This window comes from Physella acuta, unplaced genomic scaffold (assembly GCF_028476545.2).
Source record: "Physella acuta isolate Inbredline_101_S28 unplaced genomic scaffold, ASM2847654v3 ptg000412l, whole genome shotgun sequence".
NCBI lineage: Eukaryota > Metazoa > Mollusca > Gastropoda > Physidae > Physella > Physella acuta.
The window spans coordinates 1,179,385-1,251,473 of record NW_026731931.1 but is presented as its reverse complement, the minus strand read 5'-3'; the positions used below and the strand labels follow the sequence as shown (position 1 = coordinate 1,251,473).

At 34.9% G+C, this 72,089-nt stretch overlaps 1 protein-coding gene across 1 annotated transcript; it reads right to left on the bottom strand.

The window, feature by feature from the left end:
• Nucleotides 1-29,208: 29,208 nt before the first annotated feature.
• LOC131942571 (cubilin-like) lies at nucleotides 29,209-61,683 on the bottom strand. The gene is made up of 6 exons (XM_059302465.1): nucleotides 61,491-61,683; nucleotides 60,682-60,805; nucleotides 60,372-60,577; nucleotides 49,206-49,332; nucleotides 42,009-42,199; nucleotides 29,209-29,417 (listed from the first exon to the last, which is right to left on the bottom strand). Exons 1-6 carry the CDS (start codon nucleotides 61,681-61,683, stop codon nucleotides 29,209-29,211), a joined length of 1,050 nt encoding a protein of 349 aa, XP_059158448.1.
• Between the last annotated feature and the right edge of the window lie 10,406 nt (nucleotides 61,684-72,089).

Here is a 72,089-nt window from a genome sequence, read left to right as displayed (position 1 = left end):
TACATTTACATTTACATTTACATTTACATTTACATTTACATTTACATTTACATTTACATTTACATTTACATTTACATTTACATTTACATTTACATTTACATTTACATTTACATTTACATTTACATTTACATTTACATTTACATTTACATTTACATTTACATTTACATTTACATTTACATTTACATTTACATTTACATTTACATTTACATTTACATTTACATTTACATTTACATTTACATTTACATTTACATTTACATTTACATTTACATTTACATTTACATTTACATTTACATTTACATTTACATTTACATTTACATTTACATTTACATTTACATTTACATTTACATTTACATTTACATTTACATTTACATTTACATTTACATTTACATTTACATTTACATTTACATTTACATTTACATTTACATTTACATTTACATTTACATTTACATTTACATTTACATTTACATTTACATTTACATTTACATTTACATTTACATTTACATTTACATTTACATTTACATTTACATTTACATTTACATTTACATTTACATTTACATTTACATTTACATTTACATTTACATTTACATTTACATTTACATTTACATTTACATTTACATTTACATTTACATTTACATTTACATTTACATTTACATTTACATTTACATTTACATTTACATTTACATTTACATTTACATTTACATTTACATTTACATTTACATTTACATTTACATTTACATTTACATTTACATTTACATTTACATTTACATTTACATTTACATTTACATTTACATTTACATTTACATTTACATTTACATTTACATTTACATTTACATTTACATTTACATTTACATTTACATTTACATTTACATTTACATTTACATTTACATTTACATTTACATTTACATTTACATTTACATTTACATTTACATTTACATTTACATTTACATTTACATTTACATTTACATTTACATTTACATTTACATTTACATTTACATTTACATTTACATTTACATTTACATTTACATTTACATTTACATTTACATTTACATTTACATTTACATTTACATTTACATTTACATTTACATTTACATTTACATTTACATTTACATTTACATTTACATTTACATTTACATTTACATTTACATTTACATTTACATTTACATTTACATTTACATTTACATTTACATTTACATTTACATTTACATTTACATTTACATTTACATTTACATTTACATTTACATTTACATTTACATTTACATTTACATTTACATTTACATTTACATTTACATTTACATTTACATTTACATTTACATTTACATTTACATTTACATTTACATTTACATTTACATTTACATTTACATTTACATTTACATTTACATTTACATTTACATTTACATTTACATTTACATTTACATTTACATTTACATTTACATTTACATTTACATTTACATTTACATTTACATTTACATTTACATTTACATTTACATTTACATTTACATTTACATTTACATTTACATTTACATTTACATTTACATTTACATTTACATTTACATTTACATTTACATTTACATTTACATTTACATTTACATTTACATTTACATTTACATTACGAAAAAAAATTTCCTCCGACGACCCCCCTTGAAATTTTGTGAGGTGGTAGAAGAACGCCTTGGGGTATCACAAAAAACTCGCCATGTTCGGAAAAAATCTGGAAATGGGTCAAAACTGACCAGTCGTATTTCCCTATATAATCTTTGTATTTTATGTGAAAAAAAGAGGGTAATTTCAACAAAGATTTCAAGGTACATACCCCCAGCACATCAGGCTAATTTTTGGCATGCTCTAAGTTCAATGGCTAGGCCGTGGGGCAAAAATGTCGGTTTCACTCAAAGCCCTTGACGATGGCTAAAAAGTGACCCCGAATGGCATTTTTCTTACATAAGCTATATAACAAAACGACCCCCTTTAAACAACAAACAACAACAACATTTTCTCTAAATTTAGCATTACTGTTTAATTTTAAGCACACCACACCTCATCCATCACTAAATAATTAAGTATTCAAATTCTTAAATGTTTTTGAAAACCTAAGTGAAGCTAGGCAGAATGCCTAGTATACATATACATATACATATATATGTTATTGTTTGGTTGACTCTCATGGTCATCCCGAATAAACACTACACCACAGTGGGTGATATTGTGTTTCAGCAATGATTAGACGCCAGCGTCGCAAAACTAATTGATTTTTTTAATAGTCGATGGAATATGGCGCAAGTATTTAAATATCCTCTAAATATCCATGATTGTTTCATGTAGGTCTGGTTGTGATATTGTTTTCTTTTTTTCAATAGAAGAGACAAGTGCTATTCTTCATCAAATAAAGTACCTTTAAACATTCACCTCGTATCTCATAATTTCCAACAAAGCCTTTATATGTATTGGGACCATGCTGTTTGAGCTCGATGAACATGGAGTTTCCCGTTGAAGCCATTAACCCTGGTGGTAATGACGAGCAGAAATTCCCAAACATCGGTGAAAATGTTGTAGGTCCGTCATATATTCTTAGGTAATCATGCTGGCAATCTTCTCCTATGTCTGAAATACTGGGAAAAGGATAGCGTGTCGTAATTTTAATATGCTATCGTTGTGATGGAACTTAAAATTGCAAATAATTGTATTCTGAAATATTTAACAAATACTAAAATTCGAGGCTTTAACTTATTTTAAAAAAATCAACTTAAAACAACAACTTACTCAAGGAGAATATAACTGTCAGCATTGCCCTGTATAGTCCAGGTGTATCTCCTCTTGTGCAGGTTGCCAAACGGATATCCAGGGCTAGAGATGTTACCTTGAGGATCGTTCAGTGTTATGTGGTTGTCTATGGCTTTAATATTTAAATTATGTCAGTATTAATATTTGAATAATATTAAAGAATTTTATCTTAAAATGTAATTCAAACAGATAATGTTACATACAGTTGCATGTGCAAGAACTAAGAAAAGTGTGTTCATCTTTAAACGTTTAAATAATTTTAACACTAAAGTTCGAGTTAAAAGATACTTCCCATTTCTGGTTAAGCCTAGAGACCAAGGTGAAGAAGATATATTGAAACTCAGAAACATGAGAACAAAAAAATAGAAATAGTTAATTTGTTCTGTCAAGCTCTATTACTAAGCTTTTCGAGGATGCTATTTTAACGCAACTGAGTAGAAGCGCAGGTTGTAAGAGCGGGGGTGAAAATAGAGACAGCAACAGCAAAGTTTGTACATTAAAAAAAAAGAAGCAAACAAACTTTTGACTCGATCCAACAGCTGAGTGCACAAACATATCGATTGCATTTTTTCATTTGAATTGATAACTTTTTAAGAAAACTACACATCCTTTCCAACAAAGGGATGGAGAAAAAAACACATTACAATGAAAGATGTAAAATTACAAAGTGATTTAAATGGATGTTGTTTCAAGCATAAAGCAAGCTATGCAAGTTTTTTATTTTGTTTTCTTTTTGACAAAGAATTTTATATAGCAAACAATTCATGATTCGTTGTAAATTGTTTCAGACCAACCAAACAGCTCAATTTTTAGGACGCCAAAGAGTTCAAACGTATCGCAGCATGATCATAAATGCATCGAACAATGGAAAAAGAAAGAAGTTCTTAACTTTAAGGAAGACATTGCATTTCTCTTGAAACTCCAACAGCAGATGGTAGGGAAGACCTGGTGTCATTCAACGTCGGTCTAGAAAGCAATAGGTAAAAGACAAAGACAGAGAAAATAGTCATTAATAGTCATGCCCATTGGGTGTCCTCTTCATTGCAGGAGGTAAATGAATTGTGCGGCCATTGCAGTATTTTAGGTCAGCAAGATGAACATCGACACTGTAGTAAAGATATAGATAGGCAAAACATAATAATATGTGTTCATTAATAGCTGCACTTTAAACCTGAATGCGAATAAACATTGAACGCAAAATTTTGCTTACTATATTGAACATAATTTAAGCATAATAGAAGATACAGGCATTGACCAATAACTTCGTAGAAAGGAAAGATGGTTTTTGATCGGACTTATTTTAACTAAAGCATTTAAAAAGGTACATTGTTCCTCTTCTCCGTTCCTAATTCTTGTGGTGGAAGCGATTCCTTTCAAGACAATTGTTTCCATAGTATTTTTGTCCAAAAAAGAACAAGCCACAAGGCCGCAGCTGTTTGATTTTGGAGTTGTCTCTCCTAAAACAGTTGATGGCCCTCACCCATCGATTCATCTGTCCGTGGTTTCGAACTTTTTAGTTTAACAACCATGAGATTCACCAACTTGACCACGTCGACCCCTTACAAACTATCAAAAGGAAAGAAAAACAGAGATATACAGCCAATCTGCCAACAACCGGGCGAGGCGACCGTGAGCCAACATCATAAGAATTGTTTGCACTGGGAAACATTGGATTATGGCTCTAATCGGAGGACTAAAAGGCTTAGGCAACAATTTTTTAAACACTGGTGACGAACTATAAGTAAGTGTGCAACTGCAAAGGTTTCTCAGTGATATAATCATTTTAAAAAAAACTGAAATGTTAAATTTGACGTCATTATTGAAAAACTGAATGATAAAATTGATGGACGGAGTAGCGTCTTCATATCTATTGAACTAGAATATTGTAGCTTAGATGTTTAAAATATTTGTGCTTTAATGATGGTTGTTTAATTTTTATTTAGATTTCTCCTTCATAAGTGCCAATTCTGCCCAATGTGTTTAATTGTTAAAATTAAACCACGTTATCCCAATATTGTTAGATTTTAGGCACTGAATTACTATTGATTTTCTTTTAAGGGGATTAATTTTAAAATATTATCGACTTTTTAAAAAAGTCACAAATTTGTAATGCTATAATAATTTCATTGGCCAATATATTTATTGTTTATTTAAGCTGAATATACCATTTATAACCATGTTTGCACCATATTCACATCTATTGCGTAGACCGAAATGCTAACCGGCGCATCAATATTGATCAGATCTAAGAGTGGAACTTATCTCTCTCCCTTAATTCTATTTATAGATTACAAGAAGGCCTAATTTATATAGGATAGAGAGTCAATGTGATGTACATCCTCTTATTTCAACACTGCGTCGGGCGGTACGTCGGGTACTATGGCTGCCTCTTCTACTATGCCTTGTCATCTGTCATGTGTCATGATGCGATCACTTAGTCTGAATTAGTCCCTGATATAACGCAGCCAACTTCGTATTTGTTCTCATCAGATAAAGTCTAGTAGTTGTCTGCTGGTTGAATTTGAAGCTCCAATGTGTTACCAAAATAGTGATGTCTCTATTGCCTGCAACTACAAAACAGTCATAAACGCTGGCCGTGTTATCCAAAATAATCTCAACACCTCAGAAAAGTCGTGGGCATCATTTAATTTCCCCAAATCAGCCAAGTAGCTTGAGTTACGATCTTACGAGCGACAAAGCTATACTAAATTAAAAAAAAATTTAAAGATCTACTCAACGTTTCCGTTGTTTTTTTAAATACATTGTCTTTTATTTAGGATGAAATACAATTTAGTTTCAAAATAACTATTTTAAAATTTTTTATAAAACTAACTGAACAACATTTTTAGAAATATTGTTATTGTAAAACTAAATTATGAAATGATTTTTGGCTTACTAAAATAAATCTATCACTTGTTGCATAACACGTTGTTATAGTGAAGAACAAGAGTACATAAAAAAAAGTTTGCTTTTATTTTCTGGGATATATTAAAAAACATTTTAAGAAAGTGAAATCTTAATTTATAAAACTAATGATTTTATTTTTAAATTTCGTTTGACATTATAATAAAATAATTGTATATTTCTCGACATATCGCGCTACAGTTTTATAAAATGACAATAATAAGTCAGTGATATAATATAAAATTTAAACGGGTACAGAATTAAATTTTTCTTCGCGGAGTGGATGTGAATTTAAAATCCTGGAGGGAGGGGGAGAAGGGACTGAGCAAAATATATATTTAATATATATTTTTTTTTTCCAATTCTTTTTTGTGGGTCAGGGCGCAATGAAGACATGTTTGAAACACTAAACTGGGTAAACACACCATTATACAAGTAGAATACAATTATACTGTTTTAAATGTCATTTGATTAGCCGAGAGTATCAGCTTTAAATCACGTGATATTATCTAAAACATATTTACCTTTGATTTCATAATTTGCATAAAATCCTTTATGTGTGTTCAATCCATTTGCTTTGAACTCCAGATACAAATAGTTACTGGTCGATTCTAATGTCCAAGGTTTCGATGAACAGAAACTCCCTATCAGTGTTGAATTATTTGATGGACCGTCGTGTATTGTAAGGTTTTCATGAACACAATCATCTCCAAAATCAAAATCCGAAACACTGAATTCGATATAATTTATTACAATGTTATTCATTTTTTATTTATGAGTAAACACACACAAAAATGTTTCCTAATTATAAATACTAATTTTTATTGATTACATCTTACAGCGAAACTTGAAATAAGTTTAATATTATTTTCGGTGCATTCTATTACACAAAATCCAACATACTTGAGAACAATGTAAGTATATGCGTTGCCCTGTATAGTCCAGGAGTAAAACATGTTCCCCAGGCAACCAATTGGATATCCAGGACTAGAGATAAAACCTTTCGGTTCATTCAGTATGGTGTGGGTATCTGCATTGGTCAGATCATGCAAATTGTCATTTAAGAAAATAAATGAGTGCCAATTTTGATAATGAAAGCATACTGAATTTTCATTCGATGTTGCTATAGTTCATTTATGTGTAATATAAGCATAATTTTATTTTGCTGCCTTTTCCCGTTTTGGCCCAAGACACCTGAGTAAGAAAAAGTAGTGTTCATCTATGTCAAAGACCTCGGTGGTCAGTACTTTATACTATCGCCTTTGCTACGGTGTGAAATTTTGATGATAGAAATAAAATATAATAAATTACAACGTGAGAAAATATAGCTATAGATTTATTCAAAATGATCAGAATAATGTTTTGTAGCAATAGTTTGCTAGTTTGATCGAATATTCCTATAATTTATGAACAAAGTAATACGTCAATTATATTTCTTACATGTATGTGTATTATATGTTGCTGTTCTTCTAGTGTATGGTTCTTAACACATTTGTCTTTCAAGTGTTCGCACAATACATCTGCTCCAAAATTTTGATTCGTACCTTGTGAATAAAACTCCCCATAAAATCCTCTGTATGCATTAGATGTATCTGTTATAAAAGTGACCAACAAGTTGTTTGTTGTCGATACCATCACAGCTGAGTCTCCTGTATTACACACTTTTCTAAAACTTAAAGCATTCTCACTAGCTCCGTCGTACACGCTGATATAGTCGTATTGACAAGACTCTGTTTCCACAAACAATATGCTATAAAAATATGTTTTAAGAACAAAGTGGTTTAATGCAAAGTCACCTACGTAAAAGGTACAAGTTTTAGAAATGTAAGTGTTATAAATACCTACTTTAAAATTATATTAGCATTAGCTCGAGTTGATAGATTCCATGTATATTTCTGATTATTCAAATATCGTAAGGGATATCCAGGACTTGCCAACTTGCCTGACCCATAAAGTGAACAGCTTCTGTCTGTTTTAAGTTATATAAAAAATATTATACAACAGTGGTGTAGCGAGGTCGGGTGTTACCCTGACCGGCACTTAATGGTGTCACCCCACCCCCAGAGGCGTAGCGACCTTTCCCGGGGACCAACTTTTAATTTTTGATTTGCACACCAGTAGTATATTAGGTCACTTTTGGAGCGCATGGGGGATGCGGATGCGGAGGTGGAGGTGGAACAAAGGCTATATAGGAAAATACTCCCCTCCTGGGGGACCCGCAGGTACAATGACATATAGCAAAATACTCTGAGGCGGAGGCGCAGCCTGCCGCAGCCTGGCGCAATGAGATATAGTAAAATACTCCCTGGGGGAGGTGGAGGGACACCGACATATAGCAAAATACTCCCCCGCCTGGGGGAGCAGGATGGTGAGCCTTGCGCAATGAGATTTAGTAAAATACTCCCCCACCCTAGGGTGGGGAGGTGGTGGAGAAGTAGGTCAGTAGGTCACCACCGGTGACCTTGTGACGTAATCAGCGGTGACCTTGTGACGTAATTAGTGACCTTGTGACGTAATCATCGACCTTGTGACTTAATCAGTGACCTAGTTACGTAATTTAAATGAGTTTTAATTCGTTTTTTTATTAGTTTAATTTTTTTATTTTGACCCAGTTACGTAATTTTAATGGGTTTTTTTTATTACGTAATTTGATTATTTGTTTGATTTTAATGAATTTAATTACTTTGTTTATATTTTGTTTGTTTATTTTTTAGTTAGTTTAATTATTTTAATTTACTTTGTTTACTTGTTGTTAAATTTGTTGATATATTTCTTTTCTTTGTTGTATGTTGCTTTAAATTCTCCAACACAACGCTAACGTATACTTTGTGCCCCGACTTCCATTTAACCACAGCTGTTACTTATTAGCGACAGCTGTTACTTATCGATCCGCCCGTGAACCTCCCCGGCGCTGGGCGTTTTTGAATGGGAATGTATTGATCGACCCGTGTCGAGCCTGTGTATCCATTAACCATCAGGCGACAGCTGTGCATCAGTTGTGCAACAGCTGGTACCACACTTTCCACTAACAGTTAAACGTACAGTGTCATAGGTTTTTGCTCGAGTAAAGAAATAATATTGATCGACCCGCGTCGAACGTGTGTGTTGTATGTAGTTGGTGTATCCATAGGAGGTGGATTTTAATTTTAATTTTAATTTTTTATTTTTTTTTTCATCATCTGATAACTTTAAGGTTCTATAACTCTATATATTTAAATACATTTTTTTATTCAAACGAGTTTACTCCCCCTAACGTAAGTACATGTAAAGAGGGATTTAATATAGATCTGTAATGAATTAGGCCTTTTTTACTATGACTTGTTGCCCAGGTGTTGATATGATACACTTTTTTTTAGATACACGTACACACGTACACACACACACACTCACTCACACACACACACACAGATGCGCGCGCGCGCGAAATTCATACTAGGTCGGTAAAAGCGGAGAGAACTTATAGGTATACATTATCATTGCGTCAACAAAAGCAACCCTTATTTTATTTACATGAAAGCGTGTTTTCCTCAATAATTTTTATTGATTAAGGGGCTGGATGAGTTATTTTTATCACTATTCGCCCTACCGCTTCCCTTTGTCCGCAACCCCTTCTCCCATCCCTAACCGATAGATAAACAGACCGTACCACTACAGACAAATATTTATTCAACTAATATCACAACTCCTAGACACTACTATAACAGACTGGGATATGTAACTTGTAGAAACCACTCCGTAATGAATACCACATGCGCCCCACCTACATCGACAACTTTGTCCGCCTCCCTCGCCCCATCCGTAAACTCATTACCAACCGATAGATAAACACCCTACGTCTACCCACACTATATCTATTCTCTTGGACAGACAAAGGACAAAGTAACAGACAAACATTTATCCGCATTCGTTTACTGTTACAAGTGACAACGTTCCCATCCAACTCCGAAACATCCATGGCCCAATTTCGAAACCAGGCTCGTTGAAAACTCCCCTGAGCCTAGTTTAACTTTGCCTCACCAATTCCAAAACAGTCCTGTACCAAACATCCATGTATCAACTTTGCAACCTACATCAGTGTTAACAAAACTCCCCCGACTCTAGTATGAACTCGGCTCCCATCAATTCATAAACATGCATGTACCAACTTTGTAACCTGCCTCGGCGAAACCAAAATACCTCCGACCCTAGTATAGACTCGGCCCCTATCAATTCCAAATCATACATGTATCAACTTCGAAACCTGCCTCGGTGAAAACTTCACCAACCCTAGTATGAACGCTACCCCACCCAATTCCTAAACATACATGTTCCAACTCTGAAACATCCATCGGTGAAAACTTCACCGACTCTAGTATGAACACGGCCCCCACCAATTCCTAAACATGCATGCACCAACTTTACAACATGCCTCGGTGAAAACTTCACCGACCCTAGTATGAACTCTCCCTCCATCATTTCCCAAACAGGCATGTACCAACTTCGAAACCTGCCTCGGTGAAAACTTCACCGACCCTAGTATGAACACTACCCCACCCAATTCCTAAACATGCATGTACGAACTTTGTAACATGCATCGGTGTTAACAAAACACCTCCGACCCTAGTTTAACTCCCCCTCACCATTTCCAAAACATGCCTGTATCAACTTTGAAACATACCTAGGTGAAAACTTCACCGACCCTAGTATAGACTCGCCCCCTATCAATTCCATCAACACCTCCGACCCTAGTATGAACGCTGCACCCATCCAACTCCAGAACATGCATGTACCAAGTTTGAAACCTGTCTTGTTGAAAACAAAAACCGTCCGACTCTAGTATAAGTTCTACCCCAACCAATTCCAAAATATGCATGGACCGAGTTTGAAACCTGGCTAGGTGAAAACAAAAACCGTCCCACGGTAGTATAAACTCCACCGACAAAAATTCCAAGAACATGTATGCACCAACATGCCTCGGTGTTAACAAAACGGCAGCGACCCTAGTATGAACGCTGCACCCATCCAACTCCAGAACAGGCATGTAACAAATTTTAAACACCTCCAACGCTAGTATGAACTCTACCCCAACCAATTCCTAAACAGGCATGTAACAAATTTTAAACCTGCCTCGGTGAAAACTTCACCGACCCTACTATAAACTCTGCCCTTCTCAATTCCAAGAACATGCATGTACCAACTTTGAAACACGCCTCGGTGAAAACAAAACTCTCCCGCCTCTAGTATGAACTCTACACCAAGCGTTTCCAAAACATACATGTACCAACTTTGAAACCCTCATCGATGAAAACTCCTCCGACCTTAGTACAAACTATGTCCCTATAACTTCCAAAACATCTATGTACCAACTGCGAAACATGGATCGGTAAACACAAACCTCCTCCGACCCTATTATAAATTCTGTCCCTATCACTTCCAAAACATGCATGTACCAACTTCGAAACCTGCCTCGGCGAAAACGTCACCGACCCAAGTATAAACTCTACAACAACCAACTCCTAAACATGCATGTACCAACTTTTAAACCCTCCTCGGTGAAAACTTCACCGACCGTAGTATGGACAAGGCACCAACCAATTCCTAAACATGCATGTACAAACTTTGAAACCTGCTTCGGTGAAAACTTCACCGACCCTAGTATGAATGCTGCCCTCATCCAACTCCCAAACATGCATGTAACAACTTTGAAACCTTCATCGGAGAAACCAAAACACCTCCGACCCTAGTATAAACTCTGCACTAACCAATTCCTAAACATACATGTACCAACTTTGAGCCATGCATCGGTGTTAACAAAACACCTCCGACTCAAGTATAAACTCTACACCATCCAAATCTAAAACATGCATGTACTGACTTTGAAACATGCATCGGTTTGACCGCTTTTGTTGTCGCAATGATACCACTCCATATAAATATATTGTATTGTCATGAAAAGGTCAAACATCTTTTACTGTCCATAACCAGTCAGGTACCAGTTAAAGCTGCTTTCAATTTGAATCAGAGACAACCTAAAGGATTAAGATTTAAACTCAAGAACTTTTGCATTAGCAAATGTGTTCACAAATATATAAGTCTTTCATTTGCATATTATTTACATTTGAGTTTATATCAATATATAGTCTATCATTTGTTAATATTATTCCTAGTCCAAAGCAACATGCTGATATGAAACCCATTGTATTACAAGAAGAAAATAAGGAATGAAATTTTCCCATAAGACAGCTTGCTTATAGTTATACAAGTAATAATAAAAAGGGCAATGTCTGCAAACAATTATACATTGGTTTTTTTTATTTAGAATTTTCAACTTTGTATTATATCTGGTTCAAAACGAACAAGTATTAAAATATCTTATGTTATGGTTTAACCTTCAACTTTAGTATTTTGTAACTATTACTTAAGTTTTCTACAATGTTAAAAAATGAAACAGTACTATATCTATCATAGCTGTAAAATATAATGATAAGGGAATAATCAAGAATATGGGTTTCTGTCAATTCTAGCCATACCAGCATATAAATGTAGACCAAGCTTATATGGCTGATACTTATCATCAACCACACATACAGCAAACTATAATCACTGCATGTTTGCTGGTAATGTGTTGTTATTGGCCGTGCAAGTTTATGAACATTTTGTAATTGTTTATATATTACAAAAGAAATAAAACTGTTGCTGATCAGATGCATTCCAGATATTTCAGGAAAAGTTGTTTTCTCTAAGGATAGGCAGCTATAGCAAATGAGGTTAAGGGAAATGTTGAGTTAAGATAAACTATTTAATAACTGTAATGACAGAGAAACCATCACAACAACAAATGTAATTGGGTTTGTATGACTAATTAATGAATATCCTATAAATAATAGCAAAATGCTGTAGTGGTCGTCTATAAAAGACTTTAAGGGGGTGGAGGAGATTTGGAGCTTTGTGTCAAGGGGGTGGGGGTTCAGAAAGTAAGATGACACTTTTCCATGTTCAACAAACACTCATGTTAAGAAAATGAATTTAAGCCTTTATTTGCATTATTAAAAGTTGTTTTATAAATTATTATAAAATGATTTATCAATAGGCCTACATTGAATGTTGGAAAAGCCCATAGGTCTAAATATTTTATGAAAATCGCTGCTTTAAAAACAAAATATCGGGGGGGGGGGGGGTGTTAGGTTTACATTTTTGGAGAAGGGGAATGTCTGGCATCGTTGTGACATCGTTAATAGATGACCCCATACTCAGAGGTCGATCTAGATTGATAAGGCCTATGTTAAGATGTTGATAGTAATTACGCTTTACTTATTATTACAATGGAATAGAGCCTAGTAGTTTATTTATACTAAATAATATACCATCCATTTGCACCACAGCACCCTGACTATACTATTCCAAATTAAAATAAAAATGTTTGGTAAATTACTATCATATTATTAGTAATTTTGTGTTTAAATATTTCTAGCCTTAGTACAACCGGAAGTGATTTTGTATTTATTTCACAAATGTTATAAAATATTAAATTTTGGTTAAAAAATATGCTTTCTGGCAACAAAAAGTTGAACAACTTAGGGAACCACTTTTCCTTTCTAATATATATTTAATTAAAATAAAAAAGAAATAATTTTTTAATAAAGTACTAAGCTTTCGTTCAATCAAAATACATGATAATGCAATTAACTGTATATCAATACAATGATATCAGAGTAACTTTTGTTAATATGCGTAATGAATGTGCGAGGAAACTCTAAGCTGAAAATAGCATTATGTGTAATTTAAAATAAAATGTATAATAGATATATAATATTACAGGCTATGTCTTAAATTTTAAATGTTTTACCTCATTCTGCATATAATCAATCATTATGAAATAATCTAGTATTGAACAAATTACCTCGTATCTCATAATTTCCATAAAAGCCTTTATATGTGTTTGACCTATTCGTTTTTAACACAACCAACATGGAGTTTCCTGTTGAAGCCATTAACCCAGGTGGTGTTGAAGAGCAGATATTCTCAAATGGTGTAGATCCGCCATAGATTCTTAGGTAGTCATACTGGCAGTCTTCTCCTAAGTCTGAAATACTGGGAAAACCATATCTAATTTTATTTTAAAACTTGCTGTCATTGTGATAGAACTTACTGTTGCAGATTACTGTATTCTCAAATATTTGGCGCATACTAAAATACGGGGCTATAATTTACAAAATGTAAATTAAAAAAGACAACTTACTTGAGGACGATATAACTGTCAGTTTTGCCTTGTATGTTCCAGGTGTACATCATGTTGTCAAGTTTGCCAGGACTGGAGATATTACCTTGAGACTCGTTCAGAGTGATGAGGTTATCTTTGGCTGTCACATATAACTTATATAAGTTATTCGAACAATTTTAAAGACGTATCGTTTAATGAAATTCCAATAGATAATATTTCATAATTTTGATGAAGTAAAATGTATTTTAAATAAATATTAAAATTGTATAAAACTATATTTAAAATGAAAATCATGTTCAAATTACAATAGAGCAAAAACGATAAAGCATCCAAAGAAATCATCTAGTTCAAAGCGATTTTATTATATATTTAAAAAAAAATCAACTACTTTTTTAAAAAGTTATTTGTGTAGCTCTGTTTTATAGCAATGTACTATTGTCATATTTTATTAATTAATGCCATTAATTAATGCCAGATTTGATATGAATGCAATTTTGTAGACATGTAATTCCAATAGATAATGTTATGACAACATGAATATTTAATTTCAAATTTGCTTTACAACTATTAAGTTAGAGCTAAATAGAAAATTATAAACTTTAACAACTTGAAATTATAAAATCATTAACTAGCTGTCAGTCTTCCAGCGATCAGGTGAAAGAAGAGGTTGTACATTCGTCCATCCTTCAAACTAACAGACATTGTTCTTTCATTTTAGTTTAAAATTGAATCTAATACTTTTCAAATGATAATCAACTAGATTTCTTGATAACCTATTTTTTTTTTTAAATAAAGAATGGGACAAATGGTAATGCGTCCCTTTTTTCAAGAAGGAAACAATTATCGATAATAGGTTGGGTTATGAATAATATCAATATGTTTATTTCAAAATGATTTTTGGTTGCTCTGTTTAATTAGAAATAATAAAAATTTAAGTAATGAGAACACACTTATGTCCCTTATGAGTGTATAGGCATCAAGGAATTCAGCTTCTCGAAGCAGTTAATGATGTTATACAACATACATGAACGTGTCAGACATCACACATCTTGTTCGTTCAGTTCTCATTCTTGTCTTCTGCACATTGCGCACATCTAATGATTTTCTTTTCTTTTTTCAGTTATCAAACTGCGTTCAGATTGTGGGGATAGAGAGAAAATCTTGTCGCATTTAACAGGTCTAGAGGTGATCGTTCCTTTATGTAATCCGTAAATGAGAGCTTGTGCTATCATTTGTCTGTGTTTACGCTGGGTTATTTCATTGAACGAATGATAGCGTTCATGCCTCACCCTTACGAATAAATGCCATTTAGATTTCATATATATATATATATATATATATATATATATATATATATATATATATATATATATATATATATATATATATATATATATATATATATATATATATATATATATATATATCTTGGCATCGCATTAGCAAGTTATGACACTTTGAGATCAGGTTCAGTGAATCAGTGAATCAGAAGTCTCAATGTTGGTAGTGTATGATAACCATCGCTAATTTTATTCCTAAAAATTCATGTTTCTTATAAATCAGCTTAGAGGGGTATTGTCTTATGTTTTATTTACAGTTCGACAATCTGAGATACCAAGTTTTCAGGATATTTGTTTTAATATTCTTAAAAAGCATCGAGAAATTAATCTCAATCAACATATATTGTAATCCTCCCAAAATTGTAAAGAAATAATGTTTTCCGATTTCTCCACTCGAAAACAATAACTTGCTCTAATAGAGGATGTTTGGTTGGACGTGGTTTTGGCAAATCCAGGTGTACTGATGCTATAGATAACTGTCAGCTTCCTTTGTATGGGAGTTTTAAAATCGTCTATAATCGCTCCCTATAAGGGGAAAAGCTAGTGTGCGTAGTGTATTTTATACGCGCTGTGCTTTAGAAGTCTTATACAAGGTTATGTGTATTTTACAAAATGACTGCACGGCAAGCTCAAAACTACGGAGCGACAGGTTCAAAATTACTACACGGCCGCGGGACCGCGCAGCCCAAAGGGAACATTGATTTATGCGATGTATGCAAAACAAATTCACCAGAAAAAAGATGTAGGCCTTATGTAGTAGTGACAATAGTTACATTATAACTTCCACATAGATTTTGTTGACATTTTCATCTATAAAACTCTTCATTAAGAACAAATTGTTAACATTGTCATTATTGTCTATAAACAGAATTTGCTGAATTTTTTTTTCAATGATAGAAAATAAAGGCTCTGCGACTACTTCTATTAAAAACATTTACATTAGCGATACCTATTTAAAAATTGGTTCCTTTCAGGATCATATGGACCATATGGACATAATATCCAAAGCAACACATTTATTTTTTTCGAAAACACGGGTCAATATAATACCTAAATAGTAAAACGTTGAAAAAAACACCAGAAATTTCATTTGTTTGCACTTATAATGTTTTTTAATAAAAATTTAAACTTTTGCTCTGCGAGTGATCTAACGCTGGAAGGTTCCCATAAATATATAATACTGAAACCAGAAATATTTTATAAAGTCTATTTTGTAATACATGTTTTAAAGCTAATTCGGCAGATCTAAATTATTTAAATTTCGTTTGATTTCGATTTAAAGTTTTTGGACAAATATGTCCGTTGGTCCCTAAAGGGTTTAAGCAACGTTTATACAAGCAATATTAAGGGGATGGAAGGCGGTACACATCCGAACGCTGCCCATGTGGGTAGGGAGGGGGGGGGATGAGCCAAAGGAGCGGCGTTTTTTTGACAACACTAATCGAAGTGATTTTATAAGATTTAGTTCTTAATTGTTCAAGTTGGTTAAACTCATGACTGTTGAACCGAAAAGTCCAGAGTTCAAACCCCGGGCATAGAAGGCTCGATAAATGGGGGCAGCCACTGATCTAGAAGAGACAACTAAAATATCGAACTTCTGCTGCCATTTAGTTTGTTCTTAAATGGATAAAGGCTATATATGCAAATAAAAAAAGCAGGCTGAAATCAAAGTTATTGGCCTATATGAAGCATAACAAATCGACTTGTTCTTAATTGTAATGGAGAGAATCCCACATAATACTAGAATCTACATCGAAAATGAAGACGCTTCTCGATAAATCTTATAACCATGAAAAAGACAAAAGAAATTACAAATATTAGCATATAAAATTGCATTTCATCAACTATTTAATTGTTAAGAAATACAAAAGCTTTTAAAGAAAAAGGTGTGTATTTAAACAAGGTAGATACCGTCTTTTACTATATTCAAATATCCATAGTCTGCATACATTGTATTATAAAGACATAAATACCCACTGGGATGGTTATTTGAAGGGATATTGTTAAAACCAGGATTTAGATTTCAATGTACTAAATAATTTTAGACAATTTTTTACGCTCAAGCCACGATAACCCAACCTTCTTAATTTCTCGTTATGGCGATCTCACTCATGACGTATTTTGTCTTAAATTACTCTGTCAATTCCACACCAGAGTCTGTCTATTGATATTATTGACTGTCTTTCTGAGGGCAGTGTTTCTTCCAGACTTTTTTCTCCGGGGGGGGGGGGGGGGGGGCGGCACTTGAAATCTTCGAGGGGGGGGGGGCGGTAAACTTTCTTCGGAGGGCGGACACTGTTAAAAGTATATATTTTCTATATAAATTATATAAATTTCATTTCGTTCGGGGGGCGGTAAAAAATTTTCGGGGGGGGGGGGGTGGCAAATCCTCCCCGAAGAGAAGCCTGGAAGAAACTCTGTCTGAGGGTATCTCTAAATAAACCTGTTTTCCCAGCTATAGTTTTCTTCTCCGATGTTATTTTTTATATCCTCATGAGTGAAGTTTAAACATGTCAACTATTGTTTTAAATTTTATATGTGTGCAATGATTATTACTTGCTTATTGTGATAATTCAGCATTGGCTTCAGTAAGTTAACATAATTTCTTCCTTAAATATCTACATTCTTGGTAGGTAACACCATTATTAGTAAATATAATGAAGGTATCATCTCCGAAATTAAAGTATTCATGTATTTGAGTTTATATGTTGCGCTCCAAACCGTTATTTTCCAGTATCGAGTCAGGGAGAAGTAATAATATTAAATGCTAAATCAAATACCCTTACTAAACCCAATGTTTTATTACTGTTTTTGATTGTTTGTCTTTGGTTATCACTTGGATTGTTAGAGTTGTGGTATAGTTTGGCGATCAGAGAAATAAATGTGTAGGGGAATCTAAAGTGCTTCATAGTTTTCCATACTAATGACCTGTCTATAGGCCTGCTGTGACAAGCTATTTTTCTAAATCTATAACAAGTGAATGTAGAAATAAAAAAAAAATTACCGTGTGAATAGAACTCTCCATAAAATCCTCTGTACGTATAACTGCTATCTGTTTTAAAGGTGACAAAAAGGTAGTTTTTTGTCGATACAATCAGTCCTGAGTCTCCCCGACCACAGACTTTCTTAGAAATTTTAGTAGCTCCATCGTACACGGTGATATAGTCTGTGTCACAAGACTGTGTTTCCACAAACGATAGACTATAAGACAAAATAAGTGTTAATTAGTACTAAGGTTTTTTATACAATGTCACTTACATTTTTGCTTCCACGTTAATGTATGGTCAGTGAGATATGAACGTACTTTAAAATGAGACGTGTATCAGCACGTGCTGATAAACTCCATGTAAATTCCTGATTATTCAAATATCGTAAGGGATATCCAGGACTTGCCAACTTGCCTACCTCATATAGTGTAGAGTGTTTGCCTGCTTTACTCGATGGAATTAAATCAGTTTAATAACAAGACAAAAATAAAATCTGAATACAATGCACATTGACTATGCTTTTAATGGTTCTACATACTTGGTATGATTTAACATAAATTACATAACTTTTCCCCTAGTTGGATACCCCAGAGTGTACAGAGATTATATTTAGTCTAACAGTAACTTTTTGGCTCTCCTCTATAAAATATTTGGCAACGTATATTTTTATAGCATTTTTTTCTGACATAAATTCATTTTATAGTTTACAAACAATCAAAAACAGTAATGAAACATTAGGTTTAGTAAGGGTATTTTATTTAGCATTTAATATTATTTCGGAATGATCCGCACTGTGGTACTAGAGATATCATTTGTTTCGCGAATCACAGTCTTTGCGGTGTAAGTGATGTCATAATTACAGTATTGAAACTGGCACAAACTATCATGTAGAATTATTTGAGGTTACTATCTGTAGAATGACCATCATTGCTGGATACAAGTCACCTAGCACGCCAATCAGTTTGTTTCGAACAACTTTCCAAATATTTTTGAGTTAAGTAAAATTTGTTGAATAAATTGTTGTGATTGGAGATCTGAACTTCTACGTCTTGAACAATGCCAGTAGTGACTTGCATGACTTTTTCAAGCAATATAAACTTACATCTGCTTTACCAATGGACATCCTAAACACCGATTTAAATACACACATAGATGTCATATTTCCAACAACTTCAGTCGTTGCAAGAGTGTATGAAAAGTTTTTTCTCTTACCATAAGCCTGTATATCTTATATTCAAAGACAATAAACTTTCTTATCAAATGAAAATAACAGATTCTATCATCATGGTCGCTCTTCCAAAAATAGTAAGGCGAATTGAAGATGAACTAAGACCACCATTCCACACATTTTCTGATAAATACGTTATTAATACCTGCCAGGACCTTAAAACAAGAGAAATGTGTGCACCATCAGCTTCTTAACAAAATATATTTCCGTCGGTAAATAATGTTCAAGCTCCGACATGCTCCGACTTTCAAGGTCTCTTTATTCAGGTACAAACTATTCTAAACTATTTTGATAGCAAGAGATGTAGCACATCTGAGACTGATCTCCATAGTGATAGTGCTGATATTAAAAATGAAACATTGAAACAATTTATTAAATTAATAAGTCCTTGCAAGGTACATATCCAGCGTGAAATCGTTCGCCTAAGGACTCACGCTACAGCAGAATATGATCCATCACTGGCAGCAGATAAAGTTAAGGGATACTACAGGAAAGGAATATGCCATGATTTTTTATCTCATTTCTTCGTATGTGAAGACAGTAACTGTTTTATTAATGCGTTGTCTCTCTGCATAATTCAATCGGAAGCACAGTATGAGGGTATGGGTGAATTAGATGGATCTTCTCACCACAAGTTGTGAGGGGGATAAATAGAAACCACCACCAAATGTGAGAGTGGCGTGGTGAAAATGAAAAGCTCCAACACACAAGTTCAAGTTCAAAATAAAAAGTTCTTATTTAGTTTTTGACCGATCCATTATTAGGATAGGTGGTCTTGACCAACATTTCCACCAGTTCACAGAAATCCAACATTTATCTCCAAAATAGTTATTACAGTGGCTCTCTCAAGCCACCTAGAGAAGCTCAGAAGTGGTTGAAACAGATTAATCCAAAAGAAACGGGTGAGAGCCCTTATACATTCTTCATTAGGTGAATCACTTCATGGCCATGCTACCACAAATAGACTCAGTCGCAGACCTTCTGTACCTTTCCCCATCGATTATCAATCTCAACAACATTCCCATTGAAGAATAAAGAATACGTGAAACGGATTATGATGTTTTTCTCCATAATGCCTCAGTGAGTCAAAACAACTTAGTTTTTCAATTGTATACGTATCTCTTTGTGTCTCTGTGTGTGTATGTGTTTATCGGCCTCCTTGTGATAATTTTATGATACTGATTAAAGCAGCGTAAGATGTTAGTGTCCATGAGACTTCCTGAAAATTAAAAGATTTTAATGGATATCCAAGACTTGCCAAATAGCCTGATTTATGAAGTGTACAGCTTCTCTCTGTTTAGACACAATTGTGTAGTAGCAGAAAATTAGGTTTTAGATAATGTGAAATCAACAATATTATTTACATATTCCATTTTAAAATATACCGGTCCAATTGTTTTGTTAAAATTTGAACATTGCGTTCACCTATTTAAAATGTAAGCTATGGTCATTTTAAATATGTTAATACTTTCAATAATAATTGAAGAGCCCAGTGCTAAAAGTACTTAAGTCACATTTTTGTGAAAATCAAACCAAGCATTGATCGTTATTCCTCTAGTTTAACTTTATCTTATAAACAAATAGTGATACTGGAGAATTTATTTAATTTGCTCTTCCAAACAAACAAATAATATAAAAACGTAATGTTTTATAGTAAATTTTAATCTTTGAACTCATTTTTCTCAAAATGTTGTTTTTGTGACTTAAGTACTTTTAGCACTAAGGTCTTCAATTATAATAATAATAATAGACTATAAAGATTCAACGTATATGGGTACACTGTTTGATATAAATTAACAATATTTCAACAGGAAACACATATTACAAATAAAACCTAACGTTCAATAAAACTGTAAACGAACAAAATATTTTCTTTAAATCTCGTTATATTGTAAAAACAAATAAAAACATTCACCTCTTATTTCATAATTTCCGTATAAGCCTTTGTATTTGTTTGAGCTGTTCGTTTTTAACACAACAAACATGGAGTTTCCCGTTGAAGCCATTAACCCTGGTGGTACTGACGAGCAGAAATTCCCAAACATCGGTGATGACATTGTGGGCCCGTCATATATTCTTAAATCATCGTACTGACAACTATTCGCTAATCCAAAATTTAAAATTCTGTAATGAAACAAAAGTATTGTAAATCGTACTTGCAATTTTATTGAACTCACACTTTGAGATGATTTAATTATTAGATACTTATACCTTCTAGCAAATATGTTTTAAGTTGCTTCATTTCTGTGTAATATAGTACTTTGAAATAAAGGCAACTTACTTAAGGACAATGTAACTATTAAGGTTCCCTAGTATAGTCCAATTGTATATCCTGTTGTCCTGGTTTACAATCGGATATCCCAGGCTAGAGATATTACCTTGAGACTCGTTCAGAACAATATGGCTATCTGTGAGTTTTACATTTTAGTGATGATTAAAGTACTGTTAAATCACTTTTAAATTTAAGGAAATTGTTGTTTAATATGACAATAACTAATGGTATTTTTAATAAATTAGTAAAATTGCATAATTAATTTACAACATTTTAGAACTTTTTATATAGCGAATTTTAAAAAATGACATATCAGAGCATTCTGGTAATTTTAGCATTCTTAGCGCCAAGTGCTAAATGAAGATCTTAGTGCTAAAAGTACTTAAGTCACAAAAACAGAATTTAGAGATAAATGAGTTCAAAGATTAAAATTTACCATAAAACAACGTTTTTACATTATTTGTTTATTCGAATGAGCCACTAAATTTTTTTTTCAGTATTGCTGTTTGTATATAAAATAAAGTGAAATTAGAGGAATAACGAATATTGCTTGGTTTGATTTTCTCAAAAATGTAACTTAATTAAGTACTTTTAGCACTGGGCTCTTCAAATGTACTTCTATGCATAGTACAATTATTTTTTGCCATAAAACTAGTACATTAGTACCTAAATCTTCTCATTTCGCTCAACACATTATTCGATATCACTACATAGATATATTTTGTCGCTAATTAGAATTGTATAATAAGCGCTATTCATTTAAATACTATATACAAGCTTGATTTTGCATAGTAGCCAGGCTTAAATTCTTGTTAAGTGTGCGTATAAATGCCATTTTTTTAACTCCAATTCTATATCTTGGCATCACATTATCAACATATGAAACATGGAGATCAGGTTCCGTGGACTAGTAGTCTTCAAACTTAGAAGTACATTGTATACCATCACATATTTCATTCTAAAAAATCTACAGATGTCTTGCGAATGAGTTTGAAAATGAATAACTAAATATTTACTATTATCAATATTCAGAGCTACAAAACACTCAAAATAACAAGGATTTTATATGCCAAATAACATTGGTGTGATGGTGTAGGGTTAGATTGCAGGTTAGGTTTGAGACACACGCGGCGAGACTAAACTGGTCATGGCAGGGGCGAAGGGGGAGATGTTGTAGATGAGTCATTGTTAATGCTAGCGGGTTATTCCCCCTCTCACCTGACTGACCGTGGCCGAATAGAAGACAGTACCGGTCGCCTGACCGTGACCGGCGTTCCACCCCAACTGACCGGGTATGTAAATGGGGGGAAAACCCCGCTATTGTACGGGAGGGGTTAAGTCGGGGACATGGACGCCAGGCTGGATGATTAGGAGAGGAAAAGAAGTAGTAGAACAGTTAGGGGTTGGGGACAGTCGAGGGTTGAGACGTTGTAGCGAAAGGACGTAGATAAGAGTAGAGCTAGGAAACAGTGTAGGGAGAATAGTGTAGAGAACATTAACCTGTAGGGTAGGCAACAAGTGTATATTGTGTAGTAACGTAAATCCTATTATATGCAAGCATTAGATGTATAATAATAAATATTGTGTATCAAGCGGTTCTTCGAGTTTTATTGAGTGCACGGAACTAAGTACGATCTCGTCCTCATCACAATAGCAAACTATATGTGTAGAGACTTGTAAAACGTCGTGATTAATAAGGAAACTAATAGAATAATAAGAAGAGAAGAGTATTTACCCCACCACAATTGGGATTACAATCATTCATCTATTGTAAATTTCCCATAACCATAGTCAATAGCTTGTATTTGAAAGTGTGTTTTCAGAGTCTCCTTAATCAAATCTCACGGGGACATTTCATTGCTTGGTTGGCAAGTCATGTGTTATTGATCATAATGTAAAGTATCTAGGACATTACACCTCCCCGTCAAATACCCAGCCCCCACCCTGATGCTGAAGAACCCTGCCCTTAATCCCAAACTCCAACCCTATATCTAACCCTAACATCAAAACCTAAACTCAACTCTAAACCAAGATTTAACTCTAACATTAGCCCTAACCTAACCCTAGTCCTAACTTATTCATAATTAGACATTGGGTAATTGCTCCAAGGTGGAAATATCGGGTGGGGGGGGGGGGGAGTATGTCCGAGTGGTAATTGTCACTATTAACGCTCCATCTCAGGGGAAAAAAATCTATTGTGCATCGTATATTTGTGTGGGGTGTTCTAAAAGACATATACAAGATTTCATATATTTTACGTAATGATAGCGCGGCATGTTCAAAACTACTGATCGGCTGCGCGACCATGCAGATTAGAGGGAATAGTAGTCTATATAATAACTACATCTAGTTTTAGTATTTTTAACCAGTTGTTTTTTTGTTATTTTCCGGTGTGTAAACAACCTACGTTGACACAATTACCATCGCAGCATTTAAAAACGTGTGTACACAAGTTCACGACATCCTGTTATGCCGGCTGAGGGAAAAGAACGTGGTTTTGGCTTTCATTTTCCATTCTAGGATGGTTTTAAAATTCTCTCTTTTCACGCTAGATATTTAAATGTGGTGTCAAATGTTCTCTTAAGGCGTAAGGAACTTAATAGTGTATTTGAAATAACAGAGTATTTTAATTTTAAAAATCCATTATTCGACCTACTATATAGCATGTGAGACTGGCAATGTATGCAATGTATGCAAACAATAATGACTAGAATAAGGTGTAGGCTTTATCACTGTGGTGGCAATCTATTCTGGGACTTGACAGGTCATTCAATTATATCTTCTACACTTAATTTGTCGACATTTTTCTACAGAAAGTTCACACCTTTTTTTTATCAAAATCGAGTTGTTTTCATCGACATAATTATCTATAAACAGTATTTGCTCAGTATTTTGGGCAGTGATAGTAAATCAAAGCTCTGCCTCTATATGTATTCAACTGCAAAAAATCGTTAGCTCCCTTCTGTACCGTAGTTATGACCCTAGCAAAACAAATTACTCTTTTAAAAAAACAAGTTAAGCTATTAGGAAAAACAAATGTAAATAAAATACATCAATAGTAAACTTTTGAAAAACCATCAGTTGTTTATATATGTTACATGAAATATTTATTTTAAACAAATGTAAACTGTATCCTTGCGAATGATGTAAAAGCGGAAAGTTTCCATAAATATGACAATCAAATTATCTCATATATACTAAAAACAGCCTTATTTAGATCAAGTTTATCATCGAATATTTTTTTTAAAGCAAATTCAACAGTTCTATGTAATTCCAATTTCGTTTGGCAATAATATGAACATTTTGGACACCAGCGTCCCTTGGTCCTCAAAGGGTTAATCACGCTATTAAAAAGAAAGAGCACATTTTTTCTAGCTACCTTTTTTACTATAAACACTTTGCTTTACAAGCGCCACTTCTATTAGATAAATTCAGAATGGTTAAAAACTGGTTAGTATGAGTCCAAAGGATCAGCACATACATATGAACTTAAATGTATCGAATAAGTTAAGTTAAATAATAGAAAATACTGTGGGGAGCTTTTGAAACAGATACTTTTATATGAATATTGTTTTATTCATTTACCTGCTTTGAGGTGTGAGCAATACAGTTATCTAACCCATAATAATATATTATTGTTCTGATAATAAATATTTTAAGAACACAAAATACAATAATTAATACAAAAAAGTCATGAACAATAAATTAGTTGAAACAAATAATAGAGCTGTAAAAAATATGCTGTAATCTAATATTTAAAATGTTCCATCTATTACTATTTCATTTAGTTTTTCTTATATCAAATGAAATCGTAATTATAAAAATTATTTTGATAACGTATTCCTTTTTTTTTACTTTCTCGTATATAAGAAGTATAGAGAAAGTCTTGTAATCGAGCAAAAAAAAAATCGAGATTTTTACAAATCTCGACGTTTTACACCTCACTGATAAGGAAAAACATATTTTTGCAATCTTGTCCGTATGTCTGTGTGTCTGAGTGTGTGTGTGTGTGTGTGTGTCTATCCGTGTGTAAACACGATAACTTGAGTAATGTTACAGCTAGGTTGATGAAATTTCATACATAAGTATTTTATCAAAATCGTAGACCCGTATCAACTTTTGAGCGATTTCCGATAACCGAAAGTGGTACTTTTTCTACTTTGAATTTTTCAAAAGCCTATAACTTGAGTACTATTTCAGATAGTACTAAATTACGCTATTTCCGATTTCTCAAAAAAAAAAAACGCATGTAAATTTATAAGGTACTAATAATATTGCGCATTATTATGCACATTTTGTTTTGGCGTTCGCTTGGGGCGCAATTCTTTGTTCTATGAGATTCTATTCTATTTTTAAAAGTTTAAGTAATTAAAAATCATGTATATATTACAAGTTATATAAGAATATTCGAGAAAGTTTATGGGATATCACTTCCGGTTTATTTTAATAATCTTTCATTTGAGATGGTGTTAGGCCATTAGATGCCTTTTATCCTTCGCAGGCATTTGGAAAAAAGAGTTCATCAATCCGAGGGTGGTAAATTTTCCTCTCCAGCATTCGATGCCATAAAATATTGCGCTTAGGGATTTACTTTGTAATTTTTTCTTTTTGTCAGTAATGGCCGTGTTTTTCTTTTTGACAAAGACAACACCTTCTTCAGACAAACTAAATAACGAGTATATATCATTGTCATCTAAAATCCATTAATTTTTATTCTAGTTGTTACATACATTGACACTAAATCTATTTAATCTGCATCTATTGTTTCAGACATTTAGATGGAAATTGTATGTTTATCAGGTATTCTTCCTCGTATCTCAAAACTGCGTCTGACGGTTGTTTGTGTACTATGGCTGCATCTTCCCCCGTCCCCTACCCCAACTTCAATATAAAATAAAAGTTCTATTACAAAATGTGCGGATCGATCAAATAACTACACACACAAGTTGCTATTTTTAAACAATCCTTATGTTCTATGTTATTTTAACAATATTTTAACGATCTTGGCTACTCAACATGTTGTGTTCTTTTTGCCACATTTACAATACAATTGTGTTTCGTTCGATTTATGTGAGGATTATTTTACACAAAAGTAAAGCGAAAATAACTTGGAGAAAAATTCAAATATTAAGTAATATTTAAATGAGATTTTACTTGAATCTCTCTTTGTTAATGACATCTAAAATCGAATATTAACTAATTCTTAATATTATTTTACTTGAATCTATCTTTGTTAATGGTCGAATTCAGGCAAAATTCTCTTGAAAAAAAAGAGACTTCCGTGTAAATGACTTTTAAGCGTGTGTCGTAATACTCATTTTTAATAAACAAATACTTAATGTGTGGATAAAACTCCCCATAAAATCATTGGTAGGTAATAGAACCATCAGTTGTAAAAATGACCAACCGTTTGTTTGTTGTCGATACAATCACTCCTGATACTCCCCTACCACAAATTCGATCAAAACTTGGAGCATTCCTTGTATTCAGGTATTTTGAGTTTATATATTGTGCTCCAATTCGTTATTTTCCAGTATCGAGTCAGCGAGAAGTAATAATATTAAATGCTAAATCAAATACCCTTACTAAACCCAATGTTTTATTACTGTTTTGATTGTTAGTCTTTGGTTATCACTTGGATTGCTGGAGTTGTGGTATAGTTTGGCGATCAGAGAAATAAATGTGCAGGGGATTCTAAAGTGTTTCATAGTTTTCCATACTAATGACCTGTCAATAGGTCGCCCATAACAAGCAATTTTTTTAAAAATCTATAACAAGTGAATGTAGAAATTTATAAAAAAAAATTACCGTGTGTATAAAACTCTCCATAAAATCCTTTGTATGTCCCAGAAGCATCTGTTTTGAAAGTGACCAACAGGTTGTTTGTGGACGATACAATCACATCTGTGACTCTCCAACCACAGACTTTCTTAGAACTTTGAACATTCTTACTATCCCCGTCATACACGGTGATATAGTCGTAATCACAATTTCCTATGTCCATAAAGGATATGCTACAAAACAAAATACATGTTAAGAAGTGCTTAGATTTTTCTACAATGTCATTTACGTATTTGATTACGCTTTAATTTAATGTAAGTCGGATATTGACCTACTTTAAAATGAGACGGGTATCAGCATGAGTTGATAAGGTCCATGTAAATTCCTGATAATTCAAATATCGAAAGGGATATCCCGGGCTTGCCAACTTGCCTGACTCAAAAAGTTCACAATGTCTATCTGTTTTACGTGATGGAAATAAATCAATGTACAAAAAATACACTAATAAAATCTGAATACATTGCACATTCTATATGCTGTGACGTAGATGTCTGTACGAAAGTGTATGGGCACGGAAGAGTGTTAACAGATGATGAAAAAATAAAAAAATTAAAATAAGTCTAGTACAAGAAAACATAAAAACAAGGTAATGAAAAAAGCTCGGGAGCCGCCGTTAAGTGTGGCGCCCAACACACGGGCTCGACGCGGGTAGCTTAACATTATTTCTTTACTCGATCAAAAAACCTATGACACTGTATGTATAACTGTTAGTGGAAAGTGTGGCGCTAGCCTATCTCGGTTCGTAGGAGATGTGGAAACAATAATTTTAGTATGCTCAAAGAATGAGCGGTCGTACGATATGTGAACATAGTTAATGGACAGAGGTAGTCTACATTCTTGTTCGCATACCCCCTATTGTGTTCGGGTTTCCAATGCATTCACTGACCCGATATAAATCAACCTGCGCTGTCAAACCGACCGAGAAACCGATTAATCACTGCGCGGCGCCTGTTTGCTGGCGGATCCATGCCTGCCGGGTGTCGTTAATAACTAAAAAAAAACAAATGTAAATTTATAAAGTACTAATAATATTGCGCACTATTATGCACATTTTGTTTTGGCGTTCGCTTGGTGCGCAATTCTTTTTTCTATGAGATTCTATTCTATTTTTAAAAGTTTAAGTAATTAAAAATCATGTCTATATTCCAAGTTATATAAGAATATTCAAGAAAGTTTAAGAGAGATCACTCCCGGTTTATTTAGATAGATAATTGAAATTTGACATATAAGTAAAACATATGTATCTTAGCCTTCTGTCTAATTTCGATTTATTTTCGTTGAGCGGAAATAGTAAATTACGCTATTTTCTATTTCTCAAAAATCCTATGTGAATTTATAACGTACTAATAATATCCCGCACTATTATGCACATTTTGTTAGGCGTTCACTTGGTATGCAATTCTTTTTCCTATGAGATTATATTCTACTAGAAGACCCGCGGCGTAACATACGCCGATATTTAGTGACCCAAGGCTTCCTGATAAACACAGTTGTTCAAAAAGGGTGGGTTTTGGCAAACTACTGTGAGTGAATGAAAGGATGATACTCTGGAGAGAGCAACATATAATTGTCCATGCGTGAAAACAGGTTTTGGAAGATACAGCCATATCTTTTTTTAATGTTTAGCCATGTGCTTTATTAATTGTCATGGCAAAGGCTTATCTGACAGGGAATTGTCTGTGCGTAAATATAAAAGACAAATTTGAGTCTGATGAAGTCAGGGATATCCGGGGAATAAGGACAGTTTGTGAGGTAGAAGCTGCGATAGCTTTACACTCCAGTACGTTGCGGTGAATGCTGGTAACAGTCAGTCTAGTGCCATTACAAATACCTTTTGCTGGCATGAGGTTTCTAAGAAGCATGACAACTGAACCAATTTTAATTTTTAAGCTTATGCGTAGGCATGCCAGTAGGTGTAAGACTTCAGAAATTCTACGGGGAATGTAAGTTCATCTGCGGGATCGTCTGTTACGATTGAGTCAACGTCGTCGGTTGGGATAAATTTCAATACTTATTCATTTAGGTGAGAGAGTCTTCGTTCGTGACACTTAATATAGCTCGCGTACTGAGTTGTTCCGAAGTGACAGTTGAGAAGTCGAGGTCGCCATATAGTTGTTGAACGGGATCAGAATGAAGAGGGAAAGAATTTGACGGTAATGTTACAGGTGTTCCAATCGTCCCGTCTGCAACATCGAGAAGCCCTTTTGCAAAATGATTTTCGTCAGGAAGAGCTCTCATATTTGTCGTCAGTGTAAGTACATGCATGTGACGCAACAAAAGTTGCTTGTTAATGCAACTGGCGATAATAAGTTCTCGGGAGCCACGCAGAATGACGGGGAGTATTTGTCGGAAATCTCCACCCAATAGTATTGTTTCCCTCCAAATGGGTACGTCTCACCAGTGAGATCACGTAACAACCTGTCGACTGCCTGAAAAGCGTATGCATGTGTCATTGGCGCCTCGTCCCATATAATCATTTTGGATTGCGGAATATGTTGCACGTGTTGCAAGATAAGCTTGATATTGCTAGTGGTAGTAGGAGTGAGCTTCAACGGGATTTTAAATATCGAATGTGCAGTACGTCCACCCGGTAACAATGTTGCAGCTATTCCTGTAGATGCAACGGTTATAGGAATGTCTCCCCTGGCTCTGATGGTACGGATAAGGGTTTTATAAACAAAGGCTACTTTCATGGGGGGGAGGGGCAAGCGAAACTGTGTGTCCTCAGTTGCTTTGGTAGCTCCTACAGTCGTTTGTCCCCGAAGCATTGTTTTGATTTTGCCCCTTTGATTTTGCCCCTTTGTTTCCCAACCATTACCACCGCTTCACATATATATTTTGTGGAGTCAGCATGTCTTTTCATGTAGTTGAAATTCCTTCATCAGGTTATTGTTTATTCCTATCAGTCGCATATTTCTGGAAAATTTCATTGACGAAACTGTTGCTCTTGAACTTCGCAAGATGGCTGTAAGCTTTGTTTGCGAACATTGGGACAACTATGGCGACGCCCTGTCCGTTGTTCTTACTCACGGAGCACAGTCATACACTCTGCTCAACAATACGCTGCCTATGTGAATACTTCCGGCGTTTATGGTGGCCAGGTTGAAATTGTGGCGATGTCTCAAATACTTCCCACTACTATTGCTATTTACTTTCAAGAACGTCCACATGACCTTCCTCGAGTTTACAATCCGGGGCAACGTCTCTCCATATCCCTGCTATTTAGCGGTCCTTTTGATCATGGTCATTATGAAGTTCTCTTGCCTTTCACAAACACACGTGATGACCTTCTGGTGCCATCTGTTGACAACGTCGGCATGTGCACCAACATTAAGCACCCATGTGATCTCCACACTGATGTGACGTCACCTTCCCATTCTGCTGTTACTGATGAACATTTACAAACGCCGGGTTTTCATTGCAACATTTGCTCAAAACAGTTCACACGAAACAATAATCTTAAAGCACATTTAGAAGCACACCTCAGTCAACAAACGAATTCCACAGAGGACTTTAAATGCACCATATGTTCCAAAACCTTTCGACTACAGAGTTATCTCAAAGCACATTTAAAAACACACTCCACTGAACGAATGATGCAATGTGAATATTGCCAGCAATGCTTCAAAACAACTAGCACTCTTATAAAGAACTTAAAACTAAACATGTACATGTAGAAACACATTTAACAACATTTCTATTCAGTATTTGCGAAAAACGGTTTCTCGCATGCAAATATCTTATTAAACATTTGAAAACTCATGCCCTAACGAAATCCTTCTTTGAGTGTGTATATTGAAAACGTTCTTTCAAACAGTCGCATCTTCTCGCAAGCCACATGCACATTCATCACATTCAACTTTCCGCTGCGTTTCAAGATTACACCGCCATTTCCATCGAAGAACATGACATTGGACTACCTACCGCACTATGTACTTCTTGCAATGCTCTTCATTGGCCATTAGAGATAAACAAATCCGGTCATTACACTAAGTTTTGTCATAACGGCAAAGTGTCTTTGACACCGCTATCCCAAACTCCTACTTTATTATAAAACCTCTTTAGAGGCAAGACTCCGCTGTCCCGACATTTGTGTGATCACATCAGGGAATATAACTCTGCTTTAGCTTTCGCATCAATGGGCGCCCACATTGCTCAACCACCAGGCCATGGACCTTATGCATTCCGAATCCACGGTCAAATTTATCTCAAAGTCAATCCTTTGTACACCAATCCTAACACGACCCCTCGATAGGTCAACTATATATCTTCGATTCGACCCGCGGCATATCATATGCCAATATTTAGTTGTTTTATTTTCTACTTTTTAGTAATCTACGCTATCAGTAGGTCGTTAGGGACGAACCCCCACCCCCTCGTTCTCCCAACACCTATCCCACCCCCACACCTCCCCCCCCCCGTGAAAGCAGTCTCCTCTTTGTTACCTCCTCTAAGTTTAAAATAGTTTCAAACTAAATTATCTGCCCCTAAACCCGGCCCTAGAATTGTAAACATTTGGCGTGCACCACGGCTTACCAGACCATGTGGGGGTGGGGTGGTAAGGATATGCCTAGAGAGGAAGAGAGGGGACTGCTAGGCGCGCTTACAGCTTGTTGTTTTCTAGGGTCTCCAAGAAGAGGATTACATATATATATATATATATATATATATATATATATATATATATATATATATAGATAGATAGATAGATAGATAGATAGATTATAAAAAGTTTAAGTAATTAATAATGGATTTAAAATATTGTCTATATCCCGAGTCTCAATGCCCTGTAGTGTTGTATAAGAATATTCGAGAAAGTTTGATATAATACTTATATATGAAATTTCATCAACCTATCGTATACGAGAAAGTAAAAACAAAAAAAAAAAACTCATAAAAAACGTTTTAATAACAAGCTTTTATGTACTAATCCACTAAAAAGTAGAAAATAAATTATAGTCTACTATTTAAATTGCTATAAAGAAAAGCGTTGGTCACTTTAGTACCTATTGGATACCTTTACTAATATTTGAGAAGAGACCCACGCTTTTCTTTATAGTAATTTAAATAGTAGTCTATAATTTATTTTCTACTTTTTAGTGCATTAGTACATAAAAGCTTGTTATTAAAACGTTTTTATGAATTTTTTTTCAGTACTTTACATGTTTTATTTACAATAGAGTTACATGACTAAAAACCATTGCGCGCCTACTGAACGTGATGGCGCAGCCATTGAACGTACCGTGATGGCGCAGCTATTTAATGTGATGACGCGTGTGGTGTGGTTGGATAGACATGCCTACTAATTCGATCCAAATTTAAATTAATTCATAAAAAATGAATTAGGCATCCAATTAAGTCAAATTTAATTTCATATTGCATTGTCTTCATGTCTTGACACACGTGTCAAATGTGAATCGTATCGGTCAAGTAGAAGTGACCGAATTTTCACTCCTGCGTTTCGGTCTAGACTGACGACTGACGAGAAAGTGAGTTAAATAAAAGCTTGTAATAAACCAAGACTACGTCATTTGTTCAATGTACAGAGGAGGTAACTTTTTAAAGGGATAATTTCTAAATAATTTTTTATACTATTTTAAACAAAAAACGGAAATCAGAAAATATAACATTTATTTAAATAAACATTTCTTTATAAATTAAGATATTTATTGTATTAAAAATGTTCAATTTAAATGCAAACGTAAATTTAATATAATATTTGATTTATATTATTAAGAAAGCCTTTGCAGTTCTAAAACTTTGCGAGTAAATAAGTTTGCGAATATTCTACCAACGCTTGTATGTCAAAAAATGATTCAAACTGTAATTATTTACAGCTAATCACCATAAATGCCGGTTTTTTTTGCAACCTATTTAAAAAAATAAATCACCATAAATTCTGAGTTTGTCAGTTATTGTTATGTCTATTTGATAGTTATCTACACCTTTCAATTTACCTATACCCATTACTTTTGATTTTTCTGAGTTTATTTTTTCCCCCGCTTCCTTTCCCAAAGTTGTTGAATTTTTCTATTACAGTCGGTATTGCTTTTTCTGTTTGTACTAAGAAAGTAGTGTCGTCTGCGTATTCAAGTATGTTCTTGCCTACCGTGTTTGGAATGTACAGTCCTTTAATCGAGTTGTCCTGTCTAATGTTTTGTAGTAGAGGTTCTAAGCTAAGATTGTATAGTAAGGGAGATAAAGGACAACCTTGTCTAACTGATTTGTGTATGTGAAAAGCGCTTGTAACACTGTTGTTTATTAATAAATGACTATATACATTGTTATATATTATTTTTATCCATGTTTTAAAATAGTGTCCTAGGTTGTAAGCATCTTTTGTTTTTATTAACCATGTATGATCTACTCTATCGAAAGCTTTCTGTTGGTCGACACAAAGAATTGCTAGGTGTGTGTCTTTCTGCGTGTTATAATGTATGTCTCTGATTAAGTGCGTGCGGTTGTGTTTGTTTCTACCTGGTATGCTATAATGATGATCAGGGTGTATTAATTTAGACATGAAATTTCGAGTTTATCGACAAAAGTAGAAATTTCACTAACTTCGCTAACTATACTATACATATCTGGTGATATTTGAGTCGCCAGCCGTCTAACGGTAGAGTAGGCCTATCGCTAAAATGGGTACAAGCCTACCGGTCAGAATATTATTCAGGAGTTAAATATAGTATATTGGGAAAACGTAATTGTACAGTGCATACTGCACTAAGACTTTTACGTTTAAACCACAGAAACAGTTCTGTTAAACCAAGATTGTCCACGTATGTCTGCAATCGCGAGATGACTAACGCATAACTGTGCTCGCATGGTCGAAGATTGCATCTTCTGTTCTGTACTAGGTGCAATGCTCTGTATTTGAGTACAACATGTTGTATACGACACGTACTTATGTCTGCCTGCATCGCATAGATTCTAAGATGAGGGTTAAGAGACAAAGCCACTTAGATAGAAGAAAAAAGATCTAGCTTTCAGTGTCAAAATTAAGTTGTGATACGTCTTATACAAATGTTGAGAAAAATAGAAATCAAAACAAGCTGAACAAGAGGGTAACACGATCTTTAGAGAGTTATCGTAGTACAGAGAAGAAGAGTAATAATAACTCAGTGAAACTACTTAGAACAAAAGAGGCATTTTACACTGCTGAGAAGAACAGGAATTAAAACAAAATGGAAATATTAAGAACAAAAGAGGTATATCGCTTAGCTGAGAAGGAGAAAGACCTTCAGTCAAAGAAAAGTCTCAGGATAAATGATGTTTATCGTATAGCTCAGGGGTCTCCAAACTTTTTAGTCCGAGGGCCGCATTAACGATCAAATTTCACTTGGGGGCCAGTTTCTTCCAGGCATGTCTTTGATTTTTCTGGGCGAAGTTCCTCAGCCATCCCCAACAAATGGTTTGTCCGTGGACAAAAAGATCTCCGCGGGCCGGATGAGAGGACTTCGCGGCCGGCCCGCGGGCCGTAGTTTGGAGACCCCTGGCCTAAAACAATAAAATCTACATTCATCTAGACCAGGGGTCTCCAAACTTTTCAACCCGAGGGCCGCGTTAACTATCAAATATAAGTTCGGGGACCAGAGTTTCTTCCATGCATCTCATTGGGGTGGCATTTTCCAACAACAAACATATTTTTTCCGTAAACAAAAAGATCTCCGAGGGCCGGATGAGAAGACCTCGCGGGCCGCATCCGGCCCGCGGGCCGTAGTTTGGAGACCCCTGGTATAGCTGAACGAGAAAAGAACAATGATGCGATAAAGTAAAGAACAGCACAGCATAATTATCGTGAACGGCAAAGGGGCAGAGAACGAAAAGAAAAACAAAGAAATTATTATTTCTTTCGCGCTAGATACAATTATATCTCCTCTTTAAGAGCGATTGATTCAGTTTGTAGTAAAAATAAATTACAATTCATTAAAGACCGATGTTCAATGCCAGATAAGGTTTATTGTTCTTGCGAGGGACTATTTTTTAATTATTCTGTTCTGAAACATCATGACACTTTCCCTAACAAATTTAGCTACGAAGCATACATTACTAAAATATTTAATTACCCTTCAGAATATGCCGTACTTGTTACAATCACGCAAGGAAAGGTAACATTCCAAAAATGGCAACAAGTAATGGCTTGAAATTTGTAGATATACCAGAGTGTATAAAAAGGTTAACAGTGCTAGAGGAGCGGATGGTTTCCCCATAAATCAACTCTATGCAACTCCGACAACTGAAAGCATTTGATATAAATCCACAAATAGGCATGAAAAGAAGTGTAGTTAATATCCCGATACTACATGGTTCAAGTGCTAACCCTAACCCTAGGACAATATTTTAGTATGGTAATACTCTATATTGTTAAATGACCAGTTGTTCTAACATGAATTGTTTTCTTAATAACCCCGAAAAAGGTAAATGCTGTAAACAGATTCTCATTAACAAAATGAAAAGGAGACATGTTTTTAAAGGGGGAGGTGAGACGTAGATGTCTATACGAAAATGTGTAGGCATGGATACAGTGTGTGTGAGAGTGGCCTCCCATTGGAAGGTATGTGCGAGCTTGAAAACAAGTGTGTGAACGAAGGAGTGTATGAGCATTTAGGTGTTATGTAAACATCGTGTACCGACTAGCCAGTGTTTTTTTCTTCTGATGTGTTGTTGTGTTTGATGATAATTATACATCCATAAAACAGATTCTCATTGTGGAGTGTATTTCTTTTCAATTGTTACACCTGGCTCCAACGAGCCTAAAATAAATAAGGCGCCGGCTGTAACAATGCTTATAATGGTTGTACATATTTGGTATGATCTAACATAAATTTCATAACCTTTCCTCAAAGTTAAATTTAGTCTTAAATTAATTATTGGTTGATTCTCCGTTATAAAATAATTGGCAAACGTATATTTTTAAAACTATTTAATTTTGATACAAATTCCTTTTAATACAACATTAACTATGCACAAAGAACGGTTATAACAATAGGAAAAAAAAAACATTATTTATCCAATTATTTTAAATGAAAAATAAAATGTAAAAGACATAATGGATAAAACATTTGTCAGCTGTTCTGTTACATGTTGAAGCTAATTATAAAACTAAAAACGTTACGTATCTAGATCAAAGAGCAATTTTAAGTCTTGCTGCGTATAAGTTCTTATAAAATAACGTTGTCATGTATTTAGATGTAAAATTTCCTTTATGTGCTAACTTCGCATGTCATAAGTTATCTCAACGTGTCATCACTCTACAAATACTACGTCGCCTAACCTAACAGTTACTGTCGTGGGTCAACACGCCGTATCAAAACATAACGGGATAATGGATAAATAAGTGATTTTCCCATATTCTACACATTTTTTTCAAACAACCAGATAAATTAACCAAGGTTAGATTATTAATTGGGTCGTTTCCTTTAGTCTAAAAAATCGAAACAATGCCAAAGCCTACAGTTCTTGAAATAATAAAAATATTTCCGTAAAAACTTAAGTTTCAAATCTAAAAAAAAAGTCACACTTCTAAAAATAACTTTGTAACGCGAAAAAGCCCTTCTATACAGTTTCGTCACTTTGCGAATGATGCAATTGGCATATTATTTTAGACGATCCAAACAGACATTTTAGATCGAGCGTTTAATAATACTCAATTAGTAAAGCTAACCAATTATAACATGAAACGCATTTATGAAACGCTTCTTCAATATATACTTCTTTCCCCGCGGCATTTTATATTTTAGCAAAAACAGTAGATCTTCTATATGTAATTATTCCACATTTTTCATACACAATTATGATTTATTTTAATATGGTATATTTAGTTTGATTTTGTTTTTCATGTCAATTAAAATGATTAGTTAGGAAAATGAAACTTTTTATTACAAAACCATCACTATTGAGTTTTTAAATAACCAATTCCCATCCCTTTAGAATATAATTATAAATCAGTACCCTCCAAACTAAAAAAAAATATTACTCTAATAACAGACACTTTCATTGACTAGCGGGGCAAAAATTAACCAAAAGAAAACCTACATCATGGAACTTGGACGATTGACCAAAAAACAAAATTACCCACTAAATCAAAATCTGATAGGTACAAAAAAATTAAAAGTTGACGCATAACCCACTAGAACAACCCACATGACACTAACGATGCCGAACGGGAACAAGTCTCCATCAAAATAAAAAATACCATAGCACCCTACAAATTTAGCTCAACAACAATTGTTGCTAGGTAAGCTATAATGAATTGGTCTACGACAATTCCCGAACGACAATTACCCGAATGCTGTTTGCCCGAAGACCGATTTCCCGAATGGAACGAAGAGGAATATCTACAGGGATTCCTTTAATTTGACTTACAAGGGTTATATGAAACTAAATTATTAGCGATCGACATTCAACAGAATGTACACGCTGTCAATTTTTAGCCAATATTTATCGAAACGATGTGAGTGAAGCAGTGGCAAATGGCAAAAACATGCGACAAATACTAACAGCAATAGACCAAATTCAAAAGTAATAATAACATTTGATTGGAGTATTTATTTAATAATTAGATCTAGAATCAAGCTCTTAATCTAATCATGTTGTAAATACAATTAGATCTGGTTTGAGTTAGAGTGACTGGCTCCACTAGGTAGACATACTAAATAATAAATTAAAAAGGCCTAATAATAAAATATGAAATTGCTTCTAAGATCTAGAATGTAGATTTGGATTGTAATCATTTTATTTAGCAAACAAAATTATATGGAATTGAAACAGAATGTACGACTAGACTCATATCGAGAATTGGCTACTTATGTTAGATTTTAAAAGTTTATACTTTCAAACTGTTGCCATTTTTGTGGTAGAAGACGTTAACAAATTACTTAGTCTACCTACTATGTGTCTAATTACAGTAATATGTATCTGATACAGGTGGTGTTTGATACGTACAACGTGGAAATAGCTATGACATTAAATAAATTCACCAAACAATGATACAGGACGAATTTAGAAGACACACTACTTGGACACGTAGAAACCGAGCCAAATGCGACAATACACAGTTCACAGGGCAGATACTAGATTTGATTTATAACAGTCGACTTGACAAAAAAACACATTAATACACATGCTATACTTTGTAAGACCTCAGCATATTGATCTCATGGCACTGCACTTAACGACCTGCTCGCCTTAAACCAACACATTCACTCACTTTACGCCTCATTAACCATCATGACCCACCACCTCTACACCATGACCCCCATCGCCTAAACCTTGACCCTTTCTCCCTGCTCCAACGATCTTATTGCAACACAAATCACCCCATTACTAGTAACGACCCGGTTTTCGACGACTCGAAACGTGCAACACACCAACTCACACGCTATCTATAGAAAACTACTATAGTTGGGACACGCATAATTAAGTAGGACTATATATATTTATCTATCTATCTGTATATGTATATATGTTTATTTATATATATATATATATATATATGTATATATATATATATATATATATATATATATATATATATATATATATATATATATATATAGCAAAGTGGTCAGGTGCCCGACGGGCGCGTCAAATTTAGCACGATGGTGCCTTGGGGATGGGGCGATAGGACACGAGAGCCGGTGACGGTTTGCCGAAAAGTCCAAAGAGAGGGGGTCAAAACTGACCTCGACTGACCGGTGCCTTATATGGGCTATATTACGAAAAAAAATTTCCTCCGACGACCCCCATTGCCGGGAAAATTCGGTAAATTGGTCAAAACTGACCAGTCGTTTTTTCTTATATAAGCTTTGTATTTTATGGGGAAAACAGAGGGTAATTCTCAAACAGATTTTAGGGCACTTACCCTCTTTACGTCTTGCTAATGTTTGGAATGTTTATAGGTAAATGGCTTGACCGTATGGCAAACCTGTCGGTTTTACTTAAAGCCCTCGACGAGGGCTAAAAAGTGACCGCGAGTGAAATTCTCTTTATATGAACTCTATTACGGAAAAAAAATTTCCTCCGACGACCCCCCTTGAATTTTCGAGAGATGGTAGAAGAACGCCTTGGGGTGTCACAAAAGACTCGCCATGTCCGGGAAAATTCGGTAAATGGGTCAAAACTGACCAGTCGTATTTCCCTATATAATCTTTGTATTTTATGGGAAAAACAGAGGGTACTTTCAAAACGCATTTTTGGGCACTTACGCTCTTTACATCTGGCTAATTTTTGGAATATTTATAGGTAAATGGATTGACCGTAGGGTAGACCTGTCGGTTTCACTCAAAGCCCTCGACGAGGGCTAAAAAGTGACCGCGAGTGAAATTCTCTTTATATGATCTTATTACGAAAAATATGTCCTCCGACGACCCCCCTTGAAATTTTGTGAGGTGGTAGGAGAACGCTTAGGAGTGTCACAAAAAACTCGCCATGTCCGGGAAAAATCGGTAAATGGGTCAAAACTGACTAGTCGTATTTCCCTATATAATCTTTGTATTTTATGGGAAAAACAGAGTTTAATTTCAACAAAGATTTTAGGGTACTTACTCTTTGTATATCTGGCTAATTTTTCGTATACACCTCTATAGATGACTCGGCCGTATGGAAAAACTGTTGGTCAGACTCAAAGCCCTCGAAGAGGGCTAAAAATGACCGCGAGTGAAATTCTCATTATACGAGATTTGGCCATTTGGTCGATGAACATGGGAGGTAACTTTTTAATGGAGTAATTTTTAAATATTTTGTATACTCTTTTAGAAAAAAACAAAACAAAAATCTCAAAGTCTAGCATTGTTTTAAATAGACATTTTGTTATAAATTAAGTTTTGCATTGTACTGAAATTGTAAAAATTAATTGCAAAAGTTATTTAATATAATATTTGATTGATGCTATTAAGAAAGCCCTTGCAGTTCTAATAACCTTGCGAGTAATAAGTTTGCGAATATTCCATCAATATTTGAGTGACATAACATTACTCCACTGTATAAATTTAGGTCCTAAGCCAGGGGTCGGCAACCTGCGGCTCGCGAGCCGCATGCGGCTCTTTTGATATCAAGATGCGGCTCTTCAGCTCCTTGAACAAATACTAATAATCTTACTAAAAAAATAAAATACTTGAAATTAAAAACATGTTAGTGGCTCTTTAAAATCAGGGAAATTTTGAAAATTGTAACTTTTGGCTCTTCCGCTCCAAAAGGTTGCCGACCCCTGTAAGCATTTAACATAACAGCCAATCATCTATTAATTAATCATTCAATTTCTCAATTTTTTTTTGAAAACCTAAGCGAAGCTAGGCAGTATGCCTAGTATATATATATATATATATATATATATATATATATATATATATATATATATATATATATATATATATATATATATATATATATATATATATATTGTATATATATTGTATATATGTATTGTATATAGATATTTTGTCGGAGATCGATCGACTATGAAATCATTTGTCCTGGTGTATTTGTATACATATATCATTTGTCCGTGAGATAGGTAAAACACGGATATTTTAAATACTGCCTTTTAATATTTTATTTACTGAACATACTGTTGACTAGTTGTTCTTTCAATTTCAGTTTAGAAGTTGTTTCTAAATTTCTATATATCGGTTAACGGAGAGGATGAGGTATTATATTCGTTCATTCAATTGTATCAGGCATGTCCGCCGGCGCCATGCAGGGTTCAATTTGGCGCCCTGGATTATTACGCGAGTGCTATGGTGCATACTTTCGTTTTAAACAATGCCATAGACTAAAGAGAAGAAAGGTTACAAAGTCCTTAACTAAATCGAATCCGAATTTTCACAGAGGCCATTGCAGGACCTGGCCGGTGTGATGGGGGGTAATTGTATACGTTCCTCTATATGAATCTATATGTTGACTACTCCTATAACTAACTCTTCAACTATACACAAGTGAGGAGGACGGGAACACTCTTATTATCCGATGGCACTAATTAACGATATCAATAACTTCGATCATAAAACAGAATTAAATTTATTTTCAAACAATAATATTATACAATATCAAAACACGTCCTTTTTCTACATTTCCTACACAGTCTTCACTCCTGCGTCCTACGTCATCGGTAACATTGTCGCGTCACGCTCACGTCACACTTACGCCAAAAATATTTTTTAAGCAAGCGCACATACTCTTGAACCAAATTGTCTACCGTCAAGTTTACACCGTCCTTAGTAGTTCAACCAGTCTAGTCTTATTCTATCTATCTATACTATGACAGCCGGAAAGACTAGCATATATATATATATACATATATATATATATATATATATATATATATATATATATATATATATATATATATATATATATATATATATATATATTAAAAACTTGCATTATTTTAAGCTTGCATAGAAATTTTCATCACAAAATGGTGTGTCGATAATTCTCATTGTAATATATAAAAAATTACCTCTTATCTCATAAGTTCCATTAAAGCCTTGTTTGGGGTTTTTTAACAAAATGAACATTGAATTTCCTGTTGATGCCATTAATTCAGGTTTCACCGTCAGACTCCCAAACATCGGTGAAAATGTTGTCGGTCCATCAAATATACTTAGGATGTCGTTCTGCTTGTTATCCCGTAATTCAAAGTTTAAAATACTGTTAGAGATATAATTGTTTAGTCATTTCGGCATGCTGACATGTTGGTGGAACTTACGCTCACAACTATTTGAATCAGGTTTACATTCTTGGTTTTAGTTTTGTGGTGTGAATAACAAAAAGCTCTTCCCCCTATATTTTTTCAGATCCTCTTTAAATGTATATATATGTTACGGTCAAAGCCCGAAGTGCGGCCAAACCCCGGATTGGCCGGCCAATGCGCGGATTGGCCGGCTCTCTTGGCCAAAGCCCGAAGAACTTAGAACTAAAATCGTATTTCGTACATTGGCCGGCCAATGCGCGCACTGGCCGGGACGTACTGGCCAAAGTCCGAAGTGCTTAAACTTGACAGCGTATTTTGTACATTGGCCGGCCAATGCGCGCATTGGCCGGGATGTCCTGGCCAATGTTCTACCTAGACTAAGTTGTGATTGCGTTTTCATTATTATGGGTGCGGTTTCATTGTGAGTAACGTATTGTCTATCTCTAGTTTGTATAGCATTCTATATGCAAGGCGACATGGATCAAAAGGGCCGTCAGACCATGAGACAGACATAGCAGATGGCTGTCAAAAGAAAAAAATGTAAATCCATGTTAGTTTCCATACATGGGCTACAACTGTATGTGACAGCCTCCTCCATGATGACGAGGTGAGACAATCATCAAAGAACAAAATCAAAGACAGTCGGCGTCACCGACCACGTGCAACAAGACGGAACGTTCAAAAGACTTTGCCGCGTTCCTTGTAAGTTCCAAACCTTTGATATTTAAAGAATTTAACTCAAGATGCCAAGTAGATCTTATTGATATGCAAAGTAACCCAGACGGCAAATAAAAGTTTATACTCAGTTACCAGAATCATTTAACCAAGTTCATATTGTTGCGAGTTTTGGAAACCAAAAGAGCAGAAGAAGTTGCTTACCAGCTGCTGGATATATTCACGACTATCGGTGCCCCAAGTGTGCTTCAATCAGATCAAGGAAGAGAATTTGTGAATCAAGTTATTTCTGAACTAAAGAACATGTGGCCTGAACTTAAACTAGTTCACGGAAAACCAAGGCATAGTCAAAGCCAAGGTTCAGTCGAACGTGCCAACCAAGATGTTCAAAACATGATGATGACATGGATGCAAACAAATGAATCAGCTCATTGGGTTGAGAGTCTCAAATTCATTCAATTTATGAAAAATCGTTCTTTTCATCAAGGAATCCAACAATCACCATACGAAGCCTTGTTTGGATGCAAAGCAAAGGTGGGACTTAGCACATCAAATCTACCAAGAGAGGCTCTCAATAAAATAGTTACTGAGGAAGATCTTGAGAACATTGAACAAGAAATGGAGGTTGCCATAAATGCAACAACATCCTCAGCTAACACAAAACATCTGCTGCCGTGGCAGAACGTCCAGACCAGTTGCGTGACAATAATGTGGCCAACAGATTCTGTATAGTTTGTGAAAAACATTGTAGTGCAGCTCATTGTTGTGGATCCTGTGGCAAAGATGTCCATGCTATTTGTGGAGTACCCAATGAAGCAGACGAAGGGTACTGAGGAAACATTACCTGCAGATTGTGTCACAACAAACAAGACATCATGGAACACAGGTCAGCAGCTCATACTGTCTTGCAAAATCAAGGTGCTAAGATGCTTTAAATATCAAATACAAAATTTAAAGATGCTTAAGTGGGTGACAATGTACGCATCCGTGTTCCAGATGTTGACAGATGTTGCGGTGATCCCCAAAGCGTGATTGCAGTTGTCATGAGCGTCGAGGGCGGTTTCTACAAATTAGGAACGGAACATGGTGTTCTAAAACAACTGTATGCTAGAAGTTTTTCAATTCTTCACGAAAAACTGCTCTTATTGTCGTCAGTTGGCACTGAGGAAAAATCACTTTGAACCATCGCATCTTCACAATCATTGACTGGGGGCAGTGGCGGATTAAGGGGGGTGCTGAGGGGGCTGCAGCCAGGGGCCCCCGATTTTTAGGGGCCCCCAAATTTCTTTTTTCAATCATAGTAAATTTCCCTTTAAAGTGAAATCTTCGGGTTTTTTGTTTTTTTTACTATAAAAGCAAATGTTTTAATATTTGAATGACAATTTTATTTCAATTTTTTATCAAAATAGCAAACTCGAGCACACGCATTAGTATAAATTGGGTTGATTTTAGAGTTAAAAACAAAAACAGCGGTCGATTTCTGACACAAAAATGAAATGAATCTGGTGTGAACACTATGATTTAAATTTTTAAAAACAGTTATAGGCCTTTACTTTTAGTGAACGTTAATATCGGGTTAACAGGCCAGGGATAACGTTCTTTAAATGGACACCTGTGGAAATCCAACTTTTTGTGGGCCTCATAAATGGATGACACCTAAGAGGATGGAGGTGTGGTTTTGTTTACCCTTATACCGTGCTTACTAGTTTTAGTTGGGCCTAGTTTAACCACTGTATGTTATTGATAATTTCCTACATAATGTGGTTTGATATTCTTTGTTTTCTTTTTGCGTCTATAAACAAACAAGTGCCACCAGTTTTTATCGTCTGCTCTGTAACGACATTATAATATTCTCATGGATATTTACATATGTTCAATGTTAGTCTGCATTTCCAGCTTTCTCATGCCCAATATAAATACTTGAATTACAGTTCAATAACTATCGTGACACGGATATACAGGCTCAGGGGTTTGATTCCCATTAGCCAGGGAGGTCTTGACTTAGTGAACTCCAACTAAATGGCAAATTGTGGACTGAATCAGTCTCACGGAGATGTTGGTTTGAAACACTACATGATGTTCGCTTATCCATCCGTAGGCTCTATCCAGGCTTTAATACCCCTACCACCAGACACGGTAGGACATCGTCCTACCGTCTGGTACCCGTCTAGATCGCGGGGCAGAGGTCGGAAACTTTAACAGGCCTAAAGTAAACAGTCATATGTTTAGTATTACTGACGTAGCGGATGGATCTCGACTGTGTTTTGTTAGTGTGTGAGTCGTGGTAGTGGGTGGGGGTGAGGGCAACATATAATCATCATGCTAAAAATGAGTACATATTGGTTAGATGTTAGGGGATCTGCGTGGTCGAGTCGATAAAGCTCGTGGATGCTTAACCGAAATGTCTCGAGTTCAAATCCTCGGGCAGATGAGGCTCGTTAGCTGGGGATAGCCACTCTTCTAGGAGAGACAACTCAACAATCAAACATCTGCTGTAGTTTGTTCTTGGTTGGACAAAGGGTATGAAAACAAATTTAAAAAAGAAAAGCAGGCTGAAATCGGAGTCAATAGTCACAATGGCGCATAACCATTGACCCGTATACTTTATTGTGCTGGAGGGGTATCCCTTCCAACATTAAAATTAAGAACGAAGAAGAAAAGAAGAAAAAGAAGGGAAGATGTTTGTATCCAATTTACCGCTCATTGAACACAATTGACAGCATTTTAAATGAGCAGTTTTGGAAATGTCGGTGTCGAATGTTCCTGTAAGTTATAAATAATCCATTAATATCTTGAATAGTATGCTGATTAGGATATATATATATATATATATATATATATATATATATATATATATATATATATATATATATGTATATCAGGGGCCCCCAAAAAGTTTCAGCCTGGGGCCCTGCCCAAGCTTAATCCGCCCCTGACTGGGGGCCAAGGCTACACTTGCTACAATTGCACAACCAAGTACACAACAAATCGCTGCAAGTGTAAAAATAATAAGCTGCTATGTAATTCTAAATGCCATAAAAGTTCAACTTGTTGTAACAAATGATAATATTGATTGATTGAGACTATAGTACAATAAAAAAAATTGAATGTTTCTGTCATTTACTTTAATTAATAATCAATAAAGACTTAATTTCATGATCCTTACGGCATTGAAAAACCCAAAATCTGCTCATGATTTTGTAATTCGGACTTTGGCCGGTCGTCTCTAGCCAGAGGATCTTCTAATTAAGACTTTGGCCGATCCACCATGGCCAGTCCGCGGACTGGCCGGCCAAAGACCGAAATAAAGAGCTATTTCAGACTTTGGCCGGTCCACCGTGGCCAGTCTGCGGATTGGCCGGCCAAAGGCCGAAATCAAGCAAAGTTTCGGACTTTGACCGACCTATGGGAGGCGATATTGGCCAATGCACGGATTGGCCGGCCAATCCTAGCATTGGCCGACTTCGGGCTTTGACCGTAACATATATATATATATATATATATATATATATACATATATATATATATATATATATATATATATATATATATTATATATATATATATATACAATCGTACCAGATAAGCGACTGGCTGCAAGATAACTAAATATGTTTCATCGTGCGTATTCGCCACAAAACATTCGCCATTATTAAGTTGTTTTATTTTCTGTTTCAGTTATTCATATCTCACTTTCCACTCCCCCCCCCCCTCCCCCATCAAACACTCCGTGAAAGCAGCCGTCTGTGGTACAGTTTACAGACGACAATAAAAAAGATCACGCAGATCTTGTTATTACCTTAGTTTCAAAACCGTTTAAAAACTAAATTACATACCCCTAATAGCATGCAGAGTCATGGAAACTAAACAAGAACGGTGAGAGCCGACTCAGAGGCTTTAAAAGAAGATCGTTCCAACGTATCCTCATAATAAAAAGGGACGACAATGATCTACTTTTAGCTTTTTTTTGTTTAGATCGTACACAAGGACAGTCTGGATGATGGCGTCGATGTTCATCTTCTACCACATCCCACGTTTCCCGGCCCCTCAATGTATTCAAACAGAAAACACACTTGACACTGTCGCAAGGTCGAATGAAAACAAAATCATCTTTAGCCAAACTGGTAGGGTCCACAGGGTAGCCGTCAGGCCAGCATGGAGAAAATGTTGGCATCCTTTCCTTCTCATCACTGGCCCAGACGGGATCTGGGTTGGGTGCTGGTGGGGTCTCATCAAAGGGCTCAATAAAAGTTCCACCTGTCGGCCGCTGCACAAACACTCATGCGCCAGACTCATCTCCCTTGATTTGTCTCATGAAAGCCACTACTCATCTGTACTGGATTCAATCTCCCTTAATCTGGTCCAATGTCCAGACCCGTTTCCGACGTCAGCCATTTGTGAATTGTTTAATGTCTACTTTGTAGTAATTAAAATCTAATAAAAGTTCATACCATTGTGTTAAATACTTCATTCATTTGATTTCTATCTTTTAACTGGCTGGGAAGCGCGATGATATGAAATCATCTAAAAGTCTTTCAACATGTAAGAAATGTAAATTATATATATTCGCGCGAATTTGTGTTTGGATCATGATTATTTTCTCCCATTGTAACTTGAATCGCTTCCCTGATACTGATAACGGTAAGAAGATAACCCACGTTATTGTTCACAACACGTCTGTTATGCAGAATCCACACCCAGACAATCTAACAATAGTAACATGTCCCCATATTGACAGTTTCGAGCTCACCCACGAGGCCGACCCCATTCTCCTCTAAATTTAACCTGCTTACCGTCTGAATAAAAATAAGGGTAAAAATAGATCTTCCCATCACTGATGTCGACTAACTTAATTAATAGAAAACTTGATCAACAACAGCACTTTTCTTGTAAATGTTGTGTATCATGCATTAATCTTCGATTAACTCCAACAAATCTGATAGTTACTAGACCTATTATCTCTGTTCGATAAGTCAATTATTGCCAGCGGTCTGGGGTTAAATGTTAAGTGTTTAATTTCTTCATTAGACTCGTCACACTATAAAACAAGGCCCACTGTGACTTAAAGGGGTAGACAAAGTTGATATCTACATTTACCCCCATTAGAGGCCCCCCATCCCTCTGTAAAGCTTCGCACAAATGTGCGTAGTTAATTGCGACAAGTATTGATTTTGGTAAGAGCCCTCTGTTAATTGGTTTGACCACTGCTATAATTGGAACCACTATTTTATATGCAAAGGCAACTTTGATGATTAATGTGAAAGCTTGTGAATGGTGTGGATTTCAAAGACAATGTGAACGTATTGAATAACCAATTTCAATAAGGATTTCTCTAATGATAGAAAACAATTAAATGTGAAGAAAGTTTAGTAATATATAAATATATCATATGTAAAAGTTATACTACACAAAAATATATATGTAACTAACACCTACTTTCAGAAAATTCTGTAGTTAAGGTTTTGTTATTAACAATTTAACTAATACTACCTTATTTTTTAATTAAACAAACTAATTAAAAACAAACTAATTTAAAAAACAAACCAATCAAAATCAAAACTAAAAACAAACTAATTAAAAACAAACTAATTAAAAACAAACTAATAAAAACAAACTAATTAAAAATAAACTAATTAAAACAAACTAATAAAATTTTAAAAAATTATGAGGTCATGCTTTTTAGAATTAAACAACTGATTAAAAACAACAAACAAATAAAATAAAAATAATTAAAAACAAACTAATTAAGAACAATCAAACAAAAACAAAATAATAAAAAAAACTATGATATCATGATCAAAAATGCTGTAAATAACGTTTTTGTTATTAAACATTTTAAATAAAACTACTTTATTTTAAAAATTAAACAAACTAATTAAACACAAAAAAACATACAAACAAACTAATTAAAAACAAACTAATTAAAAACAAGTGAACGAAAAACAAACTAATTAAAAACAACCGAAATTTTTTTAAAAATTGATAGAATTATAATGAGATTTTGGGCAACAGATGGAATATCCATATTTTAACCCTCCCGACACCACCCAACACAGGGGTTCACAGTATTTTACTATATTCCATTGCCCCACCCTAGGGTGGGTGAGGATGAGTATTTTCCTATATCTCATTGTCCCACCTTACCCTCACCCTCCGCCAAAAATGCGACCCAAAAGGGACCTAATATACTACTCACTTGCAAATCATTGTATTCTCAAATATTTGGCATTTACTAACATACGGGGTTTTAGTTTATAAAATGTAAATCATAAAACAACCGCAACTTACTTGAGGACAATATAACTGTCAGCTTTGCCCTGTATAGTCCAGGTGTATATCATGTTGTCAAGTTTGCCAAATGGATATCGCGGGCTGGAGATATTACCTTGAGACTTTTTCAGTGTGATGTGGTTATCTGTGGTGGTCACATTTAACTTATGTCAGTTATTCGAACAATTTTAAAGACGTATCGTTTAATAAAATCCAATAGATATTATTTCATAATATTGATTAAGTAAAAATGTATTTTAAATATATACTACAATAATCTAAAACTATATTTAAACTAAAAATCATATTAAAATCACAATAGAGCAAAAACTATAAAGCATCCAAACAATTCAAATCTAATTCTAAGTGATTTTATTATATATTTTAAACAATCAACTACTTTTAAAAAAGACTTGTTTGTGAAGCTCTGTTTTTATAGCATTGTGCTGTTGTCATATTTTATTAATTAATGCCATTAATTAATGCCAGATTTGATATTGATACAATTTTGTAGACATGTAATTCCAATAGATGTTAAAAATTACAACATGAATAAATATTTAATTTCAAATTTAATTTACAACTATTAATTTAGAGCTAAATAGAAAATTAGAAAATGTAATAACTTGAAATTATAAAATTATTAACTTGCTGTCAGTCTTCCAGCGATCAGGTGAAAGAAGAGCTTGTACATTCGTCCATCCTTCAAACTTACAGACATAATTCTTTCATTTTAGTTAAAAACTGAATCTAATACTTTTCAAATGATAATCAACATTAGATTTCTTGATACTGTACTTTTTTAGATACAGCATAGGACAGATGTGTCCCTTGTGACCTACTTAGGTCTGGTAATTTTATTTTGACAGTTGTTATAATACCATATATGGTCTGTGGTGCAATGACCGGTTTTTTTCCGCTGACTTACTAAGAGAGTCTTAGACTCAGAAAATTTCCATCAAGATATGATTGATTGATTCAGACCAGATGACCACCCCAACCAATGGCCTTTTCATTTGAAGGTGACCTTCCATGTTGCCTAAGTCTATAAATAGACTGCCCACAGGTGTCTCGAGGCAGTTCATTGAATAGACGTCGTTGAGAGACATAAGCCCTGTGTGTTGCCGTGTAGTACTAAGTTGTTTAAATAGCATATTCTTATATTACTTGTGGTTAAGTAATTCCTTATGCTTATAGCAGTGATGTGTATACTGTGGTGATTTTTCTGAAGTGTTAAAAGCTGTGATAGTGTATCATATTATTTTTTCCCACGAATTGTAAGCTGGGTTTTGTTCATTCTGTAAATCTATTTTATTCCTGTATAAATCTAGTGTTCTGCCACGACTTTGTACACTCATTACAAGTTATATGCAGATTAAATGTATTGTTGGCATCAGTAGTTTCTCTAGTGTTTCCCCTAGACATCAATTACGAGTCCTAGCGTACTAGTGTGTTAACTTTCTTTTATTTAGGCTTGTCGCCATCTGTGTGTAATCTGTTAAGCGAATCCGGGAACGTTCGCCAACTATCTGGCTGATAGATTGGTGTCCGTTACAAAAGTGTGGACTCGCCGGGATGTAATCTGTTGTACGAGTTGTTGGTTTAAACATTTAAACACTAGGTTCAGTTCTAGTTAGTTGTTTCTTAACCCAGTGGGGCTGTGTAAAAGCGCCGCTCAAGGCTAGAGTTATCTAGGTCAGAAAGCCAGACGTGTCGTGTCCTAGATTTAAGGTCAAGTTCATAGCAGAGCGTTGGGCTGTGTTAATTTAGTTCTGTTTTGTTTTGAGTTTGAAACTAATGGGAATGGAATCTTTTTTGTTAAAACCCACAGTTGAGGAGGCAGAGAAGTTAAGTAGGAAAGATTTAATTAGTGTTGTAAAGGAATTGAAGTTAGATTATTCTGTCACTCAGAAATCAGAGGTGCTAAGAGATAAAATAATAGTTCATTTTATCAATGAAGGTGTGTTCGAAGAGAGTTTGTTGGCTGGTGTGATACTCCGTGAGGAGAAATTTGCTTTAGATAAGAGGAGGTTGGAATTAGAATTTTGTAAGGTTAGTGGTGATGTCACTTCTCTAGAGGAACCAAAAAAGTTGTCGGTGGGGCAGGTGATTGTCAAATTTGGGAAATTAGTTCCTAAGTTTAATGAAATAGATTTGGTTGTCTTGTTTAACTCATTTGAGAGTTTGGCGAAGGCATGTGAATGGCCCGAAACTTCTATTACTGCTTTACTAAGCACGGTTCTTACAGGAAAAGCTGCAAACACATATCAGGCACTCTCTCAAGACGTTCAAACTAACTATGGGCTGGTCAACACTGCCATTTTGAAAGCCTACGAATTGACCCCAGAGACTTATCGGATGAAATTCCGAAATCTCCGAAAGCTACTTACTCAATCCTATGTAGAATTTCTCTTCGAAAAAGAGAAAGTTTTTTCAAGGTGGCTAAACTCAGAGGAAGTCTCAGAGTTTGAGAAACTCAAATCACTTGTTCTGAGGGAGGAATTCCTAAATTCCCTACCTGAAGACATACGTCTACACATCCTGGATAACAAGATAGTCGACATCAAGAAGGCTGCTGAGTCGGCTGACACATATACATTGGTGCATATGAAACCACCAGTGTCAGGAAACCGCCTCAACCCTGTACTTCCCCTTTTTGGCAACAGTCCCCCTGTTGGCCAACACTTAAAGTCGTTACAGTCCAGAGAGAAGCCAAGGTCAACTCTCAGTCGGCGAGCAGTATGCCAGTTCTGCAAGAGACCTGGTCACCTTATCAAGGACTGTTATAAGCGTCATCAAGTTAACAGAGAGGTTGTGCGTACCTCTGCGCACAATGCTCTCGTCCATCAAGCAGCCAGTTCAAATCTGAACTCTAGTCTTCGGAATGACACTAACCCTAAGTGTCCACAGGAAGGAAATCAAGTCTCCACCCATTACGTTCAGTCACATTTTGACTGTTCACGCCACCATCCAGTTTCTTCCGAGTCTACCGATCTCGAGGGATCGAGAAAGGTTGACTTTTCATCTTTCATTGCAGACGCTGTCATTAGCAAACCAGGTGATCCGTTGTCTCAGCGGAATATCACCGTCCTAAGAGACACAGGAGCGTCACAGTCACTTCTTTTGAAAAGCTCAATGGACATTACACCGGAGACGAACACCGGAAATGTTTCCATTATCCAAGGATTGGGGGCAGAATCCACTGTAGTCCCTCTACACAAGTTTTCCCTGAAACATCATCTCGTCGAAGGTGAAGTCATTTTAGGTGTGATAGATAGTATTCCTGTCCCAGGAGTACACCTGCTTCTAGGGAATGACCTTGCGGGAAGTAAAGTATACCCCTGTTCGGTTCAAAACCCTTTGTCAACAGTTCCAGATAATGATAATGAACTGTATCCTGCATGTGTGGTGACAAGAAGCCAGACCAAACAATTGGCTGACACAGTGCCTGAACCACACCTACCATCATCGTCGGGAAATCCATCTCCCAAACTGGAGTCTATGCTTCCAGAGAACACAAGCCAGGGCTTACCCCTGAGGATATCTCAGGAAGACATCATTAAAGCTCAACAAGTCGACGCGGAACTCAAAGCAATGGTCGAAAAATCACTCTCAGCTGACGATGGGGAGTATTTCTCCGAGAACGACCTCATCTTTCGTCGCTCTGTACCAGTGGATGCCTCACCTGCCGAACCATGGTTGGGTAAAAACCAGCTGTGGGTCCCTCCACCTTATCGGCATGAAATACTGAAACTGGCACATGACCATCCGATGTCAGCGCACCCAGGAGTCACGAAAACAATGGCGAAGATCAAAGAACTGTTTTTTTGGCCGAAAATGAAAAATGATGTGTCGCGTTACTGCAAAAGTTGCACGAACTGTCAGTTGGCCGGGAAGCCAAACCAGAAAATTCCTAAGGCCCCTTTGAGTCCGATTCCTGTGTTAGAAGAACCCTTTTCCAAAATCATAATGGACTGTGTAGGTCCCTTGCCTAAAACCAAGGCGGGCAACGAGTACCTACTTACCTTTATGTGTTCAAGTACCCGTTTTCCCGAGGCGTTCGCCTTACGGAACATTAAGGCAAAGACTGTAGTCAGAGCCATGACCCGGTTCTTCACTACCTTTGGATTACCTAGAATCGTTCAAACAGACCAAGGCAGCAACTTCACCAGCCACCATTTTCAGGAAGCGCTAGCCAAGCTAGGCGTTACCCACGTCACCAGCTCAGCCTACCACCCTCAGTCTCAAGGTGTACTTGAGAGGTTTCACCAGACACTGAAAACCATGCTGAGAACGTTCGCTAAAAGTAACACCCAATGGGATGAAACTGTTCCATGGATTATTTTCGCCGCTAGAGACTGTGTCCAGGAATCTCTAGGTTACTCTCCTTTTCAGCTTGTGTTTGGACATTCTGTCCGTGGTCCCCTGAAGCTAATCCACGAGCGTTGGACAGGTACCAGTAACCACCCAGTGGAGAACTTTGTCGATTTTCACGTTCGATTGAAAGCCGTGTGCGAATTGGCTCTCAAGAACTTAAGAAAGGCCCAAGTGAGAATGAAAGGACTGTATGATAAGAGTTCTCGTAAACGAACATTCAATCCAGGCGAGAAAGTTCTTGTGCTCGTGCCTAACCTGAACAATGCGTTATCCTTAAGATATTGTGGACCTTTTACGGTGCATTCAAAATTAAGTGATTTGAACTATGTTGTCAATACTCCAGACAGAAGAAAGAAACAGACAGTGTATCATGTTAACTCACTGAAAAAGTATTATGATAATTGTACCAATCTTCATTCCACAGATAAAATTACTTTACTTGTATGTATAAATGTTTCTAATGATGTGATACATGACAAACTGAAACCCCAAAATTGGTAAATTCTTCCTTTTTAGATCATTTAAATTACCACCTTATGCATTTGTCCACTGAGGAAAGCCACAAATTGTCTCAGTTATTTGAGACATTTCCCTCTATTTTTGGGGATGTCCCCAAAGAAGCAAAAGTACCACCTCATGATGTAGATGTAGGAGATGCAAAGGCTGTCAAACAACACCCCTATAGAGTTAACCCAGAAAAAGCTGTTTTGATAAAAGATGAAATTGATTACATGATCAAGAATGATATCATGAAACCCAGTTTAGCGATTGGAGTTCCCCCTGCTATTGGTCCCAAAAGAAAACGAACCAGGATGTGGTACAGTGGTTAGGATCTCGGCGCGCCACGGCGGCGACCGAGGTTCAATTCCTCGGTTCGAATCACTGTGATTCAGTGATTAGGGTGGTCCTCTGTTCTAGAGGCCAGGATCGCGCTCGCTCAAGGCGGCGGCCGGGTGTTCCCGGTTAGATCCCATGGCCCTCGGTGGTGGCCTGTGTGGTCGAGAATTGTAGCTTAAGTGGTCTAAGGTTAGACACTTGAGTGATCTGTGCTTTTCTGTGGCCCACAAATTTTAATCTGGAAATTTCCCATATTAAGGGAACTGATAATGTTGTGGCTGACTGTTTGTCAAGGATGTAAAATTTTATTACCCACATTAATCATGTGACATGTTTTGTGGTTAGTTAAGACCATATACAAGTGGTTTGTTTGGGTGACACTCACATGAATGTGAGTGGTCTGAGTTTTGAATTTTTTTCAAAATTACAATCCAGTTGAATATTTTGTTTATTTTCAGGTGAACCTTATTTAAAGGTGGTTTTTCATTATATGTAATCTTTTATGATTATATGTCTCACATGACTCAGTTGATATTGTAGCTAGTCATTGAAATAAAGGATTTACCCAGTCGGGTTTACCACTTTTAATATCCACATGGAAATATTGTAATACCCCTTTCTGAGGGACTTTGACGTATTAATATTTTTTGAAAGGGTTACTCCCCTTTCACGAATTGTAAAGGCTTGAGTTATTTCTCTTTTATTTCCAGGGATGTTTTCACCTGGTATTAAGATTTTGGTTGGCTACATTTGTAGAACATTTTTTTTTAATTTTATGCCAGATTGGTTCCTTATGTATGTTTTTGTGGAACCTATCTGCCACTTCCAAAAAGGGAGGGGACGTGACCTACTTAGGTCTGGTAATTTTATTTTGACAGTTGTTATAATACCATAAATGGTCTGTGGTGCAATGACCGGTTTTTTTCCGCTGTCTTACTAAGAGAGTCTTAGACTCAGAAATTTTCCATCAAGATATGATTGATTGATTCAGACCATATGACCACCCCAACCAATGGCCTTTTGATTTGAAGGTGACCTTCCATGTTGCGTAAGTCTATAAATAGACTGCCCACAGGTGTCTCGAGGCAGTTCATTGACTAGACGTCGATGAGACACATAAGCCCTGTGTGTTGCCGTGTAGTACTTAGTTGTTTAAATAGCATATTCTTATATTACTTGTGGTTAAGTAATTCTTTATGCTTATAGCAGTGATGTGTATACTGTGGTGATTTTTCTGAAGTGTTAAAAGCTGTGATAGTGTATCATATTATTTTTTCCCAAGAATTGTAAGTTGGGTTTTGTTCATTCTGTAAATCTATTTTATTCCTGTATAAATCTAGTGTTCTGCCACGACTTTGTACACTCATTACAAGTTATATGCAGATTAAATGTATTGTTGGCATCAGTAGTTTCTCTAGTGTTTCCCCTAGACATCAATTACGAGTCCTAGCGTACTAGTGTGTTAACTTTCTTTTATTTAGGCTTGTCGCCATCTGTGTGTAATCTGTTAAACGAATCCGGGAGCGTTCGCCAACTATCTGGCTGATAGATTGGTGTCCGTTACACCCTATTTTCCAGAAGAGAACAATTATCGATAATAGTTGGGTTATGAATAATATCAATATTTTTAATTCAAAATGGTTTATGGTTGCTCTGTTAAATTAGAAATGAAAAATATAAGTAATGAGAACACACTTATGTCCCATACTAGTGTATAGGCAACTAAGAATTGAGCTTTTTGAAGCAGTTATATGATGTTATATAACATACATGAACGTGTCAGACCATATGTTCGTTCTGTTCTCATTCTTCTCTCTTGCACATTGCGCACACCTCATGTGTTTTTCTTTTTTTGCGTTATCATTTTGTATTTAGATTGTGGGGTTAGAGAGAAAATCTTGTCGCATTGAACAGGTCTAGAGGTGATCCTTCCTTTATGTAATCCATAAATGAGAGCTTCTGCTATCATTTGTCTCTTTTTACGCTGGGTTATTTTATTGAACAAATGGTAGCGTTCATGTCTATCAATTACGTATGAATGCTATTTAGATTTCAGATATATTTATCTTGGCATCGCATTACCAGGTTATGACACCTGGAGATCAGGTTCAGTGTACCAGTAGTCTCTATGTTGGTAGTGTATGATAACCATCGCTAATTTTATTCATAAAAATTCATGTTTATTATAAATCAGTTTAGATGGGTATTATCTTATGTTTTATTTACAGTTCATATGGTCGACAATCTGAGATACCAAGTTCTCAAGATATTTGTTTTAATATTCTTATAAAGCATTGAGAAAACAATTACAATCAACATATATCGTAATATTCCCTAAAATTGTAGACAAATAATGTTTTCCGATGTCTCCACTCGAAAACAATAACTTGCTCTAGTCCCCTTTTTCAAAACTCACGAGGACGTTTGGTTGTACGTGGTTTGGGCAAATCCAGGTGTACTGATGCTATAAATACGTGTCAGCTTAATCTGTATGACAGTTTTAAAATCGTCTATAATGGCTCACTACAAGGGTGATAGCTAGTGTGCATCGTGTATTTTATGCGCGCTGTGTTTTAGAAGTCTTATACAAGTTTATGTGTATTTTACAAAATTACTACACGGTCGCGGGACGGCGCAGCCGAAAGGGAACATTGATTTATGCGATATATGCAAAGAAAATTCACCAGAAAAAAAGATGTAGGCCTTGTGTAGTAGTGACAATCGTTACATTATAAGTTCCACATAGTTTTAGTGGACATTTTTATCTATAAAACCAATCACTTAAAACACATTGTTATCATTGTCATTATTGTATATAAACAGTATTTGCTCCATTTTGTTTTTTTAATGATAGAAAATAAGGCTCTGCGACTACTTCTATTAAAAACACTTTCATTAGCGATACCTATTAAAAAATTAGTTCCTTTCAGGACCATATGGACTATATATACATAATATCCAAAGCAACACATTTACCTTTATCGAAAACACATGTCAATATAATACCTAAATCGTAAACCGTTGAAAAAAAACATCAGTAATTTCACAATTTTGCACTTATAATTTTTTTTATATAAAAATTTAAACTTTCGCTCTGCGAGTGATCTAACGCTGGAAGGTTCCCATAAATATATAATTCTGAAACCAGAATTTTATAAAGTCTATTTTGTAATACATGTTTTGAGGCTAATTCGACAGATATAAATTATTTAAATTTCGTTTGATATCGGTTTTAAGTTTTTGGACAAATATGTTATACAAAGGAATGAAAAGAAACAAATATTTTTTAGATCATGTAATAAAATTATAATACTTAATTAAAAAACACATTATATTTTTTGTATAAAACACGAAATCAAAATGAAATTCTACTAATATCGCTGACATGAAAATCGGTGTTTTGGCTTAATGGTTTAAAGACGTCCAGTAGTATGCCATAAGTCTTTTGATAATAACTAATCCCTTAATTAATTAATTTTAAATATATCAGTTTTTTTATACAGCATCAGTCCAATGTGTCCCTATTTTCCGGTAGGGAACATCTATCGAAAGTCGGCGGCATTATGAATTATATCAATATATTTATTTCAAAATATTTAATAGTTGCTCTGATACATTAGAAATGGAAAAAATAAGAAATGTTAACACACGTATATCATTTAAGAGTGTACAGACATCTAAGAATGGAGCTTCTGGAAGCAGGTATATGATGTTAAGTAACATACATTAACATGTCAGAGATCTCTTGTCAGTTCTGTTCTCATTCTCTTCTCATAGCCTTTGGTTTTTATTTGAAATTTTGGGACTAATTTGTTACTTGGTCCTCAAAGGGTTTAAGCAAAGTTTATACAAGCAATATTTCGTACGGCGCATTAAGGGAATGGAAGGCGGTACACATCCGAGCGCCGACACTGGAGGTGGGGGAAAGTGTGCCAAAAGCGCGGCGTCTTTGACAACACTAATCGAAGTGATTTGATAGTATTTGTTTCTTAATTGTTAAAGTCGGTTAAAACTCATGACTGTTAAACCGAAAAGTACAGAGTTCAAACCCCGGGCAGATGTGGCTCGATAAATGGCGTACAGCCACTTATGTAGAAGAGACAACTCAAAACTCAAACATCTGCTGCCTTTTAGTTTGTTCTTAGTTGGACAAAGGCTATGGAAGCAAATAAAAAAATAAATAAAAGGAGGCTGAAATCAAAGTCAATGGCCTATACGAAGCATAACAAATTGACACGTACTTAATTGTGTTGGAGAGAATCCCACCTAATACTAAAATCTACAACGAAAAAGAAAACGCTTCTGGATAAATCTTATAACCATTGAAAAGAAACAAATTTTTACACATGTAAATATATTAACATATAAAATTACATTTCGTCAACTATTTAAATGTTATGAAAAACAATAGCTTGTAATATAAACCGGGAGTGCTCTCCCATAAAAATTTCTCGAATATTATTATATAACTTGGAATATAGACATGATTTTTAATTACTAAAACTTTTAAAAATAGAATAGAATCTCATAGAAAAAAGAATTGCGCACCAAGCGAACGCCAAAACAAAATGTGCATAATAGTGCGCAATATTATTAGTATCTTATAAATTTACATGCGTTTTTTGAGAAATCGGAAATAGCGTAAATTAGTACTTTCGGTCAACGGAAATTACTCACAATTTGACAGAAGGTAGAGAATTAGATCTTTTACTTACATGTGAAATTTCATTTGTCTATCTGAAATAGTACTCAAGTTAAAGGCTTTTGAAAAATTCAAAGTAGAAAAAGTACCACTTCCGGTTGTCGGAAATCGCACAAAAAGTGATAGGGGTCTACGATTTCAATAAAATACTTTAAAATGAAATTCCATCAACCTAGCTGTAACATTACTCAAGTTATCGTGTTTACACACACAGACAGACACAGACATACGGACAAGATTGCAAAATTATGTTTTCCGTATCAGTGAGGTGTAAAACGATTCCACGATTACAAGACTTTCTCTATACTTCGTATATACGAGAAAGTAAAAAGGTAAGTATTGATACAAGGTAGATACCGTCTTTTACTATATTACAATATCCATAGTCTGCATATATTGTATTATAAAGAACTAAATACCCCCTGCGATGGTTATTTGAGGGGCTATTGTTAAAATCAGCATTTAGATTTCAATTTACTAAATAATTTTAGACTAATTTTTACGCTCAGGTCACGACAACCAAACCTTTTTAATTTCTCGTTAGGGCGATCTCACTTATAACGTATTTTGTCTTAAATTACACAATGAATTCAACACCAGAGTTTGTCTATTGGTATTATCAACTGTCTTTCTGATGGTATCTCTAACTGAGTCTGTCTATTGGTATTATCAACTGTCTTTCTGATGGCATCTCTAACTGAACCTGTTTTCCCAGCTTTAGTTTTCTTTTCCGATGTTATTTTTTTATATCCTCATGAGTGAAGTCTAATCATGTCAACTATTGTTTAAATTGTTATTTGTGTGCCATGATTATTAGTTGCTTTTTGTGTGATAATTCAGCATTGGCTTTTTTACGTTAACATAATTTCTTCCTTGAATATCTACATTCTTGGTCGGTGACACCATTATTAGTAAATGTAATGAAGTTATAATCTCTGAAATTAACGTATTCAGGTATTTTAAGTTTATATATTGTGCTCCAATCCGCTATTTTCCAGTATCGAGTCAGGGAGATATAATAATATTAAATGTTAAATCAAATATCCTTACTAAACCTAATGTTTTATTACTGTTTTTGATTGTTTGTCTTTAGTTGTCACTTGGATTGTTGGAGTTGTGGTATAGTTTGGCGATCAGAGAAATAAACGTGTAGGGCATTCTAAAGTGCTTCATAGTTTTCCATACTAATGACCTGTCTATAGGCCTGCTGTGACAAGCAATTTTTAAAATCTATAACAAGTGCATGTAGAAATTTAAAAAAAAATTACCGTGTGAATAGAACTCTCCATAAAATCCTCTGTATGTTTCAGAGCTGTCTGTTTTAAACGTTACAAAAAAGTTGTTTGTTGTCGATACAATCAGTCCTGAGACTCCCATACCACAAAAGGTGTTAAAACTTGGAGCATTTTTAGTAGCTCCGTCGTACACGGTGATATAGTCTGTGCCACAAGACTCTGTTTCCACAAACGATAGACTATAAGACAAAAATAAGTGTTAATTAGTACTAAGGTTTTTCTACAATGTCACATACATTTTATAATTTCAGGTTAATGTATGGTCAATGAGATATTGACCTACTTTAAAATGAGACGTGAATCAGCACGTGCTGATAGATTCCATGTAATTTCCTGATTATTCAAATATCCTAAGGGATATCCAGGACTTGCCAACTTGCCTATCTCATATAGTGTAGAGTGTCTGCCTGTTTTATTAGATGGAATTAAATCATTTAATAACAAGACAAAAATAAAATCTGAATACAATGCACATTGAGTATGCTTGTAATGGTTGGTTACCCCAGAAGGTGCAGAGTTTATATTTAGTCTAACAGTAATTTTTTGGATATCCACTATGTTGTATTTGCAAACGTATATATTTTAAGCTATTTTATTCTGACATCAGTTCCTGTTATGTAACGTAAACTATGCACACAGATTGGTTATATCGAAATGAAAAAAAAATGACAAATTATAAAAGTATTTTAAGGAGTAAATAAATAAAACATGAAAAACAAGACTTGATTATATACTTGTCAGCTGTGCGTGCTGTTATATGTTGAAACTAATAAAAAAATGTTTCATATCTAGAAGGTTTAATCGCTACGACCAAATTCTACACCGATCAAAGAACACTGTTTTGTCTTGCTGCGTACATTTTCTTATTAGGGAACATGTAATGTCATGTTTTTCTATGTAAAATTCCTTTACGTGCTAACTTCGCTTGTCAGAAACCATCTTAACGTGTCATCACTCTACAAGTGCTACGTAGCTTAACCTAACTATTAATGTCGTAACTTAACACAACGTATCGTAACATAATGGGTTAATGGATTTATATGTAACATTAATAATTGTTTATAAATATGATTATATATGATTATATAATACCATATATGTTGTAGTTGGCGATAAATTGTAATCTTCCTGTTGTCCTAAACACAATGTGCATGTTATTTTCTGTTGACACTGTGAGTGGCTGCCATGTTGTACACATTTTATCAAACAATCTGGGTGACGTCGATTGTCCGTCAAAAATCTGCAGGTAGTCTGATGAGCAGTCGTTGGATGTACTTGTGTTCATGTATTTTAAACTTAAACGTGGAAAAAAAACATAAAAAAGCTGTTATAGATTTTAAATTATTAAAAAAACGATTGGTTTTATTTAAATACAGTTCAATATTTGTTTAGCACAGCTACATTTAGAAGCCAGATTTCTAATTTTTAGCTAAGTGTGGCGTAATAAACTTTTTAGACAACATAATTTACATCGAGTTTAGAGAGCAAAGACTTAATATAAGCAATCAGAGGCCAAGTTAGGGAAAGGTTAACAAGTCTACCTTTCCGTTCGTCGTCCTATATGCGCAAAACTGGAATTCAAAAGATTATTGTGAGCCGCAATAATCCTTTACACAGTCGAAGTTAAGACACTAGACTGAAACTTGACTTTACAGACTGATTGAACAATTTTCTTCATCACTTGCGTGACACCGACTTAAAACTTTTAAACGATACTGGCTAATAGAAAGAAAAAAGCTCTCGTTTTCAATATTAGAGAGGGGATACCCTTTTTGCCCTTTTCTCAACGTAAATAACTTGAAATCAATCGAAGAAAGTATCTCAAGTTTTTTTAAAAGCTTTGTTTAAAAAATGTTCCAATTTGTTTTCTGTTAACTTCCGGACTATAGAGGAAGTTTTATAATAATATACCTCCCTAAGAAGGAAACAAATTAATTTTTGTAATTTTGTCTGTATGTAAGTGTGTCTCTCTGTGTATTTTTTTTGTGAAAATAAGAGCGAAGAGCTTCAGTAGCTTTTCATTTATGTTGAAAAAAATCGCCTAAAATATATGTAGTTTTTTTTTAACTTGAAAGCGATTTTACGGTCACCGAATTGGGTACATATGCATCCGTTTGATTAAAAGCTATTAACATGAGTGCCGTTTAATTCAGTTGGAAAAAAATTCTCATGTAAGTATAAGTTTGTATATCCGGAATTTTGGAACGATTTCTGGTAACATGAAGTGGTACTTTACTACTTTATTTCCGTGGGAACTCGGTGCCTTGAGTAGTTTCATTTAGACAGACGAAGTTTTATATATAAATAAACCGGGGGTGATCTCCCGTAAACTTTCTTGAATATTCTTATATAACTCCACGGGGGATGGCAGCTCGGGATATAGACATGATTTTTAATCCATTTTTAATCACAAGTGAACGCCAAACAATCTTTGTATAATAGTTCAGAATACTATAAGTACTTTATAAATTCACATTCGTTTTTTTTTAAAATCGGAAGTAGCGTAAATTACTCTTTCCGTTCAACGGATCCTATTCAAAATTTGACAGAAGGCAGATAATTAGACCGTTTACTTACGTGTGAAATTTCGTTTATCTAACTGAAACAGTAATCAAATTATATGCTCTTGAAAAACCAAAAGTAGAATAAGTTCCACTTCCGTTTACCTAAAATCGCTGAAAAGTTGATACAGAACTACGCATTTGATTTAATACTGGTATATGAAATTTCATCAACCTAGATGTACTCAAGTTATCGTGTTCACAGACATACGCACATACACACGAACATACGGACAGAACTCCAAAGCCCAGTTTTTCCGGCTTGATTACACATAAGACACCGAAAGTTTGATAAATGTGCATTTACTATTTTTGCCCGATTAAAATAAGTCCCCTATACTACGTATATGATGAAGTACTGAGGTGTAAAACTATAAAAGCTGTCAAAATTTCCTGTGATTTTCGTGCACGATTTCAATACTTCCTCTATACTCTGTATAAGAGAAAATAAATATATCTAAAACATTTTTTTTTTCCAATTTTCGACTAACCTCCCATATACAGAAGTGATACTTTACTACATTTCCGGTTTATAAAGTACCAATTAGTCAGACGAAAACTCATAAATGCATATACTATTCTATTCACTAGTTTATGTCAAACTGTGAATGAAAACTGTGATCAAAAGTAGTACTTGAATCGATTTCTGATTTGTCTAAACCAGGGGTCTCCAAACTTTTCAGCCCCAGGGCCGCATCAACTATCAAATATCAGTTCGGGGGCCGGTTTCTCCCCTCCCCCCGAAGAACGTCGACCCCCCACCCCACCCCCACCCTAACGAAATATAATTTATATATAAATATATATATATATTTATGCTCAGAACTTTTTCACAAGTTAGCTATCTTACTGCTGTGTAATAAGGTAAATCTTGCGATTTTGTGTTTGTTTGTTTTGTTTCTTTCGACATGGTTGCCTCTGTACTGTCTATGGTTTCTCCATCAATAGTCAGATAACAGGTTAGTCCAGTCCAAGTTATAATCAGCGTTTTTTTGTAAGTCATTGAATATATCCTTTCCGGTATCAGTGTCATGCATGTTATGTAAGGAAGCAAACTCTTGTGTTATATTCTTGTCTATTGAACACAAGCAGCTGAGAGGTACAGCGACTCATCCATTGCAATTGAAAAATGGCGAAACATGCTTGTATTTTTCGCTATTCAAGTCTCGATGTTAAATTAATGTAATAGATTGAAATAATTGTGAGGTCAAGGGAACTCACTCTTCTGTATTAGTTATATTTATAATATTGTTATCTTGAGTGATGCCCTTGTGTACTTCCTTCAGTCCTCTCTGTGTGTTACCATCCTGATGTAGTTAGACCCAATAAACGTGTTATATACAACCACAGGCTTCTGTCGTCAATCTATTATAACTGGCGACGAAGGATAAACATCTACTAGAAAGAGCACCTACTTACGCAAAAAAGAGGTTTGCTAGAGCTTATTAGCTAATTATTTCTAGAATTATGGCGCTGTATGGCCAAATAAAAGAATTTGATGCGAATGATGAAATCATTCAAGATTACCTAGAGAGGTTAAGCTTTTACCTAGAAGCTAACGACGTGACGATAGAAGCCAAAAAGAGAGCTGTTTTGTTAACAGTCATAGGGCCTCAACAATTTAGGCTACTAAAAGACTTATGCGCACCAGCCAGTCTAACTACCAAGAGCTTTAACGAGCTGAGCAAATTGCTAACAGACCACCATGCGCCTACCCCATCAAAGTTTCTATGTAGAGCTAGATTTGACGGTAGGACTCGTCAACCAAACGAGTCAATTTCAGAATATGTTGCTGCTTTACGTCATTTAAGTAGATTCTGTGAATTCGGAGACACGCTGTCTGACAGACTATGTGAAAAGTTTGTGACAGGTGTAAACAGCCCTGATGTTCAAAGAAAGTTGCTGCTCGAGTCAGATCTAACATTAGAAAAAGCAATACAACTCGCAACTTTATTCCAGCAGTCATCCGAGGCGGCGAGATCTCTAGCACCTTCAGAGATCCATGCAGTAAACAGCAGGTTAGTCAACAAACACCAACCCCATCAGAGCATTTCAACTTATGCTAAACAGCCTGCACGTTCAAATCCTAGATCTAAATCTAGTAATAATGATCAAAAATGTCATCGATGCAAAGGTCCCCATGCATCTCATCGGTGCAAGTTCAAGTTAGCAACTTGTTATAAGTGCAGTAAGCAAGGTCACATTGCCAAGGCCTGCTTTGCAAAGTCTTCGTCTGTTGCTAAATCTAGCCAGTCAAGACAGTACCGCAACCAAAGGCAGCACTATGTTAACTCTCACCAAGACTACCTAACTCAACCAATGAACCACTCTACCAGTGAAAATACTCAAACTGATTCGCAGCCGGATTTCAGCCTGTTCTCTGTGAAATCAATAAGTCATGCTCCCATCAGTGTACTAGTTTATATCAACGGTAAGAGCATCAGCTTCCAACTTGACACTGGAGCATCTCTAACAGTCATCACAAAGAAGGACTTTGACGCTGTCACAGGAGGATCAGTGCCTCTACAACCATGTCACATGTGTCTAACAACATACACTGGTGACAATGTTCCGGTAATAGGAGAGTGTATGGTTCATGTAAGTTATAATGGTCAAAGTGTTATACGTCCTCTTCTTGTGGTTGAAGGAAATGGACCACCATTACTAGGTAGGAACTGGTTAAGTGATCTTAAGTTAAATTGGAAGAGTATATGTTCATTGAACAATGCAAGAGAATCTAGTCTTACTTCAATAGATAAAGTTATATCTGAAAATGAAAGTGTTTTTAGTAATCCAGGATTACTAAATGATAGAACAGTGAAGATAAGCATTAAAGACACAAATCCAAGATACTGCAAAGCTAGAGTTCCACCTTATGCAATGAGGAATAAAATTGAAAATGAGCTAAGTAGATTGGAATCTAATGGCATCATAAAGAAGGTAGACTATTCCGATTGGGCAACGCCCATTGTGCCAGTGTTAAAGAAGGATGGTTCTGTAAGAATTTGTGGAGATTATAAAGCTACACTGAATAAGCAAATAGAGCTAAATAGGTACCCTATTCCTAACATTGAGGAAATTTCTTTGAATTTGGCAGGAGGAGACAAATTCACTGAATTAGACTTTAGTCATGCTTACACTCAACTAGAACTGCATCCAGATTCAAAAGTCTATACGACAATAAACACTCATAAAGGACTCTACCAATATGAAAGACTATGTTTTGGTATATCATCCAGCCCTGGAATTTTCCAAGCTGTCATGGACAGTATTTTTAAGGATATTCCAAATGTTTGTGTTTACTTTGACAATGTGTACATAACTGGTAAGAATGACACTGAACATCTTAAAACACTTGATAAAGTCTTGAAAATAGTTGGTGAAAAAGGTTTAAAGATAAACAAAGATAAATGTCAATTCATGCTGACAGAAATTAGTTTTCTTGGTTATATATTAAGCAAGCAAGGTATCAGACCTCAACCAGAGAAAACTAAAGCCATTAAAGAAGCACCCAAACCTGAAAATACCCAACAACTAAGAGCTTTTTTGGGCTTGATAAATTACTATGCAAAGTTCATAGGGAATCTGTCTGGTAAACTATCACCACTGTACAAGCTGCTACAGAAAAATGCAACTTGGCACTGGGGTAAACAACAAGATGCTGCTTTTAATGCAGCAAAAGAAGCTTTGTCTTCTGACACCTTACTAACTCACTATGACCCAGGGAAAAGACTTATATTAACATGTGATGCTTCACCAGATGGTGTAGGAGCAGTCTTGTCCCACATAGATAAAAAGGGTGACAGACCCATTGCTTTTGCCAGTAGATCTTTGAACCAGGCTTAGAAAAATTATTCTCAGTTAGATAGGGAAGGCTTAGGCATCATTTTTGGTGTTAAGAAATTTCATAAGTTTCTGTTTGGTAGGAAGTTCACCATCTTTACAGATCATAAACCATTGCTAGGTTTATTTGGAGAAAACAAAACCCTACCTGAGCATGCCTCACCAAGAATTCAAAGATGGGCTATCACACTAACTGCATACAATTATGAATTGAAATACAAACCTGGATCTGAGAATAGTGCAGATAGTCTGAGTAGATTACCTTTAAAAAACCAAAGCCTGAGCTATGTACCAGAAGATGTATTTGTTCTCTTCACTATCATGGATAACTCCAATATAAATGTGAATGATATTAAAAGAGAAACACAAAAAGATGAGTGCTTAATAAAAGTATATGAGTACTGTAAGAATGGTTGGCCTGAAGAGTCTGTGAATGATGACTTAAGGCCATATTAAATAAGAAATAAAAACCTTTGTGAAGATAATATAAAAGATGGAGAAGATGCAGTCCATTATCAGTCAGAGTTGCCTAAACAAAGTATTTGTAACTTAATAAATGATTATGGTGATATGGCAATTTCAAATACATTAGTAAGAAGGAATGTGATCATCAAACAACTTTGCTAACATCATTAGCACTTACAGAAACTAAAAGGGTAACATCAAAAGAAGAAAAAGATTTTTGCAAGTTAATACACCCACTTCAAATACTGGATCACAGTTGCAAAGTGATATTGTCCAGGATAGTACTTTTAAACAGTATTTGTGGTTACCAGGAAAGCACTATCAGATTACCTGAGGAAAATTGATCAATCAAAGAAATCTATGTCAGTTAAGGAGCTGAATAACAGCATAATACTTCCAGATGCCAATTTAAAAATAGTTCCATTAAATCATGACAAACATTCATTGAAAGAGAATTTGGTGTTAATGAGAATGTGTATCTAAGAAACTATGGGAGAAAGGAAAAATGGATACCAGGTCAAATTGTTCAATGTACAGGACCTGTGCCTTATAAAGTTAAAAATAACTTGTGCAGATAATAAGGGTGAATCTGTCAATCCCACCAAGTCTGATCAGTTCACACCAACTCAGTTTGTTCCACAACCAAGTTCTGTTGATATGAGTGAATCAAGTTGTCTGGAGTCAGAAAATGTAAATTCTGGAGTTAATGATTTAAATCCTAGACCTCCTGAGATAGAGAATCCAGATGGTCAGAATCTTGAGTCACCAAATCAGAAGCCACTGAGAAGGTCAAGCAGGACAATCAAAGTCCCAAATAAGTTAGACCTATGATTCTAAAGGTCAAAAGGACTTTGACATTATTGTTTTGTATTTTGATTATGTTGTAGCATATTGTGCATTGTTTGTAAGGATGTAATCTACCATAGTGTTCATGTTACAATATAATTGGTGATTTTAGGATACTATCAATTGTTCTATTGAGAGATGTGTTATTGTGTTCTAAGGGTAAAGGGATGTAATAGATTGAAATAATTGTGAGGTCAAGGGAACTCACTCTTCTGTATTAGTTATATTTATAATATTGTTATCTTGAGTGATGCCCTTGTGTACTTCCTTCAGTCCTCTCTGTGTGTTACCATCCTGATGTAGTTAGACCCAATAAACGTGTTATATACAACCACAGGCTTCTGTCGTCAATCTATTATAATTAACTATTTAAAAATTAACCAGTTTAATTTAGTTTGCACCAATTTTACGCTCTATTGAACACACATTGTTTGCGTTCTTTTTTTCTACTCTGTTCTATATTTATAATGATATTAAAATATTTAGTACAAACATTTCTATACACCGATTGTAGTGAAAATTTGAATTGCATAAATGAAATAAAAGAATAGTCCTACAAGAGAAAGTTTAGAGGAGATCACTTCTGCTTTATTTCGTTTATAATTATTTTGTATAGTTTGACTTCTTGTATACCCGCTTGTAATGACAATCTAACTTGCAAGGGATTTCTTTTAGTTAAATATTAAAACGAATGTAGATTATTAAAACAACTCGAATGCAGGCCTTATAATTTAAAAAAAATAATACAATTTTTGTTTTACATTAAGGTTTACATGCCTTTCGTGATTTATAAAATACAATATAAGCTAGACTATTTCGCTTTATAATATTAGTATATTTCAAAACAGTATTACAACAAATGGTTAATTATAGATATCATCTTTGTATTCAAACATCTTCGACCTAGTACCCTAGATTCATTACAAGAATTAATATTTCAAAATTAAGTTATCAAGTGTCAACTACAACACTGAACTAATTGAAATATTCTAAAATGCTATTTACATAAAAATTGTTTACAATTTGAACATGTAAAAACATAGCAGATTGGATTAAATCAAAATAAGTTTAACAGGTAAATAAAAAGGATACAATGTAAAACATTACCACACACATTTGAGGAAAAAACGCAAAACTGATTATTTTCGACTCAGGGAGGTGTAGAAAATATCGATGTTTATTTTTTGCACGATTACAATACTTATACTAAACTTCGTATGCGAGAAAGTAAAAACGCATCGGTGAATTTTGGCGAATTATTTGTAAATCATCCGTTTACTATTTTTTTTATTGATTGTGTAATGCAAAACTTCTGAGTGACTGTAGCTGAAAAAAAACGCCATCGTTTCAATATAGCAGGCGTGATACACTTTTCGCCCTATTTACCAACGTAAACATCTTTAAATCAATCAACAGAGTATCATAAGATCAATAGTTCGCCCCCAGCGCCGGAATGGATAGCTACCCCTATGTAACCAGTACATAGTCAAGATGTAAGTGTTATTCTATTGGTATTTTTTGAAAGCTCTATTTTTTTTTTAAATGTTCCAATTTACTTTCTGTTTGTTTCCTCATTTACGAACTATAGAAGATGTTTTATAATATTTTACCTCCCTGACTAGAAAACAAGTTAATAAAAAGTCTAGTGACAATTTAAGCGCAATTTCTTTACTTAATTTTTTGTGACCGAACGAATCACCCGTAGATGTTTGCACCCCTTTTCGTTTCTCTCCACACGAGCAGAGCTAATCCCCGCCCCCTCGCGAGATCTGCGCGAGTCTGGCCAAAGGCAGTGTGTACCGCATAACGCGTCCAGCTACACATCAAAGGGGAAAAAAGCCTACACGATGCTCAGTTTAAAAAAGTAGTAATTAATTTTTTTGTGACCGAACGAAAGGATACTTTTGAAAACTTTCTTCGGCAATATTGTTCTAAATTAGGGCAGGAATCGATTGGTAAATGTTTCAAGTCGCTAAGTGGTCTGGTTGCCGAGATATGAGCCAAAAACTGCATTTGTTCGAGGTTTTTGGCTTTTCCGGGAAATCCAGGAAGGAATTCCGGGAATTATTTGGCCCACAATCATCCACGGAACTTGCTTAACATATTTGCTTTCGGAACTAGTCCTCGATATTGCTTCGTTGAGAAGGAGATACGACCCATAGCTGCGAACATCCATTCATCTATCCATCCATACAGAAATGACGAGTTAATAATCGCAATTCCTGTAAGGAAATTGCGCTAAAAAAATGTTTTTCTGTATGCCTGTGTGTCTGTCTATGCGTTCGTTTGTGAAAAGAAGAGTAAAGAGCTTGAGCAGTTTAATAGTTATTTTGAGGAGTTTTCGTATATTTGTAGTTGTCTCCTTTTAAACAATTTTCGATCAGCGAAAAGGGTACGTACTCTTCCGGTTGATCAAAAACCAATAATGCAAGTATCGTTTAATTCAGATGAAAAAAAATTCACATTTAAGAATAAGATTGATTGCTTGAGCTTCTATTAACTTTTGAACACTTTCCTGTAACATGAAGTTGTCTTTTACTTTATTTCAGTGGGAACAAGATAACTTGAGTATTGTTTCATTTAGATAGACGAAATTTTATATATAAGTAACATGTCCTAAACTTGAATCACTTTTGATTTCCGATTTACCTCCCATATAGGCTCCGGAATTATTATTTTACTATAGTTCTGTTTTATAATGTATCAATAACTTGAGAACCGTTTCACCCAGTTAGACGAAATCGCATACATATACATATAATATTTTATCCACTTGTTTCTCTCTAACTGTGTGTGATTGAAAAAAGTATTTGGCGTTATCTTCTATGTATCTAAATGACAAGAAGTTATTTATCTTGATTCTTCTTTCTACCGCGGTTATGAGCGACTACATACGAGTAGAATTTTAACCAAATCTTCCGTACCGATTTATTTAAACTTTTTACGTACGTCAAAACTCACTAATAATGCACGGTGATACGAGGTTTAATTAATTATTAAAAAAAAAACAATGTTTCCTTTTCAAAGCATAAAAATAAATGGGTTTTACATGCCTTTCAGGATTTATAAAAGAAAATATAAGCTACTCGATTTCGATTTCAATTAACAATATATTTCAAAAACAATATTACAACTAATTGTTAATTATAGATATTGTCTGCGGTATCTTTGTGTTCAAACATCTTCAACACCCGGTTAAACTTTAGGACCCTAGATTCACTCCAGGTATTACATTTAGTTATGTAGTGCCAACTGCAACTCTAATCAAATTGAAATATTATGAAATGTTATTTAAATTTTTAACAAGTTATACCATTTGAACATGTTTTAAAAACAAGGCAGAATGACCTCATTTTTTTAAGTTAGGGAGTTCATAGAAAGATTAAAAGAAGGAAAACATTACTCGAAGGATATGACTGTCCTCTTCGGTCCTTGAATGGTCCAAGTACAGTAGGCTGCAAAACTTTGTGGATAATTTGGGCTGGTTATCGTTCCTGTTGTGGCAGTCACTGTGCTATAACAATCTATAAAATCAATGTTGTTTAAACTGCATGTAATTAAGCAAGAGGGGCTTCATATTGTTTTAATAACTATCATAGTATTTAGTAGACCTATTTAGTCATTAGAAAATTCGATATGTTTATATATTTTAAAAAAATCGTTTTAAAAGCTAAAATAACGATTTTCTGTTAAAATATTTTAAAATTATTATTAAAATGTAGAAATTAAAATAAATTTAAAAGCATGTTAATAATAAGTTTTAAAATTAAATATAATATTTAACTATAATAACTGAGAAAACCTAAAAATGGACGGAAAATGCACAGAACATAACCTCAATTTCTTGTTATTTTTAAATGAACCACGAGTAGAGAACAAATTGTGCACGTCTCTTTTTTGGCGGGTCGATTGAACGAGGTTCTTATACCGGGGTTATTTGTCATGGTTAGTTTGGACGCCGCAATCCACTGCTATA

Bases quoted from the DNA above. Each gene is read 5' to 3' on its own strand.
- LOC131942571 (XM_059302465.1), bottom strand. From the start codon at position 61,683: ATGAACACAAGTACATCCAACGACTGCTCATCAGACTACCTGCAGATT. The intron at 60,578-60,681 runs GTAGGTCAATAT...TTTGTCTTATAG, and splicing joins GATTCACGTCTCATTTTAAA to TCTATCGTTTGTGGAAACAG. The intron at 49,333-60,371 runs GTAATTTTTTTT...TGACCACCACAG, and splicing joins TGGAGAGTTCTATTCACACG to ATAACCACATCACACTGAAA.